The sequence below is a fragment of the Schistocerca gregaria genome, chromosome X (assembly GCF_023897955.1).
Source record: "Schistocerca gregaria isolate iqSchGreg1 chromosome X, iqSchGreg1.2, whole genome shotgun sequence".
NCBI lineage: Eukaryota > Metazoa > Arthropoda > Insecta > Orthoptera > Acrididae > Schistocerca > Schistocerca gregaria.
The window spans coordinates 235,625,778-235,697,866 of NC_064931.1; the positions used below are offsets into that span (position 1 = coordinate 235,625,778).

General features: G+C 41.1%; 1 protein-coding gene across 1 annotated transcript; it reads left to right on the forward strand.

Moving 5' to 3' along the window:
* Positions 1-20,138: 20,138 nt before the first annotated feature.
* On the forward strand, positions 20,139-36,702 carry LOC126297994 (uncharacterized). Its single transcript, XM_049989310.1, has 6 exons — positions 20,139-20,206; positions 26,340-26,658; positions 30,404-30,519; positions 30,697-30,890; positions 33,314-33,437; positions 36,399-36,702. Exons 1-5 carry the CDS (start codon positions 20,139-20,141, stop codon positions 33,433-33,435), a joined length of 819 nt encoding a protein of 272 aa, XP_049845267.1. The 3' UTR covers positions 33,436-33,437; positions 36,399-36,702.
* The last annotated feature ends 35,387 nt before the right edge of the window (positions 36,703-72,089 follow it).

The window sequence follows — 72,089 nt, forward strand, 5'->3', positions numbered from 1 at the left end:
AACCAGGAAGTTTCACAGTGCAGCTTACAACGCATGCACTTTGAAGTACAGACTACCACGACACATACCAGTCTTCTTCCATAATGTGAGCGGCTACGATTCTCAATTTCGTTGAGCACTTGGGGATTTGAAGCTGAATAATAATTAGGTCAGTTTCATCACCTCTTCAGAACTTGCAGAGACAATGCGTCAGGACCACATGTATATCAATTGAGCTGAATTTCCCGACGATGCATTGTTTCAGCTTTTCATGTCCAAATGGACACCACACATTTAATTTTATAGATACGCTACGATGGACATGCCGCTATTTCAGGGTGGATGCATTCCATTGTTCGTCCTTTTGTGGGAATACAATGAGGCTACGAGGTAAGGGGAAAATGAATGGGGTCGCAACAAAATTACTGAACGTCAGTTGGGAATTTGAGGCGGATGGAAAGTGTGACCGGATGGCTGAGGCAGTCAAGGCTACCGTTTCTGAAAAGCGGAGAATCCGGGTTCGAGTCGCTATCTGGTTACAAAGTTTCAAGTGCCGTTGTTGAATTCTTTCAACTCCCGAAGCAGCTAAATCACATCAATTTCCCTTTATTTTTGAAATATTTGCCACACTCATCTCATGATTAGCTAAAATAGAATGCAGATTCCCACCTACGTTTGCTTCTGTCCTCTCATCACGATATAAAATACACTCATTTAAACTGTGACGTATATTTGTTTGCATGATACAGACGTAACTAATTGGGGCAGTCCTTATTCGGAAGGAGGTCAGAGTTACTTTATTATATTTGGTATGAGGAACACCATGGTCGGATAGGCGGCTTCATAAACTGCAGCTCCTTATCCCTCACAGCCAGCCACGCTTCTACCCATAGTTGCAAGACTCTGGCCTGGGGGGGTAATGGCACAGTGTGCCATACAGTGTTACTTGCACGCTCATTCATCTCGGATGTTGAGTACTCACACAGGAGCATCATTTTAGATATGCACGCCTGTCAAATGGGGTGGTGGTAGACCACCGCAAGTGTCGAAGTGTAAGCTCAGCTTCCGGCTTCCACGTAAACGGCAAGGCACGAAAGACACCGACCATGTATTGGATTTCCGTGATACCAAGATATGCCATACTCGCCCGTACAAAACGAAAGATGTGTCGTGGCGAGATTGTTCACTGAAATGAAATAAGACTACGAAAATATCTTGCATATTTGGTGTCAAACAATCCAGTAATGCTACATTAATTTCAAAAGGTACAAAAATTGTGTGCATGCAGCCGTGGAGTCCAAAGTAACTTAGAATATTCTATACAGCAAAACTATACAAATTTCAGCAAAATTAATAATAGTGATTCATGTTAACCTCCTTTAGAAGTGACTTTCATGAGAACCTGGCCCGCCAGAGTGGCCGAGCGGTTCTAGGCGCTACAGTCTGGAACGCGCGACCGCTACGGTCGCAGGTTCGAAACCTGCCTCGGGCATGGATGTATGTGGTTTCCTTAGGTTAGTTAGGATTAAGTAGTTCTAAGTTCTAGGGGACTGATGACCTCAGAAGTTAAGTCCCATAGTGCTCAGAGCCATTTGAACCCTGAGAACCTGGGGTGTTGCGAACTCAAATCAAGTGGAAAATGGATAGTAAATTTTAGTAGTGGGCTCAGCGCAGCTTCTAAGACACATTACAATTCTATCTCAAGATCACACCCTCCCCTCTCAGGCAACTGTATGAGGTTCATTTAAGGCCAGAAAGTCACATGGGCGCCCACACGCCCTGGGAAATAGTGTGACATAGATATGGGTGTCACTTATTTACAGTGCATGTTCTGGGACAGATAATGTTCTAAGACCAGGCCACTCTCTCCTTTTCTCTCTCTAGACCAAATGGTTACTTAAATCCTTCTCTCCCTTCCCTCTCTTTCTCATTAGAGCAATTGTGTGAACCTCCTTATTCTTGGCCTGTAAACGGTAGTGGAAGGCGGTGCTGCCATGTTTGATTGAGATCAAGGAGTGGGTTTTTTGTAAATAATAACAGATATGAATATGATAACAAATTACTTATGATGTATTAGTATTATTTTGCTTTGTTAACAAGAATAGATTCATTAACAATATTTTTCTTCACTCAAAGATTTTGCAATATAAAAATTTTATTTTAACCTAACATTTTATGCATGTTAACAATTAAAAGAAAATTTATATAAATACATTGAAATACTTTGTTTTACACTATTACTTGCAAATTACTCTGGGCAAGAGAATCGCGATAAATGTAAGCTAAGATAGGGACCAGTGGCGAGGAGTACCACCTGTAAAGCTGCACTGGGATTCGATACGGACCTGGCGAATTGATTGTTTTCGACTCTTCAGTTGCTTCTCGACATCAGGGACACCTGTTTCTATATCCTCCATACGGGAGTCCGTGACATGTTCAAACAGTTGTCTGTACCACCTTATGTTTTGATGCTATTTTAAACTCGAACTTCTAAACATCAGCTTTTCTTTTGCTGTTTGTCATTTTTATACCATTCTGATAGACTAGAGACTGGGCAGAAACCTTCGACTTAATTAGTGATTTTACATACGACCAGAATTGGAGGAGGACATTAGTGTTTATCGTTCCGTCGTTAACGAGGTCATTAGAGACGGAGCACAAGCTCGGATTATGGAAGGGTGGAGAAGGAAAGCGGCTGGGCGCTTTCAAAGGAAGCATGCTGACATTTGCCTTATGCTACTATGGGAAATCACGGAAAACCTAAATCAGGAATGGAAGTCGCCAGTTTGAACTGTCGTCCTCCCGAATGCGGGTCCAGTATGCTAACAACTCGGCTGCCCCGCAAGAAGAGAATTTTATTGGGTAATCCATAAAATCTTCTGCTGACGCATCACAATGGAAAACTGGTGTACGGTTAGTACATAGAATCTTTTATAGATGCTCGACTTTCTAATACCTTTTGGCTGTTGACAATATCGTGTTCTTATTTGAACGGACATTGCAGTAATCTCTACTTCCTCAGTATTTTCCGCACTTTGTTATTAAAGCACGGTGGATGTTTTCCGCCATTAATTCAGTTACTCGTCACATACTCCTCCAGAGCCTGATATACTATTAATTTAAATTTTGCCCATTAATTCCTCTACTTCCATCGTATTGGAACTAAATGATGTCAATTCATTATCTAAGCAGGATTCAAACAACTGCTTATCGGTTCGTTAGAGGATTAAATCTCTCCTAGCCATGTTGACTAATTTATTAACCTAAGTAATCATCGTCGCTATGATGACATCTTGACCATTAATGCCTGTCTCCCTACTGACACAGTCGATAAGGTCAGGCCTGTTTAAAGCTGCAAGGACTAAAATATTTCCGTTGCTGATGGGTTGTCGAACTAGCTGTTCCGGAAAATGTGTTCAGGACACTTCACAGGACTGAATGCGACCTACATTGAATGTATATAGATGTCTCAAGGGGAGTCCCACGATTTTCTTCCCCATAACACAGGTCCAGAAATATCCTGCAGAGGCAGTCTCAGACTCGAAGTAACATCTAGTTCAGACCCTTCACTCATCTCCAAATCAAAGGATTCCATTCAATTCTGCAAACTTTAATGCAAATTGTAAGCTTTGTTTGCACACCGCGAGTCAGGCCAGCAGTCTTCATCACTTCCGACACCCGCAAGTACCAAGTGAGAATGGCCTTAGGGCCGTAGCGATACGACTCATTGATGCCGATATGATTCGTAACATGAAGTTGATTGCAAGTTGCACCGTCGATAGCTTCAGGCATGGCCTGGTCTACATCTCGGATGAGGCCGCTCAGCAGACGTACCGGCGTAAATTAGACTTTTTTCCAGCCCTGACGCCATTCCCCTAAGGGTCTCCATAACGCGCCTAGCACTGACGCTCATATTATTAAGTATCAACACCTCCCCCCACCCCCTGTGTGCTTGCTCTACAGTGCTCATGGAGCGGACACTTGTTCACTTACAGTGACGACTAAGTTCAAATACTGAACAGCTGGATGAAGACATCGTCCAAAATACAGCAGGCTCATTGTAAGCTTACATATCACTTCACGATGAATACTGAAAGAGTGCAAACAGAAACACAAGCAGCACTCGCCAACTGTACCACATGAGGCGATCTGAATATTTCTGGTGATAGCAGGCGCGCTCGATGTACTCTAGGATTGCGTTGTCAGCGTAGATGTGAGGAAATGTGGCTGCTTGCTAGCTATAAAAGCCCAGACTATATATCGGTAGTCCGTGTGAACGGGGAATCCGAATCACTGTGTCTTACGAGACCCCCAAATTAAATTTTGCCTTTCAACATCACCATCGACTAGCGAGCTTCAGAACGATCTGCTTGCTTCAATATTTTTCAGTCTCAACGAAAATCAAGGTCGTTCGAAAATGACTGACTTCGACGATAGGTAAATGATGAATGACTCTTCTCTCCCCGCGTGTGCGAAGGACTGACACTCCAAAAGAGCTGTAAGAGAATGATGGAACCTTAAAGACTATTCGCTTCACTCTCTAACCCACCTGCAATAGCAAAAACTTCAAAAAACTATTCCGTCAACGGCTCGTGGCTGCGTCAGGATCAGAGCTATTCACGCTCGAAAATTTCTTCGTGCTACAGCGGCCGCCGGCCGACACCACCAGCCGACAGGAGTTGTCCGCCAGATGAACGCGACGCGGCGCTTTGGCTGTATTTATCAACCGTAATTATGTTATTTGAAGTTGTAATATTTATCTCGGATTTACATATTGGATTTTGCATGCTTGAGACTTACGAACGTCGTTCAAGAGTTGTAAAATAGACACACAAGTGGGAAAAGGTAGGATGTTCAATTTTCATTAAAAAAGGACATTCATAAAATTTTAGACAAAAACCTGGGACAGATAGGAAAAGAAACGGCGCATAAAATATAATGACAAAATTTAGTGGACATAGTTTACTTTTATATCATGAACTCAGATGATTCTAATAACTTTTTACTATTATTCTGCCCCACTGTAACCGTACTTTTCACTTTCATGTATTTTATCAAGAAGTGAATTTTCCTATGATATTGTATCGTAAAAGTCAGCGCATGATACACCATTAAAGTGTATTTTGACAACGAGCAATACCTTCGCTGTTTTAACTTACATTCTTTTTTTCCGTTTGATTACAAAGAATTCACTATGGAAAACAGACGTTTCACAGCAGCATTTGACCCGGGAATGGCCAGGCAGAACGCCACCATATGAATCATGTTCTTCGTGTTAATATTTTTACTATTGAACTAGACAAACATTTTACACCACACTGCGCTAGCACTTTCATTGTCTTCTCCTTCACTCTTCCTTGGGTTTTGCGTACATGAAAATTTAGCGAAGAGTTCGTCTTCGTCAACAGAAATATTCGATACAATACTGCTAACTAAAGTACAACAGTCCTGAATATCCTTCCATTGTAGCTGCTCCTTTTCAATGACCACCCACATGTTTTAAAATATTTGAGAAATGATAAACACAATTCACTAATATACTCAGTGCAAGTTTCATAGAAGATGTCAGCATAACTATGAAATAAATCAACAGTAATTTCATCCTCTTCTTCCAGTTTTGTTAGCTGCTCATTTACTAAGGATATGAAAAATATTTCAGACTTCCTACACTGTAATTTGCCCAATAATTTGTTCATTTCTTGATATACTCCCACCAATGTGATTTCTTGTTTCTCAATACATTTAAATGCTGTGGCGAAAGGTTTTAGCTGGCTAACAAGAAAATGTAGAAAACAATATAAGTGTTTTTAAAGAAATGCTTAAGGAAAGCAGGACACTTATCAATGGAAATGAAATAGGATTTGAAAGTAGGAAATATTTCTATGATCCTTTCCAGTAATGTTAGCAGTCTTGTACTGCTGTGCACGAGTCCAGTTTTGTATGCAGTTTCACTAAACGTACAGAATGACCTGAGAGATTCAACCCTTATTTTGTATGTGTGGAAATGCTGGTAGTTTTTGTTTACAATTAATTGGTAGTCAATGGGCACGCAATCTGAACCAGTTTGTAAAGCACTGTGCACCACATATGCTAGGCAGCTACCACCTATAATATTATTCACTGTCTTCTGTTGCAGTTGATACAATACATCGTTTTTTATTCCTTTCCTCTATTTATTACCATAATTTTTGTTAGTGTTGTCTGGAGAAACTGCAAATACCTTTCATTCAAGTTCAAATGGTTCAAATGGCTCTGAGCACTATGAGACTTAACATCTGAGGTCATCAGTCCCCTAGAACTTAGAACTACCTAAACCTAACTAACGTAAGGACATCACACAAATCAATGCCAGAGGCAGGATTCGAAGCAGACTGAAGTGCCTAGAACCGCTCGGCCGCTTCGGCCGGCCCTTCAAATTCATATTTCTTTAAAATCTCCAGCACATAGTTCTGAAGTAAATCTGAAGTTTCACCTGACAAATTACCTAATTCGAATACTTTCACTATGATTCCTTTTTTAAGGCGAAAATAGGTGACAAGGAGAGGAACTAACTTCAAATCCAAATGATTCAGTGTATAAATAATTACAGAAATGAATGAAGCACCTTTCAGTTCATCTAAAACCTGCTGAGCTGCATATGGTGCAATAACATTTCTAATAATTGCATTACATTTTGTGGATCCACAAGTGAATTTAGAGCTGAAAAGTTTTTTAACAAATACTTTAGTACAATCCATCGACTAAAAACTATGGTTATGCATTGCACTGTGGTAAGCAAACGTAGCTTCTTGTGCTGCCAATTGCCTATTTATTTCAGTTACTGTTCTTATCTTTAGGTCATAGTTATCTACACTTTTATTTGCACTTTTCTTCTGGACAGCCATGCGATGTTTCTCCGTCTTTATGTGATCCACAATGTTGGACCTTCCACGATGTCCAATTACAAATTTTGATTTACACAACGTACATTATACGTTTTCTCCACTACTAGTGATACAAGGAAATTCAGTTTTTAATTTGCTGCCCTTTTGGCCTGATGAAACAGTAGTGATTGAGAAGATTTGAAATTGTCAGGTATCTGCTATAATGTCTTCAGACTGCTTGTAACAACCAATAGAAAATACAGCATAAATGTGTACTACCAAAAGTGCCAAATATTAACAGTCTAGCGAAGAAAGCAAGTAACAGTGGTTGAAGTATCTCTGGACCGAAAAGACTGACTAAAAGAGGATAATCTTTGTTCTTATTCGTGATCTAGTTTTGTGTAATTCCTTTGCTTGCAGTATTGCTCTCTCTAACTCTTTTCGAGTTAAAGAGAAAGTAAAGTGCTAAAAGTCATAGCGGATTTAATTAATTGTGGGACGTAGTACCCAAAACAATAAAAAACAAAATTTGAAAACAAGTTCTACAAGTGGTGCTTCCTAGCGTATATAATTGCGCTGTTAACTACAAATAAAGCACCCGATATAGTAAAAATACTTTAACCAAGTGGAATTCCAAAATAAAGGGACGTTTGAGCGTCCCAAAAAAAGCTTTCGGGATGGCGAGACATTTGGGAAAAAAACGGGACTGTCCCGGTGAAAACGGGACGAATGGACGTCTTATTCGCTTTGGATTTAATACAGGGGCAAAAGCACCAGCAGAAACAGCTCGGGGCCTTTGTATTGTGTTTGGGGTGAGTGCCTTTGGGCAAAACATGTCAGAAGAGGATTATCTTCATTCAAAGTAGATGGTTCTGGCGTGAATGATTTCCCACATTCAGGATGTCCCGGTAGCAGAAACATATGATGAACTGTATGTAATGAACTGCGACGATTTAAGCATCGTGCGACATTTGCATTCAAAAGGCAAGTTCCAGAAGTCGGGTGTAAGAGTACTCTGAGCTCTAATTCATAGCAACCAAATTAAAGCAGTGCTTATTCCTGTATTTTTGCTTGAACGCCATCAGTACATACATTGAGCGTTCCTATGCTGTACTGTTACTGGTGGCAAGTTATGATGCCTTTATGTTAACTTTTTAAGAATAAATTAATGGCTGAGCCGTAACAACAGACATATTCTCGAGCAAAGATCAGTGAACGTATTTTGCATCTGTTGGCTGAAAAAGTTTAAATTGCACCAGCAGCTGCTCCCCAGGGCTGTGTCCATTAAAGCTGGTATTTTTGGCACCTAAAACTGAGACTCCTTTCTGTCGCAGAATAAGAAAAACGAAAGACAAAACTGTGTCAACTGTTGCTACTACACGTAAAACATACTGCTGATTTCAAAAACAAAACCATCCAGGAGGGTATTCTGATCTCTAATGTTTACCGGTCCCGCTCCTTGCCGAACAACCATCAATAATGTTCCCGCTTCTTACTGAGCACCAGTCAAGGAAGTTCGTTACCGGAAGAAAATGCACTGCGAACCTTTTTTTTTTTTTAAGTAATGGCTTTCGGTCGTACTCATATACCTATCTCAGTTGCGCAAAGTCAGATATGACGACACGAATGTGAGGACAACCCAACATCCAGTCCCTGCATGGAGAAAATCTCCGAACCGGACGGGAATCGAACCTGGTCCCTTCGTTTAGCAGTCCACCACGCTGACCACACAGCTGCCGAGGCGGATTTTCAATCTGGTTTGACGACATCTTCAACTAAGAACCAGCAGGTTTCTACTGTCGTGGAATCGGCAAACTACCTGAGCATTTAAGACTGTTTAGGCAATGAGAGAGAATATATTGTTGATCACTGACTAATGTTTACTTTTGTGTTCAATAGATTAATGAAAAACGCTGTTTTAATACGCACTCTACTAATACAAATGAAATACAGCTTCCCATGATAACCTTACGATGAATGTCGGTTCTAATAAAATATAAAGTATCTGTAACACGGGCGTGTTTATATTAGTGCGAATTAGTAAGATATTGTTCACTTTAGGCTTCGTAACGGTCTTCGTTTATTTGCTGCCCTCTGTCATAACTAAATAGTACGGAAGTGTAAAATTTCAATAAGTAAAGTTGTGTATTCACAAAAAGTTATGTAGGCAGAAGTGGAAAGAGGCATTATCAGTTGTGCAGTATCGTAAGTTTCTCCCCCTTACACTAAGAGGTAATGGAAGTGGCGAGACGATATTTTACTACTAATGACAAGTAAAATCAATTGAATTTAGCAGAATAATTCTGTGCCATCCAGGAAGTAACTCCTCCGTAACAGAGTTGCCACATTTGTTCTGCATTGGTGCCAAGATTCAACTACCGACCAGGAGGAAGAATACCAGCCAATGTGCGCACTGAGCGGGCTCGGAAGTGATTACAGCTTACGTCCTAAAGACAAGGGTGCTGAGCGTCAAAATACGTCATTGCAATTTCTGTAACGAGCAATAAGGCTTAGAGCGTAGTTACTTATAATACTTAGGTCGACCGACTGCCAATTAAATGCAATAAATTAACAACTGTAAGAACTTTAGCTCCCGGCTCGGCACAACACCCAGGTGTTCTCAAAATCAAAAGTGTGGTTTTCTTTGATACTCTGTTCAGCTGTAGCAGATTTCTCTGTCTGTCCAAGTCGGCCGTGTCTGATATGTTCCTCGCACATTTTTGAGATGCAGCGCTGCTTTTGTCCAATGTACTGTACACCACATTCCATGGCAGTGCTATATATGCCAGGTGTGTTGAGTTTGAGTTGGTCTTTAGCTCAGCCCAGCAGCTCTTCCGTCGTCGGCGGAGGTCGGAAGACGGTATTTATGTTCGATTTTCTCAGTAGCCTCTTGATTGTTGCTTAAGAAACTCACAATTAACGCTGGTTGGGATTATTTGTAACGGGAGAATAAGAACTCTTCAGAAAATTAGCACTCCTTATTGCTTGTTAGTAATAACGTTCTCTTTTGTGTGACATAAAATTAAATAGAGGAAACATCAAACCAGTAAAGGCAAGTGACAAGTAAAACAGTACACATTTCTTCAATCCTTAGGTCCCAGTATTTTTTTCTCTCTAATCTTGTTACAATATGACACGGTGCGCTTTCCTTTTTGCGAAAGAATCTATTACCTCATCAAAGTTCGTCAAACGTTTTGCTACATAAGAACTCAAAACGTCGTTGTCTAATACTGAAAAAGTTGTTGATATCGTGTGGTTTCTTGACTTGATTACGTGTATTTTGGTACTGCCTGCTAGATAAAACAAAACCGAACTTTCTAATATTGCAGCAGTTTTAATACACGCCAAATAAGCGAGACTGGTTTGGCACAAATGGTCATTTTTATCTACCTTACTTACATAAATAACACGACAGAGTATAATTCACAAAGCAGCTAGTTGTAGAGTCGTTACCAGGAGGCATCGGCAGTGTGAGAACCTGAATGATGACAAGCCCAGCTGGCTCCCTGCTACCCAGCAGCCTCTGTTTTGCGAGCCTCGGTAGACAGCAGGGTCAGCGTTCAGCAGAGACTGGAGGGGAGACTGCGGCCAATGCCACAGTCAGCTGAGCAGAGTGCAGGTGGTAGCTGCTTGCCTGCTACCATTATACGGGTGCACCAGCACGACATCGGCGAAGGTGGACATCGACGGAGGTGATATCACGTTGTGAAACGAGCGCAGGAGCCCAATGAATCAATTAAAACCCAGTGCGTAGTGATAAGAAAAAGAAAGGATGGTTATGGGGAAAACCTCAAATACATTTCTTAGTTGTTTAATCCAAAAGTCTACAGCAAAAAGTAATAACGTCCAATTTATTGAAAATATATAAATGAAATAAAAATAACTGCCATATTAAGCTAAATCAAATATATGCCAAATTTAAATTTTTGAGACATAAACTGCTTCTAATTTCTAGGAGTAATCTGTTTCATTAAGATACAGTTGATAGCTTAGTTAACTTTCAAATAAATGACTAAATGTAATGCAATTACTTTACAATTTTGAAAATAAAATTTAATCTATTTAATTCCTTTCGCTTGTATTTGTAAATAATGTTCATGTATATGAGGAATTTTACCTTGTTCGCTGTTTGAATCACATTATAGATTGGACATTGTACCTGATATTTGCTTTTTTGGACTATCGTGATTTGTTTTCGGGTTTTGAATTATGTGAAATGGGCAGGTTTTTCGAATTTCTTGAAATTGACTGGTGATATTATTGTAGTAATTTTCCTCGGACTTTTTGTAAGGGGAATTTTCTTCCATTCCATCCCCTCGGCCGGCCGGAGTGGCCGTGCGGTTCTAGGCGCTATAGTCTGGAGCCGAGCTACCACTACGGTCGCAGGTTCGAATCCTGCCTCGGGCATGGATGTGTGTGATGTCCTTAGGTTAGTTAGGTTTAATTAGTTCTAAGTTCTAGGCGACTGATGACCTCAGAAGTTCAGTCGCATAGTGCTCAGAGCCATTTGAACCAACTATCCGCTCTGGAGGATTATTTTCCTTTTATCTTGAAAACTTTTAATTTGGGAGACGTAAGGATACAGATATAGTTACTATTGAGTATCTGTATCTGTACCTTACACGTAGCGGCCTAGTGCAGCAGCACTGCCGCCAGGGGAATTCCTGGTGATCGAGAAGCTTCGTCCAGCGCCAGCCTTAACGGACGGCTCGGAAGGCAATGTGTAGTGGGGAGTTGTGGCTATTTGTCAGACGTGGTGGAACGATTCATGACCGCGTTCCGTGAGAAGTTCGATAAATCAGTTAAATGTTGTAGTGTTCATGGACGGTATTGAGAACACATCAATATTAGCAGCGAGTTGATAGCAATGACCGTTAGAAGCAATGGTTATCTCATAAGGGTAATAAATGAAAAGTCAAAAAAAAAAAAGAGCGAACTCCGTACGTGTGGGTAGAAACGTTAGAAACGAGTACCGCGCCTCTTTGTAGAGAAAATAAACCTTTTATTTCAATTAAGACAGTGTCTCCTTTCGCATTGTTTTCATATCTATTAAAACTAACCGAGTTTGAAGATTTTTAATGGCAGGTGTTGTGATTTTGTAGGGCATGTACCGGTAGACACACATCATCATTTTTTGTCTTCAAATGCGTGTTCCGTGGGAGTAGGATGCCCACTCTAAGCTGTGCAGCATTAACAGTGCTCCGATCACTGCGGTTATATCAACACAGCTGGTTTTAGAGGCATCTTACAACATCTTTAGAGGCATCTTACAACAGTCATGTTCAGAGGATAAAAAAATGTTCCTCCACCGTCACGAACAGTTCTTACCACTCACTACTCTTTGGTGGGACAAATTTCCATGATTGACCAATAAGCACCAGTTCAGTTATACAAGAATGGAGTGGAAATGTTCACTGGTCCTTTTGAATGAACCCTCCATGTATTAGCCTAATGAGATTTAGGGAAACAACGAAACCTTAAATCAGTATAGCTGGACTGGGATTTTAAATTTGCTCTTCCGAACTACCAGTCCTGGGCTATACTTCTCCGCCATATCATTTCACTCTAGCATAAAACATCATCTGGTGTCAGTGTAGTTCAGATTCTGACACTCATTTGGTTTTCGCAGTCGAGTGACAGAATTATTATATTCGAGATTACATAGCCTCTGGAGGGAATTTCTCTAGTGTTGAGTCACTCGGAAGTAGGTGCTCAGTCTTGTTATCTGAGGGTCTGAGCGGAAGGAATTTAGCGTTCTAGCGCTAGTGACACACATGCCTCTTGTCGGTATTAAGTGAATCAGCGTACGGAAGGCGCAAGGCTGAGTCGACAGCTTGTGGATAGGGTGGGGTAGGGGTGGGGTTATTTGAAGGCGTTCCACAGCGCGCTTCAGTCGACAGCAGTCGCTTCGACGAGGAGGAGATCAGAGGCAGTGGCCACTACAAATATACGGGTGCTTATTCTTTTGGTAAGTACAAAACTTAGGAAATTATTGACTATTTGTTACTTATATTATGTGCAAATAGGCGAGTAGTAAACTTCCTAATTTATAGTTGGTTGAGACTAACGTGATGGCATCATTGTTTATATTCAGTTGCTAGACCCTAGGTTGTCTGCGTTTCCAAAAGTGAAAGCAGTCTTACGTTTAAAAATTCAACGTATACAACTAAACCTTTTTTGGTACATTGTTTTTATACTTATTAAGCTGCCACATATGTTGTTCATGTTTCACCGGTGTGACGTGATAGTTTTGAAATTTATTTCATATGACGTTTACCGAAGCGAATGTTAGACAAGACACAGTAATGCCCATACGAAATCTCTTTTGTACAAAAGTAATCGTAGATCTGGCACAGAAATTTCCACACCTGCGCATCGGATTGTCGATATTTGATCTTTTGTTTGCTGTAAGTTAATCTTACAGTTGTTACTAACTTTTAGGTGTAAGGACTCGCTTCTTCGTGCATTATTTTCAAATTTACCGTTATGTGCAGTACAGCTAAGTGTTAAAGTAACAGCATTTTTGTTATGCATATCTGGAAGCAGTTCTGTAATACAGGAGAGTAATTCTGCTTAAAATATTCATGTATGTGAGCAAAGTTTTAAGCGTTGCAGTATAACACATTGTATATTACGAAGTACAAGCACAGTAAAGAAATGGACGAAACATTAGACCGCACAGGATATTCCCAAATCCAGATCTATGATGATGAACGTCATTATGTAAGGAGTGAATTAACGGTTGTTTTACTATATGTTTTTCTTGTATTTGATACAGATTAGCTTCAGGATATTGATGTACAGAAATCACAATCGCGCTCTGGCTGTATTTTTGTAATGTTGTACATATATTTCTCAAAGTGACACACAAACCTTGACTTTCTAATGAACAACTCTTGGATCTCAAATTGAGTACCAGTGTTTGATCACCGCAACGTTTCGATGAGTGTCATACTGATCATCTTCTAGCTAAGTGTAGAGATACTGTGAATGCTTGGCCATTCTTGAAATTCACTCCATATTCCGTGGTAATCCAAAACGAACTCTTCATCTCTGAACTTTTTGGATTTCCTGCGTCAATCTTATGTGGTAAAGATTCCATAGGGCACAGAAGTGCTGTAGAGGAGGACAGACACGAGTATAGCGTAGGCAGCATTTTCATTAGATTGATTGCAAGTTCTAAGTGTTGAGCCTATAAAGCGCAGTCTTTGATTTGCCTTCCTCACAACATTTTGTATGTGTAAGTTCTAACTTAAGTAGGTTATAATGGTAATCACGAAGCATTTAGTTAAATCTAAAATATTTACATTTGTGTTATTTAGCGTGAAACCGAGGTGTACAGGAATTTTTTAGAACTTACGTGGAGGACTTCACACTTTCTGTTGTTTAGGGTCAATTTCGATAGCACTTTCTCACGCGTGACACACAAACCTTGACTTTCTAATGAACAACTCTTGGATCTCAAATTGAGTACCAGTGTTTGATCACCGAAACTGTTTCACAGTATGATTTTTTGTCAGTTACTACGAAATGTGACCTCTGTGACAAGAAATCACGTATACAGTCACACTACTGAGACGATAACGAACAGGCAAGCAATTTGATTAGAAGCTGCTTGTGATAAAAGATGTCATTACTTTCTGGAAATACAGTAATAAGGAATGCTGATAGCACTCATTACTTTGTGCGAATAAAGAGCCAGTTGTGTTTCACTTGAATGTTTTTTTTCTGGGTTTATGTCGGCTTGGTGTCAATAGATCGTTTCCTTCGAGGTATTTCGTGATGTTCAAACACAACGTATGATCAAAAATTCTACTGAAAATCGATCAGTGATATGGGCCTATTACGCAATCAATTTCCGTTCTTGTAGTGTAGTGTAGCTTGTGCAGCTTTCTAGTCTTCATGTAAAGATCTTTCGCTGTCCGCGTGGTTCTATACGACTGATAAAAATGGAACTATTTCATCAAGATACTTCGAAAGGAACATAACTGGTATGTAATGTGGACTGGAATACTTGCTCTTGTTGAGTGACTGAAGTTGATTCGTTAGGACGAAGGTAGCTACTTCTAAGTTACCCGTGATGGTCGCTGATCTTTATTCGATCTAGAGTATTTACGGCTTCTTCTTTCGTGTAAAAAATTCGAAAAATCGTGCTTAGTAATTCCGCCTTAGCGGCGCTGGCAATGTCTTCGCTAACATTATCATTGCTACCATGTAATGAATGCGATTTGCGGCTTGTATACATTGCATATGAATAGGATCTCTTTGGATTTTCTGTCATATTTGGAGACAGTTTCGTTGTTCAAATTTATTAGGATATGGAATGGAGTGATTACTTAGGCTCTATGGAAGGTAAATAAGTTGATAGACTTGGGTTCATCGATAAAATACTAGGAAAATGTATTGGGACTTCGTAGAAGACTGCTTCGAAAACACTCGCAGAACTCATGTTAGAATTTTTTTCAAGCGTATAGGACCAATATCAAATTGAACAAATGTAGTACTCTGAAAGTATAAAAAAAAAAGAGCGGCATGAAATGTCACAGGTTTGTTTGAATCACGGAACAGAAATGTAGAAGAAACCAAACTGACTGGTAATAGTAAAAAGACGGCAAATATCGCAGGAAAAAGCTATGTTTTAATCAGAAGCAGTACTTGGAACATTTACTAGGTCCATACTATCTGGCAGATACATAATGGAATATCAAAAAATAGCATAAAAAACAAGAACGTCTATTACTCCGTTTGGCATTTGGCCGTAGCCTTCCATCTTCGGATAGTGCTATATTGATCCAGAGAATATTACTGGACCAAATGTACAAATTGCACTGCAATTTGTTCCACAGAGATGTAGAATATTGTTTAGTACTGCTACCTTCGCAGATGAAGTCCATTATCATACCCGATGATATGTCATGAGAGCAGTGCTCTAATGTTCGACTCAGCACCAGAGACAGACGCAGTGATCGTTTCTCGATGTGGGGATAGGATCTGGCAAATACGATGGCCTGCATTCCTGAAAGTACCTTGGCTGACTACTTCATTGGAGTAAGTGCAAGATGTTCAAACGCCTTACCATCATCAGTTCTTAGACCATAAAAAAACTTTGTAGTGCACACATTTACGGATGAGATGATGCCATCCCGGAATGAGGGTAATCAATAATTCTATAGTTCACTGACAGAAATGAGCCGTTTTCGGTTTAAATGCCATAGCAATGTCGCTCCGACTCCACGTCTATTTCGGTTTTGATGCCGTCATTGGTTTCCATAGCTTACCTACTTCAGAAGGTTCTATTTTGGCAGAAAGTTTGTTGCTTCATTGGCACATCGTCGAATGTTGATAACTGAATGCGTAGGATCGCGATATTTGCGCTGGTGATTGTAAAAAACAACAAAATGTTTGTGCGGAATTAGGTGACTAATACGATTCTTACTGAGCTTATTTGAACAGTGGCAATTACGTGATCGTATAGCCAGGAGCATAGACTGGATTTTCCTTCGTTAAATGAATTGCGTCGTTTTAGGTTCAAGAGAGTAACAATATTAGTTTGAATCAGTGTTTATTTCAGTTTAGAAACGGTCAATGTGTTCCATTGCCTTACAATTTCAGAATGTTTGTGTAGCAGTAGCTGACGAGTGGGAATCTTATTGTGCTTATTTGAACAGTTGCCGTTACAAGCTCGTAAGTCCCAGTTGTTCCGTCGACTCAACTGTTTAGTCGAAGTCGATGAGCATTAAGATTTCAGCTCGATTAAATTGTAGAATGTGAAGAGTAAACGCCATGAATCCACTGCTGAGTTATCACTGCGTCAAATGCTTCGCGCCTGGCCCTTGCTACAAGTGGTTGCGCATTACGTCAGTCGAGTTCCCCACTTCCCAGAATGTCGGCGAAGCGCGGAGAGTACGACGCAAACAAAAGTGCTGTCGCAGTACTGACGTTCCAAGAATACGGCAGTCCATGCATTAATGAAAGTGTTTCTGAAACTCCGCGCAGATTACGAACTCGGTCATGGTTTAGTGGAATAACTATTGCGTGCATTGTGATCGTTGTTGCAGTTAAATATTTTCAGGACTGTATAATTAACTGGAGACACAGCTGCTATGATTTGGGTGTTATAATACTCAATACATAGCCCCTGCCCCCGACACAACACTGAGATCTGGATGTTTTCATTTACTGTCCATTTTCTTATCCCCTGACATTCTGAATTCTTGAGGGAAGTCATCAGTAACGTTACTTTTTATTTACCAATAGTCTTTTCACAAAACAAATCAACGTACTTTATGTGTAGTTGAAACATGTTTAATGTGTGTGAACAGTAACGTTGTCAAAAGTCTGTCATTGAAACTACTGTATTGAATGTGCTGTTTATGATGTAGTTTAATACAGACTTTGATGCCCCTTTAAGTCAGATTACACTCCAACAGCTCATCCAGAAAATAACAAGAGGACAACCAAACTCGACCCTCCCTCTAGATCACAAACGGAGTGAACAAAGGTATAAAACAATTTAAGATTAATCATTTTTCGTTTGCAGTATCACAGACGTCCGCCATCGCACTTGCAGATGTACTTTAGACTGACGACAAAGTAGGTTCTGATGTTTAACTCATTTAAATTTCCAACGTATGCGAGGCTTCTCAGGTTAGGAATTTTCTACTGAACAGGGAGCAAATGAGTAAACAAGTGTTCTCAACTGAACGAGTTTTATTCGGTCCATGTGTTTGTTTGTTCCGTTTCTCAGTCGAAATGACTTAGCCTCAGGCATCAGCTGGCACAAATGACACAATCCATACTGGGGACGATTATGAATACAATACGCACACATAGTTGGAACTAAAACTGAGACAGCATGTATTTTCGAAAGACGAAAAAATAATTTTTTATTTGAGTAATTCTAGGAGTTTCTATAGATAAACATAACCATTCCACAGAACAGCAAAAGAAAATTGATTGTTGAAACGGTAAGGTTTGAAAACGGCTGTGCGTGGTTGTTCAATAAATTTTTAACGCACGAAAACAGCGATTACTACTGTAAAATTCTAGTGAACCGAGAAAAAAGAAATACCATGTAGACCTTCAAAAGTAGAGTCATCTTTTAAGGTGTTATGCTGCAACGTAGACATCATACCATTCTACCCTTACTTAAGACGACAGGCTGCTATTAAAATATCACCCAGTCTAAAAAAGGACAAGTACACTCAAGCATGGAGATTTTGTCCATGCTATCAGTTCAGTTACCCTCAGTCATCAATAAAAATACCTGCACGTATACCCTTTACGGCCTATAAAGGGAGTTTTCAAGTTCGTCCACTTTCCCAACAAATTACCTTACCAAGGGATGCTGTTTAGAGATTACTACAAACACATGGAATACTGTAGGCCAACGATAAGGAACCCCAAGAACACCTCAGTTCAGTGCCAAACTTGCTGCAGGTTGTATGTTGTTCCCTTTGTTCTGAACTCGAAATTACTTAGGCGAGGTATTACTTCTGTACTGCATTAAAAAATTTAATATCCATTTCCAGTAAAGGCTTTGTCATATCAAAATACGTAACTTAAATCATTTACTAACTTCACAATATACAGTGTGTATGCGATAGTTGTTTAAAATTTCCCGCAATGGTGTAGGGGTAGTCGAGGCGAACAATTTGTCGTATAACACTTGCGGTCAGCCTAGCCGGTAGACAACCTCAAAATGGTCTACAAAGTTCATCTAAGTCACAGCGTGCGCACGCGGCGCGAGATTTTTAATATCCTCACGACCTCTTATGCCACCGGTTTTCGTTATCATCAGTAAGTTAAACTAAGAGCAACTGAAGGACGGTTTTTAACACGTCATGCAAAAAGTAGTCATGTTTTCAGTTTCATTTACACTTACCTCTTACGAGCACAGTCGTCTCGCAGGACAGCCATAGAAAAAAAAAAACCATTTAATATTTAATTTTAAGCCGCTAAAATTCACTTACTCTTGAGCTAACATTTACAAAACGACAGTTTTACAATCAGTAGGTCCTCCACTAAGCTGGTGGCGTAAGTCTCACGTGGCGTGCATGCACTGAAGCTTATGTGGCATTTGTTGTCCAACTTGAGGTTGCTTCTCGACATGATAGGCAGGTATATTATGTCAAATATTTCGTTTCAACTTCCTCCACACCAGTGTGGTACAGTGTAAACAGTTATTGTTTACATCCTATGTATATACGCCGTTCAGATACAATTCCTGCTTGTGACACAGCAGTTAACTGCCGATATACTTCTTGGTTCGTGTAGACTACGTGCAGTGGATACGCACAAGACAAAGTAAGATAAATTCACATGGCATCAGTCACCCATCCAACCAAGCTTGGAAGAAATACCATCTTTCCCTACTTACGACCCACCTGTTACCTGGTTCGTTGCAGAAACTCCCCGGGCAATTTGCGAACAATTTTCTTCGTTTAGACCAAGCATTTACATGAAATCTTTATAATGTGATAATTTTACGTACGAATTAGTAATGTGATCTTCAGTGTTGCTATTTATGAGCTACATGAATTTGCGATAGTCCCGTAAAAATTACTTTGCGTGAAAGTAGTACATAACTTTTCACTTCCTTTTACCGGTATCTGTACGTCGTTTGATTTTTCCGTTCACAACGAAAAGTCGCTCTGTGTTTTACCGGCCAACTATTCCTCCCAGCATGGACTGAATCAGAATGGCAAAATGACAGTAAAATCGTTAATTTGACATTTGGTCTCAAGAAGTAAAATCTGAACCAGCAGAGAGGTGTAAAGTATGTTTTGTTGTGAGAGCAGCGATCATGTACTCTGCTTCAGGCGTTGATAGCTGGGACAGTGCTGAGGCCCGAGATGGAGGAGGAGCAGCAGCAGCAGCCGCAGCCTGACCCGAGGAGGCCTCGCCCACCCCCGCCTGCTCCTCCGCGGCCGAGGCCACCAGTGCCACCCCCGCAGCCTCCGCAGCCACCACCAGCTCCACCTGCTGGACCCAAGAGGCTGGTTATCGGTAGTCGGGTTTATCAGCTAATCCATCTGGGAACCTATGTAATCAAACCGTAAGTATTTATTTTTCTCATGTTCGTCAAAAAATTATTAATACATCTCCTTACGCCTCAGATATATCACATAATTGGCTTATACTTAGTGGAATCTACATATCACAGTACTTCATTCTACTTCTTATACCAGCCTCCGTAGTTTCAGTTACTTACTTACAGCAATGCGTTTACACTAGAACCAGAGGATCCCTATTCGTAACCAATCAGTGGACAAACTTCTCTATACAATATCACTAATGGTAGTGAAAATAGCAATACCAAAATGTATAAGTCTTATTGAAATGAATGTTATAACGCAGAGCAGGTATATGGAACTCGCATACGATCAGGATTACAACAATGAGCATGACTTCATCTTTTGAAACATTCTTCTACTAGGGAATGGGGAAACAGTAGGAGGGACTAGACCCCTTTCGTTATCACTCGTTTTATCTAGCAGTCATATCAACAAATTCCTTTAAAACAACACTATCTTAATCCTGATTACTTTAGGGAATAAGAATAGTAAGTCACAAGAATTTAGTGAATCTGCAACCAATGTCCTTTTATGAAACAAAGTCTGTCTTATATATAAGAAAATTTTAAAACCACTGACAATTATGCCCCTGACGGCTTCAATTAAGAAGTCTTCGCACACTGAGACCTGATGTTCTCAAAACATTTACCTAAATAACAACCTGCCAGAGATACACCCAATAAATAGCAGGATGAAGTTAATACAAAGGTACTTGTTTCACACTCAAGAGTCAATCAATATCACTAAGGCTTACGAAGGTTTCAAACTTCGGCTCCAATGCTCAGTAACACAAATGGTCAGTGAGAGGTGTTACTAAGAGTAACACCGCAACAACCTTTCACAATTGTATGTTGCTCTTGTGACAAGGATTATTATATATACTAAATACAATAAATACCCAAGTAAACACAATTAGCGCCAGAATTATTTAGCGAGGAGTGACGCCAGGTCGCTCGAGGGCAGAACGAAAACTTAGCTTGAAGAAACCAAGACAGAAGGTGGCACTTAGTAGAAGACCCACTTCTCGAGCTTCGACCCGGAGTCACCTCCCGCTACACAGGATTTCACAGGCCCGGTACCCATAGGTGGAAAGGTAGAGCTTACTCCAAAACACCAGTCAGCCAGCTGTAACATTTAACCAGCGCACTCAACAGGTCCGCAGGGATAATCCACTAATAAATCGGCACACTGCCTTTGTCCTCACTACGAATGAACTACACACGCAAGGTACAACCAACAGCACAAATCTCATCAATAACCTTACGGAGAAGTGCCTGTTATTAAGATATTTAAAAAAAACTTACAGTTACTAGCAAGGCCGGCGGGCACTCCAATCTTAGTCACAATAAAATTACGTGAACTCTTATGGTCCATTGTTCAGTGAAAACCTTAACGAGCACAATTTTGAAAATTTCATTATAAGCTTTACTGGGGATCACTACGCTAAGGCTACCAAACACTCGAAAGCAGTATATATGATAAGCAGATTATGGTCTTGCAGCTGATTACATATTACATCAAACAACAATTTCTCACAAGCTGGAAGAGGCACGCTCGTGCATTATATTCATATTTAACACCAGTCTTAAACACCATGAACTCTTCATGGGCACACCTTTACTTCAATGGTAACACCCATGTGCTAATAGTTACCAGAAGTGAGGTAGCAGCCCTCTTCACCTTCACAGACATGCCCTATGTACAATCTCACTTAACGTCCGATATGGCCTGCGTCGGGTACAGCAGGCGGCAATAAGGCAGCGGACGACCGTAGACAGCCGCGTCCGGAACTAGCAGCACGCAACCCAAGGCAGAAACAAGCTTCCTCACAGGCGACAGGATAGGCTCCCTACGAAGCTTCCCACTACACGTGGTCGGTTCCCGCTCCACTACACGCACACTCCTGCCTCAGGTAACATCGAACACCAACTGTCACATCCTTGGCGAGTGCCTCCAGTTAACTCCTCCGGCAAAGATAAGGCAGCCAAGACTCAGTACGCGCCACAAGCAAAGATAAGAGCGCGAAGGTGAGGTACTTGCAAATATGCTGGTTTGCCAGCAAAACGCCACTGCTCAAATAAGATGTATACGTCATATTGAAATGAACGTTGTAACGCAGAGTAGATATATGGCAACACGCATACGGTCAGGATTACGAAAGCCAGCATGACATGTTCTTTTGAAAGTTCATTATGGTGTTTCGTAAGGAAACTATCGGAGCACACAAAGAAAAGAAAATAACTGCCTAATCCTGGTGCGAAGAACGCCCACCTTTAGCGAATACCGTCACAGGTGTGACAAAAGCTGAATAACTGGCTGTAATTACCAATCTGCGGTCATGAAAGGATTGGGTTTAATGCGCAGTCGACATTATAGCAACTAGAGACAGAACAGTAGCTCTAGCTGCTAAGGGCGACGTTTGACATCAAAAGATAGATCCTCTCTTGAGTACAGTCCCAGAATTTACATTTAGCGAATAAAGGAAAGACGGAAGATATAAGATGAATCGTCGGATGGAGATTTGAGCCCCTAATGGAAAGAGTATAATATTGTAGCCATTGCGTCACTTCGATCGCTTGTTCTAGTACATGAAAATAGTATCACGAGGAGACAGTTTAGTGGTAGGTAGCATTCTTCATCGAAAAGGTTTCACGAAATACTATAGAAGGCCATTTTCCCATTACAGCGATTGCGAATTTCCATCCAGTAATAAAAAGAAGTAATATCAATTATAGTAGAGGCATACGAGCTGTATTCGACCATCCAGCTGAATGGACTACGTTAAACAACGATCAGAGACGCCCAGAGATTCTTGTTTGTCATACTGAAGTAGTTGTACAATCAATGCACCATGCTGATGCATAACTAACGAAACATCTTCCTAGTGGGCGATTACTTTATCCTAAATGTTTAAGAATGTATGAATCTTTCTCTTCTGAATATGGATATAATCTCTTCTATACGAAATATTTCTTAGTTCTTATTTAATGCGTACGCATAAAATAAGAATTGCCAGTATGCAGGTACACCGAAAACGGTTCTTAAACACGTGCGACGTCCATCTCAAATCGTACGAAAAATGAGAAAATTACCATTATATTTTTTTAAAGCATTAATATTTTTATATGTGCCAATTACTGTAAAAGAAAACACCTTTCATAAAGTTATCTCTTTAATGTCTACTAGATTTAGAGTTACAATTCGATAAAGCTTGCGCTACTTTCCGAAGGCGACAACTTGTCGGTGGTGTAGCTCATGATCCATATAACGGATGTCGGCGAACTGCGAAGTGGAATTTCTGTTGTTGATGGAGGTGTATCACAATATTATCACGTAGAACAAGGTGTAGTTAGATAAATGACGAACACTAACTTCATTTAACCAATGTATATTCAGCACTTGCTCATACAAGAGCGCCGCATTTGATGATTGTAACAGTATAACTTATATTCTACGAAAATATGATTTTACAAAGCTCTGGGGACTGGATGTTTACAGTATTTTAAGTGATACAAGTTTTTAAGTGCAAGGAAATGAATCTAGAACCTTACAGGTCTTTTCCTCAAACATCAGCAAGAACTGTCGAGAGGGATACCTTGTTTGGGATTAAAGTGGAAGGTATGGATGCAAACAACGAACAGGTATGAATTCCGAGTAAATTAGTGAGATTTGTACTGATAGCGGTTTTTGCAGCGTACTTTCCTCCAAATATATCCGATTCCCAGTCGCTTTATGTGGTTACAGATGTTTAAAGCTTCAGTTGAAAGCTCAAATCTGTTATTACATACACATTTTCAAGGAAGTTACATAATTTTTAAGTGAATTAGCCCACTTCCGTGGGTTAGTGTGCATGGCTGACTTCCATGTAGGGGGACCCAAATTCAATTTCTGATACTGCCAGGGACTTTTCATTTTTGAGGGGGGCGGGAGAAGGAGGAGGATAGGAACGGGATCCACTCACATTCTTCATGGCAAATTGAGGAGTTACTTGAATGGGAAGTAGCGACTCTCAAGGTCTGCAAAGACGACAGCGACCGGAAGAGCGAATCACTGACGCCATGCCCTTCCATACAGCAAACAAATGACACTGTTGTCTGAGGACGACATGGCAGTCGGTCGGTCACTAGTGGCTCTTTTGAGACCAGAACGGTGGAGCGCTCATCACATTTTCCGAAATATGTGCATTAGAATCCATCAACAATTTCTTTCAGGCTTTCCTCCCCTCATCTCCCAATCATTAAAATAACGCAGCATTTTCATATGTGAACATTTTCTGAAGCTTTTGGCAGTCACATGTAGGCGAACAGCCGCTAGAGAGCGCTTTGTTCATAAGTGTAGAGTCTACTACGGCGTACACGTCAACTCTTGGAGATCCAGTATAAACAAGTTGCTTACGCGAGACTCCATTTCGTGCTCTGTCGGTCTGTAAGCGAATTAGTTATGCGGGTTGCAGGAGGCAGGGGGGCTTCGGGTCTTGTTAAGCGACATTCTGACCGTCCTTACCGCGTGATAACGCCAACCCTGCCTACGGTTAAGACGTGTATCAGAGCCCCTCATTCACTGCGCTGCGTCAGCACTTTGTCTGCACCTAATATCTTCGCTGAGAGTGCCGCGTGGCTATTCGTGATGAACATGTTTCTCTTACTGCTCCCCCTGCAAAATGTCTAGGAATCACACGGTTTTAAGTTACCGTTTTGAAGACTCTGCTGATTTATGCTTTCGTCAATCATTGCCACATAACATAACTGTTTGTTAGAGTCTGCTCGCGGGATACAATAAAAACAATCAACATTAATGTGATTCAGAGGATACTTATTGCAACGTGTCACAGACGCCAGAAAATGAAATGCCAGACACAGTGACGAAGAAAGAACACTTCGAATTCAGCACGTCAAAAAAGCTCAGGACGGTTGCAGAGAAGTTGGGTTTAATGGTCAACGGCACAAGTTAGTAACGACTTTGTGTCACCGACTTACATGCTTCATCTGCATCAAACTATCAGTGCTAGAAGACAACTATATAAACTTTCAAAAACTTGTTGTTCTGCCCGTCTTTTCACTAAAGACGATGAATTTCAAACTCAAAACATTGGTAAGACGGACTAAATGTGCATACATTGCTCTTCTTCGCTGTTTGCTGCGGAGTACAGTGACAATTCAGCTACTATATGTTGCCACAAGGCAAAGGTGAACTTACAGCCCATGGAAGTTTGTGAAGAGCGTCGAAAACTCATAGAGAAACATTGCGACGATAGTAAGAACTACCTAGAAAATATCGGACAGTTGAACAATGCTCTGGCATTTGCTTCACTGCAGTTTAATTTGGTTGATATTACTGATAGTGGTCCATATTGTTTCAAAATACATTGTCAGCTTTATCACACGACTGTAAATTCCCAACCTCCTGCAGGCATTGCACCAGCTGACACTGGCCTTTATACTGTATTTTGGTATTGCAACGTTGTACTTTTTATTAATAATTATTTGTATTTACTTGTTCCTGCATTACTATATTACCTATCGGTCACCAGGATACAGTGCGAATCATTCGCACGAGTCACCTAGAGTGTATTCAATACAAGAAATGTTCTTGTAAAGTGTCTTTATAAAGTACTGTTAATGGAGAGTGTATAAAAGCGAGAAAACATGAACAGGTTTTCCCTCAAAACATTTGACATCGTAAGGCAGGAGAGAACGTATGATGTCCCAACGTTCGAGTTATAAACCTGCTAAATGCGTAACCTCTTAAAAGGTTCTCATCCAATACCAATTAGGTGATGGGACAAGTGTGTATGCGAATGAAGAGCAGCATGTGTCCCTGAAGCTCATGTAGGCCCATGGAGGCTACGCTGGATCAGGTAGGTAGCTTAGTCGCCGAATTCCATGAAGCTACTCTGACACAAGTTTCGTCGACAGCATCAAATTTATCTCCTTTCTTCAAGAGCATTTAGAACGACGACGATTTATCTTTTTTAGCTACGATATTCCTAGCAGACGAGTGCATTAACCGTTTTAACAATACTGTTTCGCTACACGATCACAGAATTGTGCTTGTAAAATAACCACTATGTATCGTCCTCAACATACCTTTCAGTATATTTTCACTTCACTTTCAGCAACACGACATTCTGGCATTTAAGGCGATGGTTTTTATTTGTGATTCAGTGCGCTTCAATATCCTCGTAGTAGTCGTATGTCTGTCGACCAGCTTCGTATACAAGTTACCGTGTTGGATTCGAATCGCTGTGTAGAACTCCACGTGTCTCTGAGCTTCACATTTATTTCTTATTTCATGTCGCGTTTTTGGAACTATTTGTATGTTATGTACCTATTTGTGTTCACCTCAAAATTTTCCAGGAAGCCTTGTAGAACTACTTACCGACACAGGTGTGCATGAAGTGTGAGGGTAATATTTTCCACAGGCTGCATGGTCTGGAAGCGGATACACAGGCTCCGGACCCAAGAAACCCTGGCAATGGCGCTAGGAACTTCACTTCCCGCGTCAGCAGTCCAATGGTTTCTGCGGGAGCCGCTGCTGCAGATCCAGAAAATAAACGGCAGTATCAGGAAAAGCGTCGTCGTCACGTCACAGACCAAGCTGACCCCGAGGTCAAACGACCGAGAGTAAAAGACGAGCCGCCGGAAGCAACAGAGGCACATGGGAAGAACAGAGCAGTCCCATTAAAAGTGCGTGGTATTACATGCAAAGATGTTTTCGTTAATGGACGCGAAGGACTGTTGGTAAGTCCTGCTGTTCCCTCAGTATTCTCATCCTTCCATGAAAGTCTGCAGCCGGCCGGAGTGGTCGAGCGGTTCTAGGCGCTACAGTCTGGAACCATGCGACCGCAACGATCGCTAGGTTCGAATCCTGCCACGGGCATGGATGTGTGTGATGTCCCTAGGTTAGTTAGGTTTAAGTAGTTCTAAGTTCTAGGGGACTGATGACCTCAGCTCTAAGGTCCCATAGTGCTCAGAGCTATTTGAACCATTTTTTTTTCTAAGCCTGCCATTATCAGTCCTTTCAGTAAATCTGATTTTGTATATGCAGTTTTGTTTTGACACTACACTAAACGAAATAACTGGTCCAATGACGTGCATAGCAATACTGCTTTTTGCCCTCCATGACTCTGAATGGTTAGGTTACTTGTTTTAGCAGTACCATATTCGTCAGATAAAAAGGTAGGTATATTTTCTAATAAAAATTCGATGCATCAAGTAGGTTAACGTACTGTTGACAAGAAGGTCATTAGAGACGGAGCACAGGCTGGAATCACTGAATGAAGGGAAAGAAAAATGGGCCACTCCCTTTTAAATGGAACCATCTTCGCATTTGTCGTAATAGATTTAGGGAAATCGTGGATAACCTAAATATGGATGCCAGGACGAGAATTTGAACAGTCGTCCTTCCCAGTGCGAATCCAGTGCGCCAAACACGGTGCCACCTGAAGTATATGTAGTACGTCTACGAATGGCTATGTCTGTCTGGTGCAAAACTGAATAATTTCCACAGAAAGGGTGATTATATAGAGCAGAATTAGAGGACATACTGCGAAGCTTTATGCTGTTAATTATAATGTGATGTCGTTCTGGTTGCAATGGTTGCCTCGCCGTAGCAAGGCTCTGTGGACGAAAACTGTGAATAGCAACTCGCCTGTCGATAGTATGCAGAAAATTCCATATCGTATTAAGAGACATGAAAATGGCTGCTTCCAGCGCTGCATTCTTCGTTGCTGAAAAAATTCGTCCAGGAGACGGCCACTCTTCCCTCGAAATTTGTTGCCTTTTATGGTGAAATCATGCTCTTCTTAACTAGCATTTAAAAGTGTCAAGCATGTCTATTTCCTTACATTGCAAAGGTTCAACGTAAACAGACATGTAGGTCATCATGTTGTAATACTACCGCAAACAGCGAAACCTTGTGCGAGATGTTTGCTGTGTGAAGATAGGTGTTGAAACAACGACACTTGCAGGAAAAGAGAGGTTCTGTAACGATATGCACTTTTGTTTACAAGATCGCATGTAAATTGCTAGCACTGTGTCGAAGAGCGGCGTATAAGGTTCATCGCCTCACGTATGAGATCACTGCACTTTCCACTTTAGAGAAAATTCCTCGGTTCGACAGTATGATTAAGTGCTACACAAATTTTTCGGAGACTTAAATGCATGAAATTCGGCGTAGTACTAAAGATACAGGGTTACGGACTTGAAGACAGAGAACTTCGCACCACCATAAGATTGTAGTCTTTTAGATAAAATCCTTGAGAAAACGGTAAGAGCAAGAAATGTACAAGGATATGAAAAGAACCTGTTAATTCTGTTTTGTACTTCGGCTGTCGTTTTGTACGGGGTATGTATGGGGTACTGTAACGAATGGTTACTACACAATTTTAACTTAACGGCTTATTTCACCGACTGTAATCCAGCCACCAGTAATCATGTAATTGCGGGTGGAAATGTCAAAAGTCATCGCCTACCTACCAATGACATGCTGTCCAAAATGTCCTCAAGTGCATTAACAACGACCTTTTCAGTTCACCTTCTCCTAATGCAGTTCCATCATCATTTAAGTTTTTCCCTTAAAAGCCATGACTTGGGGTCGTCATCAGAAGCTAACTTTCGCCGCTATTCTTAATATTGCAACGAATGTCTGGATTCAATTGACATTACGTCTCACATTTCATGCAGACTTCCCTGTGATGCTACTCTTGTTCGTTATAAAAACTCTTGTCTCGAATTTGGTCTTCACGTTCGTTCTTCTGATAAAATTTCTTTAGATGGCTACTAACATCTTCGATAATCCGCTTGTGGGTTTCCAGAACAAGATTGTTCACGTTCACGACTTTTTCTGTCGATATGACAGCTGAATGACGTTCCCAAGGATCTTTTATTTCAGTCGGTTTTTTGCCGCTTTAGAAACTTACGTCTCAGTCACATGCGCTTGTCTGGTCTCATACTCATTCACTAAAACCTTTTTACAGTTTGAGCGCTTTACTAGCGATATTACAATTTTTGAATCCAAACTTTTTCAATGAATCTTCTTGTTTGGGTGAGCAAAGCTATATATCCAACAAATATTAAGAAACAATAAGTAATCGTTGATTACCAGAGATCTCCCCAATCGCTCATACCGATGAATTTTCTTAATGTGCTGACATAGAAACATCATGCATTGAGATAGTTAAGTGATTGCAAATATTGTCGTAAATAATCTCCCGCCCAGCTCAGATACTGAAAACTTAAAAAGTGCTTCGTATATCTTGTAGGACCTCCTTTAGTATGTCGAAATTCATAAAATGAAAGTGACGTATACAGTACCTACCTCCGGATGTATTTCGGAGTGATTAGGATTATTTTTGTATGTAAAAGATTTCTAATAAACTACGTAATACATTAATCAGACCACCCTCCACCAAAACCAAAAACTAGCATTGTAACTTGGCGAATTGTCTTACTATAAACCACCATGGTTAGTACGTATGCTGTTCTCTAAGGATGTGTATGACACTTAGCAACCGATCATAAGAATCACCACAGACTGAGTGCGTTTCTCCACTGGATGCAATCCACAGTTTAAAATTTCGTTTCACTACTTTATGGTATCACTATCATGTTGCACAGTTCTTCTGCAACTATTGAAATTCTTGGATGGAAGGCCTTGTGTCACTCCAACCTACCCAAGTGTCAATATCTGAGACTTACCCACTATAGGGCCTTTCCCTATGTCAAGCTGATTCTGAGAGCAATCCTGCTGAACGTCTGCTTCCGTATCTCAGGTACGTCAAACGTCGTAGCACGCATCTTATTGGATAATCTGTTATTTATCCTTCATTTCCGGCAAACTTGAGGTGTGGCAATGTTACCTGCCTGTTAGTACGGACAATGTTCATCAGGCTTTCACAACTGCGTCCAGAAATGGGGTGGCTGGGCACATCACGTTGGGAAGAAATTTCCCGTAATTGACACTTACAGTGGTTTCTTGACACGGCAGACCGATGATTATTAAGATTCTGAGAATCTGGGATGTCATATGCCACGCATCGTCTTCATGTGCCAAATCCCAACAATTATCTTCCTGCATTCATGATCATACTAGTACTTTATTGCAGACTATGCATCCATGCGCTTTTACATGGTATCGGTGTCACACGGCAGTTTATATTTTCCTATCCCGTCACATTTTAGACAGCTGTACATTACAACAGGCAAGAAGCTACATTATAGCTGTCATTCGGAAGACAAGGAAGCAAAACTACAAACGGCCATCGTAATATTCGATCTTCTAAGAGAGTTTCCATAAAGTGGACACAATTTAGACACATTACGATATCTCTCGTTGTTTCGCATGATTTTCACCATAGTTTGCAATATCTGATTAACATACATCTTTAAGAATTTTTTTTATGAAATTCAAGAAAACGCTGCAAAAACCTGATAATGACTAATGTAAAATCTACAGTAGCACACTTTCATTATGCTTATTACACAGGTGACAGTTTCTTGGGAGAAGAGATCTTGTGAATCCAAGCCCGAATTCAAAACTGAAAGCAAAGATGCTGCAGTACCGACCATCGCCGAACTGCAAGATAATCAAAATGCCCAAAGGTAAGATATTCATAGATTCTTCTGTCAACTTCATTTTGCCTGCCTGGTAGAGGATCCATATCTAAACTGAAAAGCTTCTGATTGAGTCGCAGTCTAGACAAAAATGAAACTTCTCGTTGTAAAGTGGTGAGTTCTATGAAGATACCCTAAGTGTACTTACCTTTTTTCTCTTCCAAGGACTGATCATCAGACGGTACATAAGACGGAATCCATCTATTATAATGCTATAGAAGTTTCCAGAACCGATGGTGCAAAACAACGAGAAGAATGGGTCCTATTGAAAGCAAATAATGTCCAATGTGACTGCACTGCGATCTGTGTCAAAGATCTGGACAAAGTCAAGCCTAGATCTTTCAGTTCTGAAGATTCAGGTAACTATGTTTGTCAGAGTCATGAACCTGAAACACTGGAGACAGGAGCAGGACCCTTAATGACTGACGTCGGCAGTAGGTAAGAAACATATATACTCCATTAAGTAGGCTCTTGTAATTATAGTTTATATGTAACTAGTGCATACTCCATTTGTGATAATGGCAGCCAACACAGAAACTGTAAGTCACTCTAAGTCATGTAATTATAATCACCTCTAGACTTACCGCTTAGAGCAAACACTTAAATTGTTCTTCATCCTAATGTACACACCAGACATTAATGTAAAAAATGACTGAGAGCTCCTTGCTATAGTCATTAAAACTATTAGGAAATACTGTTGACTGTACTACAACGAATACATCGTCAGACATAACAATAATGCATAAATATTAACTGTTAGTATTGAGAAGGATGTGATCATGGAGTATCTTCACAGGTAAGTCTCATAGCAACAATCGTTTGTAAATAAATAGGGGAAATACTTTCCTAATGTGCTAATTCCCATTGACAAATCTGTGCGACCATTTTAGTTTTCCTCTCCATCATGTGAATCAACAGCCAACTACACTTAATGAACAGTGAGCCTTATTTCATTGTGTATACATTTTTACTAGTGGTCACAATAATGTTATTGAACACTTTATGCACATATGATGATACAATAATTCCACAGAGTTTATAAGAGAATTATGGGTACTAAGAAACACATTGTAGTATCACCTGTAAGTTGGGATCTTTATTTTACAATAACTTTATTAATGCAGCTTCACCGAGTCACTTAGAAGATACAGTTAGCCACAGCTCTGTCTTCGTCTCTATGTTCTCACTGCTGTTTTCGTTGAAGTGATACGGAAGCCGTTACAGTAGTAGATCTGTTATCAGGCTCCCTATCAGTACACCATCACTTTATGTGACCATTGATCTGTGATCCATAAGTGTTAGGGCAGATTGTGGCAATCAATGCCTGTATGCATGTGGGAAGTCAATAAACTTAAACTGGATAAGTTTAATGAAAGAGCCACTTACTTTCTAAGCATTTATGATTTAGACGATGGCATATCAAACAGCGTCCCACATGCAGCAGAATGTACATGCATAATATTTGCCTATTTCTTTCGCTTAAATTATGTTTTGGTTGCCAATCTTTCGCTATCTGACAGTTTGATTTGTGAACCCACACTCTTGTTAACTGAAAACATGGTATTCTTAGGCATGTTCTACAGTGAAAAAGTAAGACAGTAAAAAAATACGGTTCAGTTGAAGCGTTGCAATGTTTAACAAGTATTAATATTCAGGTCCCTAAAGCTTCATCTTTATGCCTTTTCCACTAATGTTAACTTTTAATCACTGAACAAAGTTCCTTTTTAATGAGAATTAATGTGTCCAACATCTACCCTAGACAAAATGTCTCTTGCATGATAAACACACAAACCGACCGTAATTAAAAGCACAGGAAGGCAAAATACTCGGAAATTTTAAGAAGCCCTTCATACTGACTTTTGCTGTAAAATTTTTCCTTAGCATCTATTACCAAAGCATTTGTTTTTAACTTCATCTTTGATAGCGAGTTCTCAAATACAAAATAAAAGAAAATTTTTAAGACATTTGACATTCAAGTATAAGGCATGCTTAATGTTCACAGTATATCACATTTACCATTTACATAAGCGATATGTCTAATTTGACCAGCTGTTTATCAAATTGTTTCACTGTTACAAACTTAGATTAATTCATAAAACATTCAACACCATACGCTATAAGGTCCAATTTGAATGAGACACAGAATCTGTAATAAGATGATCAAAACATGTAGAGACAGCAGAGTTTAAGGCCAATTCATTATTGTAGTAAAACAGTGCCATCAAAGTTAGGCAGTTCTAGAGGGAAAAAAGAAATCAGCAATTAAGACCCTTTAATCTTGCAACATTTTAGAATTGGCCCATAAACGAAAGATGAGAATATTTCAGTTACTGTTTAGGTTTCATTCATCTTGATTGGATTGAACCTCAGGGTTGGGGATGGGGAGTGGTTCAGTTTTCTTTCATTAATATATTCTTCATTGATAATCTATTCAGCCATTTTACTGACTGCATTTAATTTACTCTTGCCTCCAAAGCAGGCAAGAAACTTTGGATACTATATGTTTTGCATTTATATTGATATACAAAAGAACTAACTTAATTTGTTCTTTCAGTAGCATTGCTGATTACCATTGTGGTTAAGTTTTCGATCACTTTGTGTATTTCAGTGTTATGGCTGAGTCGAACTGCCACAAGCACATCTGAAGATGGAATGGTATAATAACGAAAATGAGCAAGTGAATCACCAAAACAACAGATTTTCAATATCAATATATTTATGTAAATTATTGTCATCTTGTTACTACGTTTGGTACAGATTGCGTGCATGTACATTGTTTCAGGTCTCCTGCAGAAACAAATTTGCAGCACACTGCACAGCATGGCTGTGTCGGACCACCTTCCTGGCACTGTGCCCAGTGACAGACACCAATGTAACCACATAGTTCCACACTCAGCCACATAGAGGTTAGTTTTGCCTCACTCTTCCTTGTTTGTGCCACATTCTTGAAATTAAGCAAATTCCAATAAAACTTACTTCATGTGATGGTTATTAAGATCTTTGTTTTGTGATGATATGCCCCCACTAGATATGATTAAAATAGAGATATATATTTAGCACTCATTTCTCACTGTAATTTTGTTTACTTTTCCAAACTCTTTCAAGTAGCTCCTCAATCCTCACTGATAGATTTTCAGATAAGTTCTTTGCAACAAGACAGAATCTTAGGCATGATAAGCAAGTGGTATAGCATTAACAATGCATGTGCAGTTTCAATAATCTTCAGACTATCAGAATAACAGGTGTTATGTGAACACTAAATCATAAATATTATCATCAAATTTCATCACTTATTTTCGTTTTAACGTAACATTGAAGGTTATAAAAATACTCATAAATGATTAATGCCGATAATGTTAGATAAAATGTAAGATAACAGCTTATCCTTTCATCCAAACTGTTGCTTCTCCATTTCCTGCACTTACTCATATTGAATTTTTAATTTACTTGTGGAATATGTTAGATGGATACTCATTTGTGTCAAAATCATTAATTACCATTATCATATCGTTATATACATCATTATGTATATTATTATGTAACTCTGTATTGTGATAATGTAATTCAGTATTGTTTTTATACCCTGGCATCATAACATCTTAATGAAATTTGTACACTGAGTCCATTGATAATTCTCATATTCTCATCCCAACGTTGATATGGTTATTTATTAACACTGCTGGTTTAATGTTATGTACAGATACTACATTCATATTACATGTAATGTTTTTCTTAAAATTGAGTTTCAATATCAATTTAATCAAATACTTACCATTAGACATTACTCTTACATGAACACTTTTATGCGTAATATGATAAATGGAAATTGAATGCATTACACTGGATTTTGTTACTTACCCCAATAACATAATTTGTTGTTATTGGTGTTTCCAGGCACATAATTGTGATTTTAGCTGTTAGATTGACCTTATTAGTTAATTTTTTAATATGAAGTATGCTATGATAAATATGTTACATTTTGGCTACAGTTGTAAATTTTTTTACTTATTTTACTTACTTATATCTTTCTATTTGCGCCTCTGGGTCAAAAATTATGAAATGCATGATAAAACTGAAAGAAAATGAACAATGCCTCATCTTGATTATTTATGCACTGGTTTAATTCTTTTTTTATAATTTTCCTATTACTCAAATTGTGTCATCCTTCTCAGCGCTATACTACTAGTGGAATCCCTCTTTAGCCCCTGTAATAATTAGACACAATGACATCTTAACTTTGAGGGTAGTCTGAAGGTTGAGGTCAAAAATCTGTGAGTCCGACATAAACCAACTATAGTAATGTAGAGTATCACTATATTGTCTGTTATAATTGACCTGTTGTCAATTATTTCTAAGACACTTAATAAAGTTGACTGACCGAGGCTGAAGAAGTACATCAGGTTCTAATACCTTCTGGATGTAATGACTGCATATGTGAATGTAGATTTTGTCATCGAATACAGCTGATGAGATGCTCTCTGGTTTGCAGCAGAGTGGCAGTATTATAAAACAATGACTTTTCGACGAGTGGCATACTCATCATCTTCTGGTGAAGAAGATTATGAGTATGTCACTCATCGAATAAATCGCAGTTTTATAAAACTGTCACCTGGCTGGAAACCTGAGAGCTTTTCATCAGTTATAATGACTACTGGTGAGAGTGTCCAGTGGAGTGAGATATCCACCTAGTACGAAAGGAGAAGAGATCATTCTTGGGTAGGAGATAAAAATGTGTAGATAGCGTAGCTTAATCGAGGAAACATTTTTATTCGTCCTAAACAATGGCCTCTTTCCTTGATGTGTGTTAGAGCTCTGTCTTACAAGCATCTGTTGAGTGTACGTTACTGTAATGGATGTATCTTTCGTGCAGAGTCATATTTTTGTTATATAATGAGGACATAAGAAATAAGTTGAAACATTATCCTATACCTCTTGAACGGCACAATAAAGTCAATCACAGCTAAGTTTTCCCTCCAATAGATATGTCACCATTAACAGTGACAGATACCCTCACATCATGAGTCATTTTGGACGAAATTGGACTTTCACCAAAGACATTAGTGCAAAGTCTAATAAACAGGAATACTTGGCGTGCTTCTGTCCTCTTTCAAGGAACATGCTGGTTGTAGAAGTTTCTTGTGCCACCAGGATTGATACTGGCTTCGTCTGAGTCAAGCTCCACCATACTAGAGTGTTTAGCAACCGTGGCTCCCAGGACAAAACACTATGACTCAGATTAGATCAGTACGTGGAGTTTGGAGACTTGGGAGCACCATAATGGTCAACTGGTGCATTACGTCATGTAGCGTGCTTCAGTGGTTCAGTTGGTTAGTCTGTTGATCCTGAAATTAATGGTCCTTTCCATGGTGCCGTATCCATTTCATACAGTGCACCCTCGATGTTCCTAAGTCATTAGCCATCGTATCCTTTCCACAAGAAGTTTTGATCAACATAAAATGCATCAGAATGTCTCTCCATTTTATGAATAGGAATAATTTCATTATCTAATCCATTCTTTCTTCTACCAAACAGGATTTTTCAATAAAATTATGTACTGTATGGTTTCCCAGAATGTTATTTACAATAATAGTTGCTCTGGAAGAATGTTCTTGATTAAAGTCTCTGGTACTTTGTATTAGATATAAGTGTTACTATTACTTCCAGATATTTCTGCCTTGTCTAAATTAATTTTAGCAAGTTATAGTTCTTTGTTTCCATAATTTATTTCATGCAACTGTGTAATTTTGGAAAATGAGAAGGAGTTTTGTGTCTTAGTTCTATACTAAGAAACACACTACAAGGCTAATTTCATGATTTTATCGAACAACCTAACAGTGTCCTTATTTTAACAATTTTATCTATTTCAGGTTCTATAAGTTCCTGTCCAACACCACTTCTTTTCGTCTGTTTATTGTGTACTATTGAGCGGGACACTGCCAGTGTGAGTGCTGTTACCGGAGATAATTATGTGTTACCTGAAACCCTGAATGAAATGTGTGGAAATGTGAGTGTGCCAATGCTTACAGTTTAGCTACTCAGAGCGAAATTGTGGCTCAAATATGAGTTGGACAAGCTATCGCTACAAACGGGGAAGGAACAGTGAAAGACAATCTATACATTTTGCAAGAAGATGAAGACTTCATGATATTTTATAATGACTCTTTTTCTGTTTTTTTTTGGGGGGGGGGGCTCATGATAGTAGTCAATTTCATGTACTCAGAAATCCTTGCCTTTCAGTACATTGTGAAATTTGTGTGTAAAATCTTCCATTGTAACAGTTTAAATCAGCAACACAACAACAGTGTGAGAATATAAACCCCATGACTAAGGACAGTTCTTAAAGTGTTGTGATACTATGGACATAGGGCTGCAAGGGATTCTGTTTTCATTGACTGATGATTTGATAGCAATAGCAATATGTTCCAGTGAAATTCAGTAATGGTATTCTACTGTTGTATGAATATAATTGTTAAAATAAAGAGTATTAGACATATTTTAAACCAAACTCATTGTTATTTGTTGTCTTGTTACATCACAAACACAGCAATGTCTCAAAACCAACAATATCAGTAGGTAGCAATAAAGATAACCCTGCCAGACAGACATAAAGTAATAACAAGGATTTTTTTTAGATTTGCAGAAGAATTATATAAACATATTTTCCATTAAAGACAGTGACTGACATAACTTTTATATCGAAATTATGAGTCTCAATATACTTCAAAAATGTTCAGCTAAAATTAACATAGTGATTTCAAAATTTAGTCTCCCAATGGTGCACCCAGCACATCTTCATTAACCTTTACCCACAAGTGTTTTCTAATATAGCCACAAATATAATAGATAAAACTTAGAATTTAGCCAATAAGAGGTGAGCTTAGTGTGCAAACTGTACATTATTGATGTCTGCATGGCCTGTGAATGCATATTTATTGAAAATAACGGTGTTTTGAGAAGACACAACACACATGGCTCTTCTACCTACTATCTGAGTTACAGCAATGAACCAGAGGTCAGAGGATAGTACAACACTTTAGTGATGAAAATATAGTTCTGTATCATTTGTATACATAGGTCGAAATATTTATTGAAACATTTCTATGCATTTTTGTTTCTGTTCATGTCTGTGGCAAATGAGAAAAACAAATAGCATTCTCCATCTTTACAAAATATCTTCCATGTAAATCGAAACATTTCCCTCTCTTTGTGAATGAGCTTTCAAACATGAATTCTAGATATTGAAACCATATGTAAGACTGCACAGCCATTTCATTAAGTTTGCGCCATACATTATTTGCATCTGCATCTTAAAGACCATGGTCTGGTACACAAAAAATGCGCAGCATTATTATATGACATGTGAAACCTTATGTCACTACACCAGTATTCTGGTGGTTAGATCGGTGAATTGTACCATTCTACCTCATGAGAAGATGGTGTCTATGTAGGTTTCTATTGACAGAAATAACCTCATTTTCTTCAGACACTGCTCACTAGAGTCATTCTAAACATTCAGATGACACAAATTGAGTATAATGGCTTTATATCCTTATTATAATTCATAATATTTGTGCTACATAAAACTATAAAGGCACAGATATAAAATTACTCGTAACTTCTCATTACTAATTTAGTGTTGTATACCAAACTGACAACACAAATGAACAGTTATAAAGATCAGGGCAGGGTGGAGAGGGTTAAGAAAGGGATGTTGTCAGTAGCGATGTCTCCAGTGAGTACACAGAACCAACAAAAAGGCTCTAGCTGTCAATATGGATTATTATGAATGAAGGTATTTGAGAAGTGCTACTTAGGGCTAATACCAGTATTAAATACACAGGGTATTCGTATTTTAGACATCTAAGCCAGAAGAAGCTTAGAAGAATGTAAAATATGTCAGAAACACTCAATCAATGTCATAGCAACAAAGAAATTAAACAAAGGTATAGATCACAAAGAAGAATCCCAAATACACTACAATGAATTAATTATTATTATGTACAATGTACTTGGAGTGGACACTGATTTAATATTCTCGTTTCCCAACAATGATGAACACAAAATAACATATGGTTTGTTGAATGGACACAAATATGAAATCCTTGTTTCACTTCAATGATATCACTCATATGGTTGTATGAAAGACTATTCTACAGCGGCACATTCCACAGACTGTGGTTCTCAGAGGGAAATTTATAGTAACATCTGATAGTGGCTGAAAAATGCACAATTATTTGGGGGATGTTGTACTTACATATCTCAAAAGAACTGTAAAAGAAGTCATAAATATTATTAAAACCCAACATATCCATGATTATTTTATAATGATTACTTACCTTCCTATGTGTCTGATAACAACAAGCAGTTTTCAGATGCTTAACAAGCCTGGATGTTCATTACACTGTATGTGTTTTAAAAGCCGACCGCGGTTGTCTTGCGGTTCTAGCCGTGCAGTCCGGAACCGTGCGACTGCTATGGTCGCAGGTTCGAATCCTGCCTCGGGCATGGATGTGTGTAATATCCTTAGGTTAGTTAGGTTTAAGTAGTTCTAAGTTCTAGGGGACTGATGACCACAGAAGTTGAGTCCCATAGTGCTCAGAGCCATTTGAACCCTTTTTTGGTTTAAAAATTATAATGTGTAGATTAGCAGTACCATAAATATTTGTGATATGAACCAACACAATTAAATATAATAACTACTATGTTAAATCATGACGATACTATGATCACAATACACGAATGTTTTCATTTTTAGACTGCTGATTGATTTGAGAGTCTCAGCAATAATGATCGTTTCCTGTGAATACAAGTTTTCGAAACAAAATGAATTACTTCTTTTAGTGTCACAACTTCACAAACAGATCAAAGTCAAAAACGTTTACTATCAATAAATAAATCATTGCCAGACAGATATAAGCAAATGTAAATTGGAATCATGCTATAGAATCCAGAAGAATATCACAAACGTATTTTGAACGAAACTTGGTAAGTGTTATTTGTTTTAAAATAATTTTTAGAATCCCAATGCACAGGATTAAAAAGAAAATCAGCTTACGTCAATTTGGCGATTTTAGCACTTAGTCTCCCTACTTTGGACATAATTCCTGTCATCAGTAATCTTTAGCCTCTACCTTTTTCTATTGTATGTTGTAATATAATAGCTAAATATTTTAGTTTAGAAAATTAGTTGTGAGCCTGTTGCATAAACGGGACAGTTTGTATACTCTGATAGCACAACTATCTCTATTAAACAAGAGAATCTACTGGTACCTTAGATATCGTAAGCAGAAGAAGTTCAGAAGAATCTAAACAACATCAGAAATATTCATTCCATATCACTGTAACACTCAAAGAAGACAGAGAGACAAAACTAAAATATAGTAGGTGAGGTATGAAAGACAAAGTCTAATATAAAGTACACTACATTGAGTTAAAACTGTATGTAAAATAGCTGTTGTGTACGCTAATATGAAGTCATCATTTTATTTCAGTCTTGTGTGCAGAATGAAATCTATCAGAATAATAAATTAGTCCACTATAACGTGGTATACAATTTTGTCTCATTAACATCGTTTGCTGCTGTCTAGAGTATGAAACAGATATAATAGATTGATATAATAATAAATAACGTTAAGCAGTGATGGAGTGAGTATCCTTGCAGAGGGAATACCTGCACCCTTCAGTACAGCTGCAATTGAGAGATGTTGAATGAAGCAGGCTCCATCTTTATACTAGGAGTCTAGACTAGGTGACTAGCTGAAAGGAAAATTACATAGCTTTATGTTTAACTGGTAAATTACATATGAGTACAGTAACTTGTAAGACTATGAGTAAAACAGTTCTGTTACCCATGGATCCTATGTTACTATAGGAAACTGCCGCTCACACTTTGAATATTCAGCTGAAGAGAGCAGCATGAACATTAGACAACAAATAGTCCAAAGGAGGCGACTTAGATTCTTAGAATTGTACTTTTCATACTACAGATGTGAAAGACTGTCAACAAGTTGAACACAAAAATCTATATTACATCATTCCACGTCAGCTCTGATGAAAAATGTACCAGTAGAGTGACTTTACTGACAATAATCTGACAACGCTGAAGACACTGCCCTCCACAAACTTGAAGGACAGTCTGTCTCTGACCCACAGTACAAGTTTGAACTTGGTCTGTGTGTGACTTTCTCTACAAAAAGAACAGTACTGGCTGTTCCGTTTATGTATTGTATTAAGGAAGCTTTTGGTTTACCAAGAGTGTGGCATTAAACTATTTCTTGGATCTTGGTGAATCCATGAATGTAACTTAAAAATATTTCAATGTCTATCGGAATACATTCAGCATCAAAAGAATGAAAATGTCATGACGATGACTCAGGTCAGACAGTCAGATGATCTAAGGAGTGATGGGCAATAAATTAAATGTCCATCGTTTTACGCTTTATGAAATTAAAATTCAAGATTTGTCGTTTAGGTATTTTTATGTTAAGCTAGTGTCAAACTACAACACAACTCAGGTTAAATTTCTTCAGAAGAGTACTGCCAATGACTTCCTCCTCTCAACAGAATCTAAAATGTGTCAAATTTGCACTGTCATGTTATTAACTAGGGTAAATTATTTATTTTCGAATATAATCTGGAAACAAATTATCAAAGTGAAGAGTGGTATACTAATCAATCTCATCTCATTTATTCATACCCATCAAAAGTTTTTTTGTAAAGCATTTAATTTCGTGCTACAGTAAACATCTATTCGCCACATCTCGTTTTTTCTAACAGTTTTGTTTCCCAACATGTAAACCTATTCGAACGGACGTTTCTTCATACAGTCCATAATAATTACAGAAGATTTTTAAAAAAAGTTAAAGGTCTGATTCTTCAAGTATTGCCAACGGGTATGTTGTGAATAGTCTTTACAGGTTTGCCACCGGATGACTTTGTGCAAATTCCACAAAATTTCATCGGAGCAACTTTCCGACGTCTTCAGTTGGTTCAACCTTGCTGATGGCTAGGTACGACTGACGGTATCCGCACGTCGACGTCCTGTATATAGAACACACTCGCTAAGAATCTGCAGAATCGGAAATCACGCGTGCTCAATGATTTGCAGATAGATGACGTCATACTAAAACGCTCTCTACCGAAAATGGCAGAGAAGCTCTCCTGCGTGTGCGCTGTACATTTTGTTTACTAACAGTGCGGCCAGATGTCACTCACTACGCTCTCTGCCGAAAATGGCAGAGCAGCCCTCCTGCGGGTGCGCTGTACATTTTGTTCACTAATAGTGGGGCCAGATGTCACTCACTAAACAACTATACTAGACCAATGTTACGACAGGTCTGTTATCGAAAAAATCTTAATTTTGTCGTCGTGACTTAATAGTTACCAACACAGGGTTCCAGGCTGTGCTCATTTCAAATCCCGCACGCCTGTTGAGATTATCGACTGTACGGATATGTATTGCTTCCTTAATGACACAATCCCAGAAAGCTAATGCCGGGAATGAAACTACCGTCTTTTCATAAATTATACGATGCCCTGTATCCAGACAGTATTGTGCAATTGCCGACTTTTCCGATTGACGTAGGCGTGTGTGACGCTGATGTTTATCACAGCTTGAACTGTGCGATGAGTCTGGCCTATATATGCTGCCCCACATTGACAACTAATCTGCGATTTTCGGCAGAGGGTGTTTTAGCATGGCGCTATCTATCTGCAAATCATTTAACCGGAGTGATTTTTACGCCTGCGCATTTTTCGCTAGCGTGTTCTATATACAGGGCGTCGATGTGCGGATACCACCAGTCGTACCTAGCCACCAGCAAGGATTGCGCCCACATCTTACTGGACTCGGGTAGGAGTGCTGGCCCCAGATCGAATTCACCTGGCGGACTAACGACGAGGGCCCGTGTGCCGGCTAGCCTGGATATGCTTTTTAGGCGGTTTTTCACATCCCACTATGTGAATACTGGGCTGGTCCCCATGTCCCGCCTCAGTTACACGACTCGTAGACATTTGAACAAGTTCACACTATTGCATGGCTTAAACTAGACGCAAACAACCGGGGTATACTCGTTCCAACCCGGGATGTTTCAGAGTAGCGACAGGAAGGGCATCTGGCCACCCCTTAAAATTAATCAACCAAATCTGACGTTAACCGTGCCGAGACTGCGCAACATGTGGAAAAAGGCATTAGCAAAAGAAGAAGATTATGCACACAGTAAAAGCTTTGCACTATCCTTTATTTTAACTTTCATGGCACAGAATTCAAAAATTCGCTGTGAGGCTTGCGTATATACACTGTCGAGTAACATTAATGTAACCACCCGTCAAAAGCCTGAATACCTATCTCTTCCAGCGCAGACTGCTATGAGATGTGCAGAAAGAGAGTCAGTGAGGTTCTGGAAGCTACCAACAGGTATGTGGAGGTGTGGAGCCATGCCAACTCCAGTGCCATGGTCATTTGCGCTACATTTCTTGAGGTGTTCCCACAGATTCTCAGTTGTATTTAAACCTGGGGAGTTTGGTGGCCCCAGGTACCCCTCAAACCAAACGTGTACACCTCAAGCAGTGTGATATGTTACATTGTTCTTGAATGTTTATGTATAGAACAGCATACTCAGATTTTAACTCAAGCACTGTCTCTACATACATATCTACAATTGACGCCTTATCCCTTACCATACTGATCTTAATAAGAGTATGTGAAGGTTTGTGTTCCTTCCTCACATATGCCTGTATGAACTCCATCATGCTGTGCAAACTGTCCCATTTGTATCATGCACACAGCATTTTAGTAACAAGAGACTGGAAATTCTCTCTTTCAACCATCACATCAACGTCTTGGGGAAAGATAAGGTGGTGGGCCTACATTCACACGTTTAGATCCACTTCCTGTCAAACTGTACGTATTGGCGCATAGCAGTAATCTGCTAGCATATAGCTGAGTCTCGAGTTCTGTCTGCTGTTGTGCTGTGGCCTAGTCCAACGACAACGAGTCCAGTAGGTCTGGAAGACATCTTGTGGACAGCGGCTCCTGCTGCTGCGGCAATAGTACATGACAGAACACCTGTGTGTCCTCCTCTGTAACAATAACAGCGAAGTCTTAAGTATAATGACATGAACATATAGTTTTAATAACAATAATAATAACAGTAATTACATATGGATGGAAAAAATTCTTAATATTAGTCTCATTCTTCTCAGCTGATCACTGTGGCGGATGGCGTTTCATACTGGTCATCTCTCTACGAAGTGGAAACAAAAAAAAATGGTCCTTACGCAATTTAATTATAAAATCTAAAATTGCTGGAGGGGTGGAGGAATGAGTTTACATGAACTTGGTCGAAATGTCAGTGCCTCAGTGCCTCCCCCCACCCATGGCTTAGCGTGATGACGTCACCTATCGTCATTGGCCACAAGGAGTAGGGAAGGATTGTGTAGAGGGAGGGGTGAGGGTATTAAGGGAATGCTGATATGATATGCACCACTGCGTCGGCTGTAATATGAGACCGAATGCAAAAAGTGCTAACGGACGCCGAGTCAGCGATCTTTCCAAAAATTGCCAGTCCCCTTCAGCTTGTCTCATGTCCCTGCAGGTTAACTGCTAGTCATCATGTACTTCAATGACTTGATTATGTTTCCTACGTGATATTCAGTAGATATCATGTTCGTTGGATTAAACAGAGTATTCTCACATGGGAAACAGGTAAGTTATTCGGTTAAAAATAATTCATACAGGGCACCACTATAGAATGAAAGTAGATAACGGTAAAATTTTCATTTCACGAGCGCATACGTCAGAATATAAAAGTAATTCTCGTTACGTATTCTTCAAGTAATGAAGACATAAAGAGGTAACTTTCTTCCATCCTCTCTTGGTAACTCCTTCGTAGCATATCGGAAATTCGACATCGTTACTAAAAAGTTCGTAAACGCCAAAACGTAATGTCACAGCTGTCTGGCACTAAATATTTCACTGTTACCTGATTTACAGGAAGCCTTGCATGTACTGAAAAGATAAAACTGCCACTAACCTCTATCGAGCATTCTGTTTAAACAAAGATTCATTTAGTTGATAAATGGTTTCTGCTTTTCATAAGTGATTTTTACTTTTTTTTGCACAGTCAATCTATCACAAGTGCTAATAGTAGGTATCCTCTTGCCTAACTTGTCACAGGTAGAAACTGTGTCAGAACGAGGACATCAAATTAACATACTGAAGGTATTGGACAATTCATTAATGAGATTGTAGCGTACATTAATTTGATGCTCCTCTACAAAAATATCCTGCATTCTTTTCGTAGTCGAGTTTCAAGCAGCTATCTCTTAGACAAACTGTTATGTAATGAATAATAAGAACCCCTTGATTTAAATATGGTTATTTGATGTTCAGTTAGGCATGTGAGTGGCCAATGAAGTGTACGAAGCTTGTTATTGTGCTTTACTATCTTTTTCACTAGAGAACTGTTTCTTTTTCAGATCATATGCTCCTGTACAGTGCCCAGTCAAAGTCGAGAGATTACATGAAAACCCATGAATGTACCTGTGTTGTGGTAGCATCAGCAGTCACTAGGGCTTCATAATAAAATTAGGTATTATGTGGAAAAGGTGTACTGGATGGTGAACTTGCGTCGTCCTTATTACTTGCTCCTTCTGCATGCACTGCTGTATGCGTTGTCTGCTGGTTAAATTTTCAACTTTGATACGATCAGTCGAATAGGAATACAGTGAGTTTTCTATTGCAGTATATAGATCTCTGAGGAAAGTTGTTCCCTTTGTTCAAATGTTGTCGACAGAAAGCGACGCCGTCTATTGCATCTGTAACATAAGGGAGAGGACTTCATTTCCCCTACGCACCTGCCAAGAAACACCGATTGAAAAATTCACTAGAGGATAAAAGGAAAGAATGCAAAGAAAGGTAGCCTGCAGCCATCGCCTAACACATTTAGCGGGGAACGGGTTACGTGTTACTAGCGAATCAGCTTCCTTTCTTTTTTGTCGTCTTTGCTTTTTACACTTCTAGACACTGTCTTCTGAATTCACTACAGAATAACAGGCACTCAGTTATAAAACAGGCTAGGACGAGAGCTGCAGGTCCAAGCAATAACTAAGGAGAGTAAGAATAAACATTCAGGTTTCATTTAACACAAAAATAGCACTTATCAAATGACAAAGGCTACTTTTGATTGACGCAATTTTAACTGAGGTTGTAGGACCACCGTATCTCTGGTCTGCAATAACACAAGACAAGGGTTGTTTCCGCCTTATTTGATTAATGCAGTAGACACGTCTTAGGCATGAGTGTAAGTATGCCCTGAAACCACGAGAACGAGAAAAAAGTTGCAATATTTGTTTTCGTAAAGAACCATTAACCAACAAAAAAATTTTAACAGTTTAGTAATTTCAGTTAATTGATTTTTGTGCGATCCACTTACCTCGCTCCTACTCACTTCGACATTCCTTCGGTCATAGAAAGGAGTAACCGTATTTTGTTTTTCTCCAATGAACAAATTTCGGAAGACAAAATTCTGTATTTCGGTCTTCTCTATGCCATTTTCCGCTTCGGTGCCAGTATGGTCTCCGAGAGAGAATGTGGTTGGCCAAATTCTGCTTTTCAATTTTTGAATTCTTCCTGCACCGATCATCTTACTCTGGTTGCGGCTTCATTCAGTAATTGCTGCTCAATTAAGCTCACACTTTATTTAATCTGTGATGAAGCTGTTTAGCTCTGGTAGAAAGATTCTAGCAGTGTTATTGAACCACGGCTGTTCTCTCCTATGTCTCAAAGCCTTGTTCGGCACAATATGTTCATGAAGTTGTGCAGAGATCGGGATGCTGAATGAAGAGCGAATGTCAGGATTCTAGGATATGATTTGTGGACTATTACGGCAGGTTATTTATCATTGTGGTGTCACCGCCAGACACCACACTTGCTAGGTGGTAGCCTTTAAATCGGCCGCGGTCCTTTAGTATACGTCGGACACGCGTGTCGCCACTATCAGTGATTGTAGACCGAGCGCAGCCACACGGCAGGTCTAGAGAGACTTCCTAGTACTCGCCCCAATTGTACAACCAACTTTGCTAGCGATGTTTCACTGACAAAATACGCTCTCATTTGCCGAGACGATAGTTTAGCATAGCTTTCAGCTACGTCATTTGCTACGAACTAGCAAGGCGCCATTATCAGTTACTATTGATATTGTGAATCATGTACTGTCAAGACCGACGTTCATCGTTAATGGATTAAAGTTAAGTAATCCACCAGCTATGTCCGTCTTTCTAAATTCTAATTCCCTTGTCCTGTTCCAGACCTCACGCCAGCCTGCGTAAGCTAAAACGCGTGCATTTCGGCCTCCTCTAATAACACGGTGTTGGCTTTCCTGCCAACCACAACATTGGCGACGAGGCAAAACCGCGTTCTTTTCGATATTGACCTGATTTACTTGTGTAATGGTTTCGCCACAATCTCCAGATGTACTGTCCGAATTGTATCGCTTACAGAATCAGCAGACGCAGGCCTTACTGGATGCCCTTGGACAACTTGTCCAGGGTCAATGTGCGATGCAAAACGATGCGGCAGCAGCCGCTCCACCGCTAACGCGGCCACAATACGCAGTTGCACCAACATTTCAACCTTTTGATGCTGCACTGGAAAGGTGGACGAAGTGGTCACGCCAAATTGGATTCCATCTCGCCGCCTACAGAATTCACGGTAACGAGCGGCAGCCTTTTCTCCTTTCATCCGTCGGGGTACAAACGTATCGTGTGATAGTCAAATTATTTCCCCGACGCGACGTAGTAACTCTGTCCTACGACGAAATTGTCTCTGCATTAGATGCATATTTCAAAGAATCAGTCAATGTAGTTGCCAAACGGTATACCTTCTTTTGTACAAAACGTACTGCGGGTCAGACTAATCGGGAGTGGGTTGCGACCTTGCAAGGCCTTGCTAGGGATTGTGCGTTTGAGTGTCAATGTGTACTCCCTTATTCAGATACTATGGTACGTGATGCAAATGCACAGGACGTTTCTGATGTTCGTATAAGGGAACAGATTTTGAAACTAATCAATCTCTCCCTTCAACAAGTGATGGACATATTGGATCGGCACGAGACACTTGACTTTGCTCAGGAATCATTTGAAACTTCGTCACCCGTGTGTCAGGTTAACCAGCCCGTTGGGCGAGCTGCACGGAACAGTAAACAGTCCTCGCGCCCGGCCACGCCGCTATCGCCAGGCTCTCAGTCACGTGCGCCGCGCCGACAAGCAAATGCAGTGCTAAAATCATACTCGCGGCGCGCTACTACATATTCAAGTGAGAATTGTCAGTCACGCCCAGCTGTTTGCTTTTTCTGTAAAAAAAAATGAGATGTTCATAGTGTTAGCCAGAAAAAGCTCAGATAGGAAACTCACAACCATTCGAGGCCCTTTGCTTCACGCCGGATTCGAACCAAGGATACTAAGGCTCGCGAAACTTCGCCCATGGAAATTCATGTAGTTCATTCCACTCCGTCCAGTGCCACTCTCTCTAACAGTGACGGTGTTCGTCCCACAAATAGTGTGCGTCGACATCGCCGGAACTCCCGTCAAGTTGCAAGTGATTTTTTACCAGTGTCAGTTCTCATAGCACGAGACAGTCGCTATTGTCGGCAGCAGGACAATAAACTTTTTGTGGACTGGGACATTGACGGCAAAGTAGTACCACACCAGCTCGATACCGTGCCTGCAGTTTCACTGATCAATCAAGACACTTACAAACTGCTGGGCACACCTCCGTTGCGTGCCTCAAATGTTAAGTTAACTAGCTATTCAGGTCAAGATATGTCTGTGTTAGGACAGTGCAGCCTTCTTGCAACATACAAAGCACAAACAAAACTTGTGTCACTTTACGTCCTTCATTCTTCTTCTGCAGTGAACTTGTTTGGTTTCGATTTATTTGAGTTGTTTAACTTGTCTATAGTAAATCAGGTCCTATCAGTGAAGCAGACTGTGGCATCAGACAGTGCTTCTCGTCTATGTGAAGAATTTGTAGACATTTTTGCACCGGTCCTCGGTTGTGCTAAGAACTATAAAGCACATTTGTAGCTGAAAGTAAACGCGGAACCGAAATTTTTCAGAGTGCACAATGTTCCCCAAGCATTGCGTGATGAGGTCACAAAAATATTACAAGATTTGGAATCACAAGGTGTAATTGAACGTGTGCAGGCTTCTCTCTGGGCATAACCCTTAGCAATTTTGCCAAAACCTTCGGGAAAATTGAGACTTTGTGTGGACTTCAAGGCAACAGTGAATCCACAACTAGTGATTGCAACTTTTCCTTTACCCTGCCCGGAAGATCTTTTTGACAAAATGTGCCCGGGTAAATGTTTCTCGAAGTTGGACGTCGCAGATGCATACTTCCAAATACCAGTGGACGAAGAATCCCAGCGCGTTTTGGTGGTTAACACGCATCTTGGGTTGTATCAATTCAAACGACTACCATTCGGGTGTGCATCCGCCCCTTCATTATTTCAGCAATACCTACTAACTGTTTGTGCGTCGGTCCCTACTGCAGCAAATTATCTGGGCGATATTGTGATCTCCAGAAAGACGGAAGAAGAACATTTGGCCAATCTCAGAACATTATTTCAGGTCTTGCGACAAAATGGTTTTCGCTTGCGGAAGGACAAATGTGTGTTTTTTGCTCGTGATTTGCCATACGTGGGACATGTACTCAATGCCCAAGGCATACATCCCAGTCCCACGCACCTTCGCGCCCTACAAGACTTGCATCCGCTGCAGAATTTGAAGCAGCTACAGAGTGTGCTTGGAAAAATAAATTACTATAACAGATATGTGCCACATGCCTCTTCCTTTTCAGCTCCGCTTCTCGCTTACGCCGTAAAGGTGTTCTGTTCGTCTGGACGACGGATTGCGAACGCGCCTTTCGCCAGTTGATATCGGCGTTGCTTTCCTATACTTGCCTTACGCCACTCGATCCCCAGAAGCCCCTTTTGTTGATGGTGGATGCATCGGATTTTACGATCGGTGCTGTGCTTGCGCACAAAGATGGATCGCACGATCACCCTATTGCCTTTGCGTCCAAATTGCTCTCGTCAGTGAAAAGAAATTATTCACAGATGGAGAAAGAAGCATTTGCTCTCGTATTTGGTGTTACAAAGTTTCATGATTTTTTGTATGGTCGTCACTTTACCATAATCACAGACCACAAACTTTTGACATGGCTTTTTCATCCGACCAAGCCTGTACCTCCACGTACAGCGCAGAAATTCATTCGGTGGTCTATTTTCCTCTCGCAGTACCGCCACGATATCTTGTATCGGTCAACTGCTAAGCACAGAAACGCCGATGCGTTGTCCCGCTTGCCTGTTGCTGAGGATAGGGCATTCTATTCCTCCGAACTTGCTTGCATGTTCATTGATGCGGAAACCGATGACGTGGTCGAATCGTTTCCGATTGATTTTCGTCGTGTAGCTACAGCCACAGCTGCCGACCCTGTCCTTGCTACCGTTCTGCGTTTTGTTGCTACCCAATGGCCCTTGTCAGAGTCACGGATCGGGGATCCGTTGGTTCGCCGAATTTTTGCTCACCACGAGAGACTTTTTGTACGACGTGGTGTTTTGCTTTTTCTTTCTGATAATGATCAGTCCATGGTCGTGGTACCACGTTCGTTACAGTCCTCTGTCTTACAGCATCTCCACCAAGGACATAGGGGTATAGTGAGAACGAAACAATTTGCTCGTCAGCACTGTACTTGGTTCGGAATCGATGCCGCGATTACGAGTATGTGCTCTTCTTTCATGGTGTACATCGATTTCGCTGGTCCATTCTGGAATGCTCGATGGTTGGTTGTGGTAGGTTCATTCAGAAATTTCCCTTTTGTTGTCCGGATGTCTTCCACGACGTCATCTGCCACCATCCAAGCGTTATCTGCTATCTTTTGCATTGAAGGTCTTCCACAGACTATTATTTCCGACAATGGCCCACAATTCATGTCCACAGAATTTCAGTCATTCAGCAAGACCAATGGTATTCAACACCTGACGTCCGCGCCGTTTACGCCAAAGTCAAACGGTGCCACTGAACGATTGGTCAGGACTTTCAAATCACAGATGTTGGAGAGTCGCATTCTCGGGAGGACGCGTTATTGCTCTTTTTGTCCTAGTATAGCTCTCAGCCCCGAGATGGCCACTCGCCGGCTGAGTTGCTCCACGGTTGTCATCATCGAACCTTGATGTCTTTGCTACATCCGCCGCATCAGGTTCCTGTGCAGCGGCAGACACCTGCTTTTTCTCCAGGAGACGTTGTCTACTATGGTCACTATCGAGGTTCACGGCGTTGGCTCGAAGGGCGCATTCTTCGCTGCCTCGGCCGCGCTATGTATCTCGTGTTGGGGACCTCTGGTGAGTTGCGCCGGCATCTCAACCAGCTGCGCCCTTGTCGTCGCACGGGATCTGCCGCTCGCCGTCTGCTTTCAACGACGGTGCCGTCCGATCAGGGCCCTGGGGACCCATCTACTGGCTCGCCTCAGCCCCAGGTGTTACCGACGCTGCCTTCCATTTTGCCCCATGGCGAATCGCCGCCGCCGCAGCCGCCGCCTCCGCCGCCTCCGCCGCCTCCTGTTCTACCGCCGACGACGCCAGCAGTGGACGCGTCGGTGCAGCCGCCGGGCGCCTCCCTGGGTAACGCACCGCCGATCGCTTCCCGTGACCAGTTGTCCTCCGACAGGGATCTCTTGCCCGCTCCGGACCATATTTCGTCTTCGGCCGTCGGGTGCCCCGGCCCGATGGAGGTCGACCCTTCAGCCTCTCCTGTGTCTCTGCGGCCGCATACTCCGCATGTTGGCGTGCACCCTGGAGCAAGTTTTCAGGCGTTTCCTAGCTCCCCGCGGTCCGAATGGCAGGGTGCGGGTGGCACAGTCACGCCTGTTGTTAGGCTCCCCACCTTGTCGCATACGTCAACATGGGGTTCTCCCCACCGCGGGAGGAAGCTTTATGCTACAACCGAAGGCCGATTTTCGGGGGAGGAATGTGGTGTCACCGCCAGACACCACACTTGCTAGGTGGTAGCCTTTAAATCGGCCGCGGTCCGTTAGTATACGTCGGACCCGCGCGTCACCACTATCAGTGATTGCAGACCGAGCGCCGCCACACGGCAGGTCTAGAGAGACTTCCTAGTACTCGCCCCAGTTGTACAACCGACTTTGCTAGCGATGGTTCACTGACAAAATACGCTCTCATTTGCCGAGACGTTAGTTTCGCATAGCCTTCAGCTACGTCATTTGCTACGACCTAGCAAGGCACCATTATCAGTTACTATTGATATTGTGAATCATGTACGGTCAAGACCGACGTTCATCATTAATGGATTACAGTTAAGTATTCCACCAGCTACATCTGTTTTTTATAAATTCTAATTTCCTTGTCCTGTTCCAGACCTCACGCCAGCCTGCGTGAGCTAAAACGCGTGCATTTCGGCCTCCTCTAGTAACACGGTGTTGGCTCTCCTGCCAACCACAACAATCATTGGCCTGGTGGAGAGATTCCTATAACCCAAAACCCCCATGTGCAAAAGGGACACATCACTTGTCCGAATAACTGTTTCCTTAGTGCAGTGCATGACCGATATTTCTAGGGGCCCCTAAACTTCTTCCTCTCGATAGCAGTGGTCGAGAATCCGTATCCGAATTAGTCACAGAATTCTTTGAGCCTCTAGCTAAGAACTCCAACGATGCTCCAAACCCGACGAATGCGGTTAATTAGAAGTAACGCTGTAAACAATGAGTTGTGCTTTGAATCCGCATACTCTGCTAGCGGACTTCACGTATTCAACCAGACCTCTAAGCAAAGTGACGACGATTTCAGAAGCCAGGAGGCAAACATCATTCCTGCCGCAATGAGCTACGATTTGCAGCCGGTTGCACTCAGTGCATTCAGCAGTCGGACGAAACTACTCTTCACATACCGATTGAAAACTGGCATTTTTTCCCTTCATGTTTACTGTTTTGTAGGCCAGCCAATTTACCCAACTAACGTAGGATCTCCAAATTACCATCGTCATACCAATCATCTGCACTTGTCTGGAGTTTGCAGAGGTATCAGCGACTGAGCTACAGACGAGGCATCAAGTGCTGGCTCAGATGCACAATCTAAGGAAAAAAACAAAAAAAGGTGTACCGCGAAGGAATTGTCAGAATGGGACGGAAATCAGTAGCTGTGATATACATGTATAGGCAAATAATGGATTACAATTTTAGAATAATCGCATGACTTATTCAAGAGAGAGAGCTTCACAAACTGAGCAAATCAATAACGCGTTGGTCCACCTCCGGCCCTTATGCCTTATTCGGCTCAGCATTGATTGACAGAGTTGTTGGATGTCCGCTAGAGGGATATCGTGCCTATTTCTGTCCAACTGGCAGCTTCGAACGTCAAAATCCCGAGCTGGTATGAAGGTTCTGCCCATAATGCTGCCAAAGTTCTCAACTGGGGTTAGATCCAGCGACCTTGCTGACCCAGGTAGGGCTTGGCAAGCACGAAGATAAACAGTAGAAATTCTTGGCGTGTGCAGCCGGGTATTATTTTGCTGAAATGTAAAACCACGATCACTTGCTGTGAAGTGCAACAAAACGGGGCATAGACTGTCGTCGAAGTACCGCTGTACTGTAAAGGTAGCGTGGATGACAGCCAAAGGGGTATTACTATGAAATGGTAAGGTACCCGAAACCATCACTCCTGCCTGTCGGGCAGTAAGGTGGGCGACAGGCAGGTTGGTATCCTACCGCTGTCTGGGGCATCTCCAGACACATCTTTGCTGGTCATTGGGATTCAGTTGGAAGCGGAAATCATCACTGATGACAGTTCTATTGCAGTCAACTAGATTCCATGCCAAATGTGGCCGTCACTACTGTAAAAGTAGTAGTTGATGCAGAGGTGTCAATGGTAGGCGGTGCAAGGGACGCCGTGAGCTCAGCCTCTTTCTGTGAGCTACCTATTAATGGTCCTTGCTGTCAATGAAACACCAGTTGCTCGTCGGATCAATGACAATTATGAATCCGTGGCTTTGGGTGCCTCTCTGACGATTGATCGGTCTTCACGTCATTTTCTCTCTCAAGGTGACTGCTTTCTTCTTGACCATGTGTTCGGGCATGGTTCACACATTCCTACCAACATCGTCGAATAGCGGCTTCGCTCCTATTCAAATGTTGAGCGATTCGCCGATTACTCCAACCGGCTTACACGTCCTCTAAAATGCCGACATCTGCAATTATTGTTCACGCACCCGTCTGCGAGGCCCTGCTACTGTGCAACTCAATACACGGAATGAAATTTAGAAAGACTTTTTGCTCTGGTATCAACATGTCCCTAGTTTGCTCTCCTTGTCAGTTGCGCAGTGAAATTGTGGTGCAGTGCCGCATATTTCAAAGTTTAGAGTTATGGATATTTGTCGATACCTGTATGAATATAAATTTGTGACATATTTGCACAACTCCTTCGTGCTACATCGTTTTTTATATGTTAGAGTGTATTATTAACACTGGGCAGCAACTCGTTCCCGTTGCTCAAACGTAAAGGTGTAGCCTTGCTACCATTTTCCACATTTGCTTTCCGCCCAGAGGTATGAGTTATCTCTGTTCCCCACCACTCACCTGCGAATGAGGACAGAGCAGTCAGACGTTACCCCGGAAAGAAAAAGTATCCACTGGATTGCAGCGATACCAGAGGTGCCACGCCATTTATCACACATGCTTCAGTGTCGGTAAAACTTGCGGTCTGAAGCCTGTGAACTATATCCAACGCAACCTATAGCATATACCAACAGAGGCAAGTTCCATTTCGTACGATGTGGATTTGAGTAAAACACGAAAAAATCAGGTAATGAATGGAGTCAGAAACAAACCAACTGACTTTGTAGCTACAAACAGACCGGACCTTCTCGACAGTGTCAGTATAGAGGCGGTGAATAGTGATCATGATGTTAGTATAGCAACTGCGGTTGCAAAAATTAATAATTCACTCAAGAAAGCTGGGAGAGCGTTTGGGCTAGAAAGAGTAGATAAGCAGGTGTTAGCATCTTACATAGACAGTGCAATGACATCATTTAGTTCCAGTAAGATGGACGTAGAGGACTTGTGGGTAAATTTTAAACAGAATGCAATTCGTGGTCTGGAGAACGATGTGCCTAGTAAATGTATTAAAGACAGAAAAGGCCCACCATGTATTAACAACGAAATTCGAAAAATGCTTAGGAAGCAAAGGCTGTTGCACTCTCGGTTCAAAAGAGAACGTGCCAATGACGAGAGGCAAAGTTTAGTAGAAATTTGTGCGTCTGTGAGAAGATTTATGCGCAAAGCGTACAATAACCACAACCATCATACCTTAGCGCAAGTTCTGACGGAGAACCCGAGAAAATTCTGGTCCTACGAGAAACGGCTAGAAACGGCCTTGACGCAGTGAATTCACTGGTTCCCATCAGAACAAAGAAGTTAAGCAGTCTCGAACGTGGTCGGCACTTGCACGAGTGACCATCTGTGCCGCCATGCGCATTTGATATTTTTCTGGGTGCACTCGGCTTCGTTATGTCAATTGAGGAGCTATTTGAACGAATAGTGTATATCTGGTTGATGAATACATGTTGCTCCCCATGTCAAAAGCCCGTGGCACCGAGGCAAAGTGTAACCAAAACTACCGTGGCGGGGTGGTTGAAGTAGCTACTGTACCACATCTATCTCCATATCTTCGTCTGTCGGATGAGGAGTGACGTCCTTCTCCAGTAGAGCTCCATCCTTCTACTAGAGCGAACACCAGTAGCATAGCCAACACCATTGGCAGTATAAGCAGCCTATCTGTTGTACACAATTTCTATACATCGCTTAGCTTCTGCTATCCTGACTTATCAAATGAACAGTAGCTGATTATTTTGCTACTTCTAATAGAGCTATTTGCTTTTGTTGTAAGATTTAGCGTATTTTACGGTCGTTCGTGTTGAGTGAGTATGTTGCACTCTCGGTTCAAAAGAGAACGTGCCAATGACGACAGGCAAAGTTTAGTACAGTTGTAGTGTAGTACACAGTTAGTATGTGTTACTTGCTTTATTTGTATTTTTGGTGATCTTATTCATAGCGTATACTGTACGATATGGATAGGAACTGTGTTTCTTACGAGTGGACACAAGGAGAATTGGATGCTGTCCGTACACAGCTGGAACCTGCGTTGGCCACAGTCAACAGGCTTTTGGCTACATCTCAAAGCAGTGACGATGTTGGAGCGCCAAGACCTGCAACATCTCTACTGCCATTGTAATAACCATGTGATCTGGTTGGTGCTACATTTTCCCATACACAACATATGATCGGTCCATCATCACTTAATGGTGAGTGACAGACAGTGGTGGGTTCGCGCATCGCTGAACTCAACGAGGAGAAGGGAATGGGCTGCATTGCTATCTCTTTATCCCTTAGTAGCAGGTAAGAGCTGCTACCCGATGTTGATAGTACTGTGTCAGCACAGTATACTTCTCCTCTTGGGCCAGTGATCGATTTTCCTGCCCAGTCCAAGCAAGTGCAGAGGACGGATATGTTAGTCATTGGGAGCTCCAACGTGAGTCAGGTAATGGAGCCGCTCTGTAAAATAGCAGGCAGGGTAGGAAAGAATGCCTGTGTGCAATGTCTGTAGGAGCGTATCGTCCAAAACATGGAAGAGGCCCTGACGGCGGCTATAGAGTGCACTGGGTTCAAACGGCTACAAATAGTGGCACATGTAAGCACGGGTGACGCCTGACACATGGGTTCTGGGGCCATCCTCAGTTCCTTTCGACGGATGGCTGATTTTGTAAAAGCAACTGGTATTGCACGTGGGGTCCAAGCTAAGCTGACTACTTGTAGCATTACACCCGGGGTCGATTGCGTTCCTCTGGTTTGGAGCAGAATGTAAGATCTAATCCAGAGGCTCAGATGATTCTGCGATGGTATCGGATGCCAATTTCTCGACCTCTGCTATCGGGTAGATGGTTGCAGGGTTCTCCTTAATAAGTCAGGCACACACTACACGCAGGAAGCGGCTGCCTGGGATCAGAAACAATCTACGTGCGTCAGAGAATGCTCGTCTCCGCAAATCGCATGTAGGGGAACTCGGGGCGGAACGGGATACTTAATGTACAACGATTTGTATAAAATAAGGGAACACAAGGAAACACTTCTTAAAGTTATAAAAAAGCAACTTGTAGTGTAACCTAATGTACTTTATTTTAAAATTACTTAAATCAATACATTTTGCATTTTTTACCATTTTTCAAAGAAAGTCTTGCATATTTCCCGTTCCACCGCACCCACGGGGCAGAATGAGATATGGTTATTTTTTGTTAAATTATTGCATAAACGTTGAATTTGAATTACGAATATCGTATTAAACTATGACAAAATGTTGTATAAAAGGCAATTCAGACTAAGGAATGTGTAATTTAAACAGTTAAAAAGTCATTCTTCAAAATAGGATAATATTTTAATGTCATTCGGAAAAATGTACAATGCTTAATAACCACCAAACCACTAACTACTAGTCCTTTCAGCAGTAGTTACAAATCAGTATTTTCTTTTCATTTTCACTGTGTATGCCAGAACATGAATTGTATGCCCACTTGAAACACCAGTGGCATGCGACCCAGCTCTCATTAGAAACAGAATAGGAGTCCCCACATTAGAGACACTCAGCATCCTCTATGATTCTCTCTTCTCCATCTCCTTCTTCCTTTTATTTTTCTTAAGGTCTTGGATGTCCTCTGTTTTGGTTTTCTTGGGTGTACGTCTCTGTCCTGACGGTGTTCATGTTTGTCCATCTGCACAGTTTGTAGTCGGACTTTCGCAGTTTTCGAACTGATATCTGTTGGCGCTGATGTTAGGTAGTCTGCGTCTGAAAACACATTCAGGCTATATTCCAGTTCTCTTAAAGCCATTTATAGCTGTCGGCATCGTTGCAGCACGTCAAACGCGGCCGCAAATAGCAATGACATTTGGAAAAGAGTGACAACTTTTCCTGGATGGCTCCGTAGCCATTTTTTTATCTGTTCAATGTAATAACAACTCGGGGGCTTGAAAAACGTTACGTCCAGGGGTTATAATTTATGTGAAGTGTGTGGCGGTGAACAAAGACGGACTACACCATTGTACCTAGCCATATCAAGTAGCTCCAGGTTCTTAGTGTGAGTTGAATGCCCATGAACAATTAGAAGACAGGTGATTCTTTCGTGGCCTTAGAAAATGCCACCAACTTTCTAAACCATACTAGAAATAATTCGCTAGAGATCCACTCTGAGGGGTGATCTTCAGACCAGCATCCTGGAGGAAATCCAAGCTCAAATTCTTGTTTCTTCTTCTTCCTCGAAAAGATAAGCATGGGCGGCATGTATAACCCAGATGCAAACATGCAGATGACTGCTGTAACGGTTTCTCCATGTTCTGAAGATGTTACCTCTCCTACTTGCCTTATTCCCTGAAGTGTTATTATTTTCGACTGACCTTTAGGATTAACTGTCAAGCCACTTTGATCACAGATGAATATTTTGTCAGCAGTCAGCTTGTACTTATCAATAACATTATTCAGAAGTGAGTTAAACTGTGAAACTGCTACTTTCTTGAATCCCATTGCTCGAGCACCAGAAGTATTTTATGGTTTGCGAATAGACAGTGTAGGATGCCTCGTAATAAATCCTTTCACACAGTCTTGTCCAGCTACACAAGTTTGTTTATCAAATCCGCGTGGTAAGCCATTTCTTTTGGCTAGTTGATAGGCTAGTGATTTGAGATCTTTCATTGTTAGACCAAAAAGTCTGCTTTCCATTGACTTGATATATGTTACCAGCTCATGTTCTTGTTCTGCAGTGAACACCTGTTTATATTTCCCATCTGATTTGTCAATTATGTTGTCATGATTATTCGTATCTTTACACACACGTCTTTCCAATGTTGATTTCGGTAAGTTGAACAGCTTAGATGCTTTTTAAAATCCCATTTGGTAAGATGAAATGGCTGAAACTCTCATTTACATCGCTTTTACGTCCCATTACTGTCTATCAGTCTTTTTCGTGTACGTTCGCACCATCTGGAACAGCAAGGGGGGAAGAAAAAAGAATATAGTTTGCTTTCTACTTGCATCAAAATGTGACAGGGCAGAACGGGACACTATCCCATTCTTCCCCATCCCGTTCTGCCCCAAGAGCACTTTTGAGGTTAACAACTTTTATGGAGTGTAATAACTAACGTATTTAAACGCATTAAATAACTTAAGTATAACAAATGTCAAGCACTTTAAGGGAATGTGTCATTTTAGGGTATACAATTAACAATTAACAATTAACAGCTTACCTGGCGTTGAATTTCACCAAACGTTAGAACAACGCAGACGGTAACGTGACGGACAACAATTCACTTAGATCTCGCACTTAGAACTAAATCAAAATGACTGTCCTTACTTCCCTTCCATTCAGAGGAATAGTTAAATGCCCATACAACAGGTTGCAGCACTGTCCAGTCTAGAAAAGAACCATTTCCCATTGTGCCCCGCTATCCCGTTCTGCCCCGAGTTCCCCTACAGAAAAGGTTAATAAGATATTACACATCTGCATAAGCGTCCAAGGAAAGGTCCTATTATTAATATCGCTTATTTAAAGTTATACGTAATGTCGAGATAGTTTCAGGAACAGAAAGTTGGTGGAAACAGGAAGTGTATAGCAATAAATACTAAGATTGGAATATTTATCGCAAGAATAGGCTAGCCAGTGATGGCGGGGTATTTATTGTAGTAAAGAATTCAGTAATATCTATCGAGTTTATCTCGGATTCCGTTAGTTAGGCGAAGTTAAACATTAAAGTTCGGCCCAAATGGTAGTCAGACCTTTTTATAGACCATCAGTGTGTGGTGATGTAGCGGTAGTACTATTCAGAGTGATATTGCTGATTATACTTAATAACTTTGTTGACCATACCGTTGTAATAGGGGATGACTTCAACTTGCCAGGTATAGATTGGGAGAGTCATGTTATCAAAACATGTGGCAGAGACAGGGATTCGTGTGGCATTATTCTGAATGCCTTGTCCGAAAATTACTTCAAGCAGGTAATTAGTGAACAAACTCGAGAAGAAAACGTTATAATCTTCCTAGCTACCCACAAACCTGAACTTATTTAATCATTAAACTTGGAGGAAGGTATCAGTGATCATAACGGTGTCTTAGCACCTATGACTATGGGTATTGCTAGGGATGTTAAGAAAGTTGGGAATAGACTTTTGGTTAGCAAGAATGACAGGATGAAAATTGAGTAGTCAACAACAAATATTCAGTGCTGAGAACAAAGATGTTGAGCACAAATGGGAAAAATTCAAAGGCGTGCAAGGTCTTTAGGAATGGGAATGGCCGACCGTCTCACACATTCAAGAGAAGTCAGAACCTATCTGAGAAACAAAAGATGAACGAAACGAAAATGAGCGTAAGGAGGTCAATGACAGAAGTGTTCAATGACTCTGAAAGTAAAATTTAGTCAACAGATATGACTGAACACCCTAAGATGTTTTGGCCCTAAGTAAACCCAAAAGCTGGTCAAAATCATCTATTCATTCTCTCAGAGATCATAGTGGCTCCGAAACGGAAGATAATAGAGAGAAGGCGAAATACTGAACTCGGTCTTTTGAAACTGTTTCACCACCGAAAATCGTAATACGGTCCCTGCTTCCAATCACCGTACGAATGTCGAAATGGCAGATATTGACATAACCGATGGTGGAATAGAAAAGCAACTATTGTCGCTTAGTAGTGGGTAGGTATCAGGACCCTAAGACTCTACAAAGATTATGGGAAAGATCTTGCTCCCCTTCCAGCAGCTGTTTATCGTAGATCGTTGGACCAAAGAAGGATAACTAGCGACCGGAAAAAGTGAGTTATTCTCGGTTTCAGGAAGGGTCATAGGTCATATAAACATAATTATACGCCCATATCGTCGATGTCAGTCTGTTATAGAACTATGGAACATGTTTTGTGCTCAAGAATTATGACGTGTTTGGAGAACGAAAATCCCTATAAAAATCAACATGAATTCCACAGAGGTATCACGAAACTCAGTTCTCTCAGTTCTTCCATGAGATTCAAGGCGCTGTAAACAAAGGCGCTCAGGTTGATGCCGTGTACATTGACTTCAGGAAGGCATTTAACACCGTCCCGCACTGCCTTCTAGGGAAAAACATACGAGTTTACCTTGTATTGGACCAGATTTGCGACTGGATTCAACACTTCTTTGCCGACAGAGCTCAGTACATCACTCTTAATGAAGCGAAATCGACAAATGCAAGTGTAATTTCCATAGTACTCCAAGGAAGTGAGCTAGGATCCATACTGTTTACAATATACATATAAATAATCTAGCAGAAAGGGTCGGAAGCTCTTCACAGACGATACTGATATCTGTATGAAAGCCAGAAGGCGGTATCGATTTTGCAAAATGACTTAAAGAGCATTGATCAATGGTGCAGTCTCTGGCAGTTGACCCTCAATGTAAATAAATGTAACGTATTGTACATACATAGGAAGAGAAATCCATTACTATATAACTACACTATTGATGACAAATTGGTGGAAACAGTAGAGACCGTAAGAGATCAAGGAGTAACTGTAGAGAGCGACCAAAAGTGTAATGGTCACAGAAAACAAATAATAGGAAAAGCATACGCCAGACTGAGATTCCTTGGAAGAGTCTTAGGAAATGTAACTCACCCACGAACGAAGTGGCTTACAAGGTGCTGATTCGACCTCTTCTTGAGTATTTTTCATCAATCTGGCACCCTTACCAGGTAGGACTGATGGAAGAGATAGAGAAGGTTCAACGAAGGGCGGCGCATTTCGTCAAGTGATCGTTTATCGGGAACGAAGGCATTACAGAGACGCTCAAAAAACTCCATTGGCAGACGCTACAAGAGAAACATTGCGGGTCACGGAGAGGTTTACTATTGAAATTTCGAGCGAGCGTTTTCGGAGACGAGTCGGACAACATATTACATCCCCCCTCACACATCTCGCGAAATGACTTCGACGGAAAAAAATCGAGAAATTAGAGCTAATACAGAGGCTTACCGACAATCATTCTCACCACGTGCCATTCACAAGTGGAGTAGGGATGGTGGAATGTGTTATTGGTTTCATAAGTACCCTCCACCACATACCGGTGGATGGATCGCGGATTACTGATGCAGATGTAGATGTAGATGTGGGCATCGTCGGTTGGCTTCAGCTGGGCCCTGTTGCTTGTAGCAAAGTCTTGGACAGCGGCCGGCTGCAACTGCCGGTTGTCAAGACGGCTGATTGCATTGCAGTCATGTAGGCCTTAAAAGAAAACGGCCTAGAAGTTCTGTTTATCTGTACATGCACACGTACGGCTACATTTGGTTTCGGTGACGCATTGTGACACGTTTATCAGTTTGAACTCTGTACCTGGTCTCTGACTTTTTATTTAAATAGGAGAGAGGGCTTCGCTGTTACCCACACTCGGTCTGTGGATGCACGACTCGATTTGGAATATACGTTTAAATATGGTGCGGTTTACCATGTTATTTTTAGCTGCAGATACCAGTATAGTATTATGTGGAGTGGCACTGTACTGAAAAAGATAAAAAAATAACAATGAATTTTACTAACTGTACCGCTGTACGAGATCTCTCATATGTGCCTGAATGTCTCTACAAATTTTGCAGCAAGTGCGTTTGCTTCAGGATGAAATGACGCAGTTTTGAAATTTGAAATGCCATTTTCTCACGGGAAAGTTTGAACTCCGGTGATGAAAACTGAGTGCATAGCATGTCTCAACTCTTGACTCATGAAAATCCTTGACAGGCTTCGATACTTTTCGTAGAGGTTATCAATGGCATTTGTATCACAAACGGAAATTCTGAAAGTGCATAAATGACAATCCACCAGTAGCTTCCTAAAAATGATCCAGCACTGTCGACGAACTGAATTTGGTTTCCATGGATCATTTGACATAAGCTCTGCAATCAAATTTGAATTCAATGGGAAGTTTTCCACATTGTCTTGATTGATTAAATATAAATCAAAACCTACATTAGCATAAGAGTCAAGAATTCTGTCCTGTCCTGTCGCAGTAGTAGTAGCAAATCAACATTACCTTTCTGAACTGTCAATCTGATAACTCAGTCATTGTTATTGTTAGTTAAAAGATATGTCCAACGTTGCAGGCGTTCAGCTATTCTGAAAGGAATAGTACTATTTGGTCTAAATGTAGGCACCAGTGCCATTAGTAAAAGGAATATATGGCCGTAAATGTTTTCATAAATCTTTTCAACAGCAAAGATGATAGCAAGAGATCCCTTTTCTGTATGACTGTCATTCCACTGAGCAACTCCCAGTGTTTAGGGCAGGAACGCGATCGACCATGTTGTCTATTTGACAAGACTGGGTCGATATCCTATTCAGAAGCATCTTCTGCAATAGTTAACACTTTACTTGTATCGTATGTAGTGAGCCATATAGCAGCTAATTGTCTTTATTTTAAGTTTTAAAATGCACATTAGCATTCATTGTTCCATATTAATTTTGTTCCTTTCGGTAACAAATTGTCAAGTGGTTCACTTACAGATGCTACATGTGAAAAGAACCCTCTGTAGTAATTGATTTTTCCTAGTGCAGCAGGTAATTGCTTGAGATCTTTGAGAGACGGAGGATTTTAAAATTACTTTTATGTAATAAAATTATAAACAGCCGACCAGTTGCAATGGATAAAGAGATTCTTTACCTAGGTTTCGACAAATATAAATTTGTCTTCATCAGAAGGTAACCTAAGGACAATGAATATCATAGCTTCCATTAAAAAAGTATGAAACTTATAAGCCAAGAATAAATTTTAATATAAATTAGAGAACTTTTGTTTTACAGAAGTATGATAACGACGACTGGTACTTACAATTTTACATTAGTAAGGACTGATGCACCATCGCGTTTTTACAATTGTCGGCATAGTTCCATGTGTCAAAAATAAAATTATAGCCCTAGAATTACGGTTTCTCACGTTAATATAAAATAGCTCATGGATCTTGCAGAGGTCACAACCGACTGAGTGTAATCGGGGAGCGTAGTTGCTCTAAAAACAGGGCAGGAGGCGCTCATGGCAAGAAACATGTGCCAATTGGCGTACAAAGGCAACGTGTAAATTATTAGTATTAATGATGTCCTTAGGTAGAGTAACAATTAAAAAAGAAAGAAAAGGAAGGAAATTAACACTCCCGTTATAACAGTATGGGAGCATTGGTACAAATAATATAGTTATACATAAAAAAGGCAGGTGGCGCTTACGCAGAGAAACTTACGCCCAGTGGCATATACAGCCAAAATATAAAAATTACATTACTATATTAGTGAAGCCCACAAACGGTATATGTGTCAGAACTTTAAAATTGACAAAAATGGTTCTTGTCAAGAAAGAATTATGAACACTGGTACACGATCCTTTTAGTACACATTCACAGGAAAAACTAAATTTTTAGAGCCAGGCAAAATCAGATAAGGGCCGAAGTAGTAGCAAACATACATCGTGACAAAACCACCATTACATAAGTGGTAGTGGGCTTAAAGCACTGAAGGTGCATCAAAGCTTCCTGAGGAAATAAACAACTAAGGTTACCAGCATTAATGTTATACCGTAATCAGTACAGGTTTAAAGGCATTAGAGGAGATTTTTCTTTAGTATTCTTTATCATTAAATATATTTGCGAACAAAAATTTTACGCATAATACTATACTGTTCTTCTTGCTTCCTGTCGGTTTTGCAGAAAATAGGTTCAAAATGGATCAAATGGCTCTGAGTACTATGGGACTCATCAGTCTGAGGTCATCAGTCCCCTAGAACTTAGAACTACTTAAACCTAACTAACCTAAGGACATCACTCACATCCATACCCGAGGCAAGATTCAAACCTGCGACCGTAGCGGTCGCGCGGTTCCAGTCTGACAGAAAATAGGAAAGTTGTTTCTACGGACTGCTGGCTGTTGATTAGAATATTAAAATCTGAATCGTCAGGAGTTGTGTAGTCCTATCCATTCATGGAAAATACTGCCAGGTCCGCATCTGAAATGAATGCAGAAAAGGAGAAGGCTTCAACTGGTGAAGTAGCATATTTCACATAGCATACTTCACATAGCAACCTCTGTCCACGTCCCTTAGCGTAAGGCGCTAGGCATCGTTGAACACCGTCGCGCGCCTCCAAGAGAATAGGCACACAATATGCCATCCGTGCCGTCATGGTACCGGGTCTGTAGGGCAACTATTTCAATGTATTTGTGGTATGAAGGTAAAATAGACGTCGGATTGAAGTTTTATGATCTTTATTTGCCAACGCTGTAGTTGACATAGTTGAGGATATTCCAGACGGGACAACAATACGAATTATAATGTTCTTGCTTTGGGCTGTGCAAATACCTGTTAGATAGCCGTTGCACAGCGGGCAGCAGTTGTGCAAATTGTGACGTCTTGTTCGCCCTGCGTCACTTTGTTATCCAATGGGGACACTCTTGTGTTTGTTCCTATGTGGCGCTGACAGGAAATGGAGCTCTATTCTTCGGGGGAAAGGGCAAATATGCACTGCGCTCACGGTGTAGAGGATGGAAATGCTCACGTTGCCCAAAGTTTGAACGATCGACGGTTTCCGAATCGTCGAGTGCCAGATCCACGTACATTTACTGCCATCCACAGGCCCCTAAGAGAGACAGGTTCTCTTGGGGCATGGTCGCTTTGGGTAGCCGTACCGTCCGAGGCGCCTTGTCACGGTCCGTGCAGCTCCCCTCGTCGGAGATTCCAGTCCTCCCTTGGCCATGGGTGTGTGTGTTGTCCATAGCGTAAGTTAGATTAAGTAGTGTGTAGGCTTAGGGGCGATGACCTCAGCAGTTGGATCCCATAAGGCCTTACCACAAATTTTCAAATTTTCACTTGGGGCATGTTCTCGTAATGCCACATTTGCATTTATGGCCTACTTTGAAACCTAGTGTATTAATTTTATGCTACAGATACGAAGGCCTGACGGACGTGATCGTCAACGCACTGTGCGGCAACGGGGCTTGAAGAGGAGGCGTTAGCGAAGATGATTTGCACACCTACAGTCTTCAGAACTTTCACACACTTGACTCAGACGATTCTCCAAGTCGAATTGAATTCTGCAAGTGGGTTTTTGCAAATGTGCGCCACTCAACCAAACTTTCCAAACCGTATACGTTTTACGGATGAGGCATCCTTTACAGGAGAGAGTATTTTCAACAGCCTCGATCAACATGTATGGACACGGGGAAAATCCGCACGCCACCTTTGTCCGTGTTCACCAAGGTCTCTTCCCTGTCAACGTTTGGGCCGGCTCGGTAGGCGATAATCTGGTCAGTCCGTACGTTTTCCCCCGACGACTGAACGCAAACATATACTTAATAATTTTACGAGAAACTCTTATCAGCGTTTTAGGACCATGTTCCACTCAACGTGTGACACCGAATGTGGTACCAACACAATGGTATATCTGGGCGCTTCGCACATGCAGTGCGAGTGCATTTGGATTAAAGCCTTTAGTGAGAACTGCATAGGGTGTGCTGGGCTGGTGGCATGGACTTCTCGATCCCCTGACTTACTGCCCATTGATTTTTTCTCCTGAGTCACCGGAAATCTGTTATCTATTCAACACCCACGGTGGTCGATGAAGAACTAATAGCGCTCATTATAGCAGCCCCAGATGCAATTTCAACTTTGTCAGGAGTGTGAAAGAGTGCGACAGTCACTGCAGCGTCGTTACACTACGTGCATTCAAAGTGGAGGGCATAACTTCTAGCACTTTTTGTGACTTTTTTCAAATAAAAGTTATAAAACTTCACTACGACTTCTCATTGACTTTGATGGCACGAATACATTGCAAACTTTGCCCTGCAGACCTGCTACCATGACGGCTGTGTTGGCTTGTTGTGTGTTTACCTTCCTGGCAGCGTGGGATGCTGTTGAACTACTCTTATCATCGAATGCTAAGGAATGCGAACATAGGTTGCCATGTTAAATATGCTTCTTATGGCCCACTCTACTAGCCCTTTAATTTTCTACATTTACTTCAGATAAACTCTGTATACACAGGGTTGTCCATTGATCGTGACCGGGCCAAATATCTCACGAAATGAGCGTCAGATGAAAAAACTACAAAGAACGAAACTTGTCTAGCTTGAAGGGGGAAACCAGATCGCGCTATGGTTGGCCCGCTAGATGGGGCTGCCATAGGTCAAACCGATATCAACTGCGTTTTTAAAAATGGAAATCCCCATTTTTTTATTACATATTCGTGTAGTAGGTAAAGAAATATGTTTTAGTTGGACCACTTTTTTCGCTTTGTGATAGATGGCGCTGTAATAGTCACAAACATATGGCTCACAATTTTAGATGAACAGTTGGTAACAGGTAGGTTTTTTAAATTAAAATGCAGAACGCAGGTACGTTTGAACATTTTATTTCGGTTGTTCCAATGTGATGCATGTACCTTTGTGAACTTACCATTTCTTAGAACGCATGCTGCTACAGCGTGCGTACCTGTTAATACCACATTAATGCAATAAATGCTCAAAATGATATCCGTTAACCTCAATGCATTTGGCAATACGTGTAACGACATTCCTCGCAACAACGAGTAGTTCGCCTTCCGTAATGTTCGCACATGCATTGATAGTACGCTGACGCATGTTGTCAGGCGTTGTCGGTGCATCACAACAGCAAATATCTTTCAACTTTCTCCACAGAAAGAAATCCGGGGACGTCAGATCCGGTGAACGTGCGGGTGCTTCGACGACCAAGCCACCTGTCATGAAAAATGATATTCAGTACCGCTTCAACCGCACGCGAGCTATGTGCCGGACATCCATCATGATGGTAGTACATTGCCATTCTGTCATGCAGTGAAACATCTTGTAGTAACAGCGGTAGAACATTACGTAGGAAATCAGCATACATTGCAGCATTTAGATTGCCATCGACAAAATGTGGCATCCGGACGTGTTGGCCGTGCGGTTCTAGGCGCTACAGTCTGGAACCGCAGGTTCGAATCCTGCCTTGGGCATGGACGTGTGTGATGTCCTTAGGTTAGTTAGGTTTAAGTAGTTCTAAGTTCTAGGGGACTGATGACCTCAGCTGTTAAGTCCCATAGTGCTCAGAGCCATTTTTGATAAAATTAGGGTCAATTATCCCTCCTCCCATAATGCCATACATTAACCCGCCAAGGTCGCTGATGTTCCACTTGTCGCAGCCATCGTGGATTTTCCGTTGCCCAATAGTGCATATTATGCCGGTTTACGATACCGCTGTTGGTGAATGACGCTTCGTCGCTAAATAGAACGCGTGCAAAAAATCTGTCATCGTCCGGTATTTTCTTTTGTGCCCAGTGGCAGAACTGTACACGACGTTCAAAGTCGTCGCCATGCAATTCCTGGTGCACAGAATATGGTACGGGTGCAATAGATGTTGATGTAGCATTCTCATCACCGACGTTTTTGTGATTCCCGATTCTCGCGCAATTTGTCTGCTACTGATGTGCGCATTTACCGCGATAGCAGATAAAACACCTACTTAGGCATCATCATTTGTTGCAGGTCGTGGTTGACGTTTTACATGTGGCTGAACACTTCCTGTTTCCCTAAATAACTTAACTATTCGGCGAACTCTCCGGGCACTTTGATGATGTCGTCCAGGATACCGAGCAGCATACATAACACACGCCCGTTGGGCATTTTGATCACAGCAGCCATACATCAACACGATATCGACCTTTTCCGCAATTGGTAAACGGTCCATTTTAAAACTGGTAATGTATCACGAAGGAAATACCGTCCGCACTGGCGGAATGTTACGTGATACCACGTACTTACACGTTTGTGGCTATTACAGCGCCATCTATCACGAAGCGAAAAAAGCGGTCTAACTAAAAAATTCATATTTTTTTGCGTACTACACGAATATGTAATAAAAAGTTGGGGTTCCTATTTTAAAAAACGCAGTTGATATCCGTTTGAACTATGGTAATGTCATCTAGCGTGCCAACCATAACGCCATCTGGTTTCCCCCTTCAAGCCAGACGAGTTTCGTTCTTTGTAGCTTTTTCGTTTGATGCTTATTTCTTGAGATATTTGGCCCTATCACTCTCAATAGACCACCCTGTATATACATATATCATGGTTCTAAACTCTCTGACAAAAACTATCTGGACACCCCAATGTAACGCGCTATTGAATGCTAGGCATCACGAGTAGTGGACCCACCATTATAAAAGAAATTTTTTTAAGAACAAGTTGCCATTTTACTGTATATTACAGTATTTTTCATATGTACTAGCTACATTTCGGCTTTTATGCCATTATCGACTGCAATGCTAAAAGTTCATAGGCCATTAACACGTCATATCTGATAGAGTAAGCCCAAAGTCTAAAACTGTTTAGTATAACAGGAGGTGGGAATTATTGTATTGTAAGCAAAGAAGCAGTAACAGCAGAACATATCATTCCGGAGAGCTCGGTGTTGGTGGACATGGAGTAATCACTGAATGTCATTTGACTACGAAATCCATCAGGAACAGTCCAACACCTCCAGAGCTGCCCAAACCGACTGCTAGTGATATGATTGTGAAGTGGAAATGCGAAAGGAAAACCGCAGCTAAACCAAGACCAGATAGATGTCATGAACTGATGGACCAGGACAGTTGAGCATTCCGGAAGGTGGTTGTAAAACACATGAAATCAGCAGAAGCAATCACTCGTGAGATCCAAAGTGCTGACAACAGTACAGCTATCACAGTAAGTATGAGTAAGGAGTTAAAAAGAATGAGGCAAATTGGTAGAACAGCTCCTCATAAGCTACACATTTCTACATTTAGTGCTATGTGTCGCTTGAGGTGATGTAACGAGTGACGTCAATGGACAGTGGATGATTGGAAGAGATCGATTTGGAGTGATAACCACGCTATACCATGTGGCAATCTGATGAGGGGTTTGCATTTGTCGAATTTTAGGAGAAATTTCTTGCCATCATGCGTACTGCCAATCGCAAGGAAGGGGGGAGATGGTGGTACAGAATATGTGTGTTTTTCGTGGTTAGGGTGTGGTCCCCCTTCTGAGCTTAAGAAAAAGCTAAGAGCAGAATGATACCAACACATTATGCAGCACTGTGTACTGCATGCTGTAGGGGAACTGATCAAAGACGAGAATTGTGTCAACATGACAATGCACCGTGTCATACAGCAGCATCTGTGAGGCAGCATATTGTCAGCGAAGACATTCCTGAAATGGAGGGTCCCTACCTGAGCATCTGCGAGGCACCCTATTGTCAGCAAAGACATTCCTGAAATGGAGAGTCCCTACCTCACCTCCGTGAGAAGCCTTTGGAACGAGTCACAACGTCAGCTTCACTCCATACCCGGGAATTCAACATTAGTACCTTCTCTGGTTTCAGCTCTTCATGAAAAATGGACTATTATTCCTCCACAGACTTTCAGACACCTCACTGAAAGTGTTCCCAGAAGAATTAAAGCCGTAATAAAGGCCAGGTTTTGATGGAGATGGAATTGCCGAGTAGCTAGGGCCTCCCGTCGGGTAGACCGTTCGCCTGGTTCAAGCCTTTCGAAATGACACCACTTCGGCGGCTTGCGTGTCGATGGGGATGAAATAGTGATGATAAGGACAGCACAACACCCAGTCTCCGAATGGAGAAAATCTCCGACCCAGCCGGGAATCGAACCCGGGCCGTTAGGTACGACTTTTCATCACGCTGACCTCTCAGCTACCAGGGGCGGAAGGTTTTGAAGGATACACTTCTAATTATGGTCCACTAGTGGGTGTCTGGATGCATTGGATAACATAGTGTATTTTTCCACAAAAATGTTCCTGCACTCGCCAGCAGTGTTGGTTTTCATTTTTGTTCCCAGTTAACGTTGTACAGGCAATGTTTTGTTGCTTGAAGAGTCTCCTCACCAAGTCATGGCTTTACTTTCTTTAAAGTTTTGTAGCTATTTATGGCGTTTATTCCAGTTAATCCAAGTCGTTACTGTGTGTTGTATTTAAGAAGTAAACTTTGTGCAGGAGGCAAACCCCGACCACAGAAATTATCTGTTGCATGTATGGTGACGTCCACAGCTCGTGGTCTAGTGGTCAGCGTTGCTACCTCTGGATCATGGGGTCCTGGATTCGATTTCCAGTGGAGGTTCGAGTCCTCCCTAGAGCATGGGTGTGTGCGTTTGTCCTTAGGATAATTTAAGTTAAGTAGTGTGTAGGTTTAGGGAATGATGACCTTAGCAGTTAAGTCCCATAAGATTTCACACACATTTGAACTTTTTTTTTCAATTTCCGGCCGGGTTGGAGATTTTCTCTGTCCCAGGACTGGGTGTTAGTTTTGTCCTCATTATTTCATCATCATCATCATCATCATTTGTGGCAATGACTAAATTGGACCGTGTACACAAAACTGGACTGTGTAAAAATTGGGACCTTGTACGGGCGCTGATGACCGCGCAGTTGTGCGCCCCACAAACCAAACATCATCATCATCTATGGTGACGTGATTTCACACCGCAAACAGCATCGCCATAGGCTAAAAATAAAATACACCTAAACCAATGTTATCAACACAATAAGTAACATGTAACTATCGCTTATTAAAATCTAACATGTGACAATAATAATCTATAATCTGATGATGAGAAGTAGGCGTTCCCCTGAGATTAAAATTGTGAAGACCGATCTAAACAAAATTCAGTGAACGAAGAATAATTAATGTAATACGTTCAAGGAAAAAAAATCGCAACACCAAGAAGGAGGTACGCGACATAAACAAAAGTTGGTAGGCTTGGTTCTACATCTGAAAGATAATGCCTGTTCAGATTTGAAGCCAGTTGCATAAGATTGGCGCTAGTAGCTCCTCTACGATAATACAATTCCAATTTGCTTTAAAATCACGCTGTAACCGTCTTGAGTATTAGTTACTTTTGAGACTGGACGTGGTGAGTTGAAGTTAGTCAAGAATGCCTTTAAGTCGACAAAGACGCCTTTATCAACACCTCACTGTATTTGAACGAAGTCTTGTAATAAGACTACGAGAAGCTGAATGTACCTTCTGTGAATGTGAAACTGCAGAAAGACTTGGCAGGAACGTAGCCACTGTACACTATCGCTGGTAGCAGTTGTCATGGGAATGCACGGTCGCAAGAAGACCGGGCTCTGGGCGCCCTCGTGGCACAACTGAGAGGGAAGACCATCGTGTTCGGCGTATGGCTCTGATACATCGTACTGCGTCTGCAGCAGTAATCTGAGCAGCAGTTGGCACCACAGTGACACAACGAACTGTTACAAATCGGTTACTTCAAGGACAGCTCCGAGCCGGACGCCCTGTGGCGTACATTCCACTGACCCAACTTCTGACTTCAGTGGTATCAGGCGAGAGCTAATTTGGAGGGCAGAGTGGGGATCTATTCTGATGTGTGATGAAAGTGAGTCTGCCTTGGTGCCAGTGGTGGCCGT

What these genes read in the sequence shown, in the direction of transcription:
- LOC126297994 (XM_049989310.1), top strand. Translation starts at nt 20,139, where the DNA reads ATGGTAGTGAAAATAGCAATACCAAAATGTATAAGTCTTATTGAAATG. An exon ending in AATGTTATAACGCAGAGCAG is followed by an intron (nt 20,207 to 26,339) that starts GTATATGGAACT and finishes TATTTTCCACAG; the next exon opens with GCTGCATGGTCTGGAAGCGG. An exon ending in GATAATCAAAATGCCCAAAG is followed by an intron (nt 30,520 to 30,696) that starts GTAAGATATTCA and finishes TTCTCTTCCAAG; the next exon opens with GACTGATCATCAGACGGTAC.